The 69,244-nt window shown below is 43.2% G+C and overlaps 7 protein-coding genes and 2 pseudogenes across 10 annotated transcripts; 4 read left to right on the top strand and 5 right to left on the bottom strand.

Moving 5' to 3' along the window:
• Positions 1-1,052: 1,052 nt before the first annotated feature.
• On the top strand, positions 1,053-6,013 carry LOC133926218 (probable 1-deoxy-D-xylulose-5-phosphate synthase, chloroplastic). Of its 4 annotated transcripts, none has more exons than XM_062372020.1 (11): positions 1,053-1,229; positions 1,377-1,565; positions 1,730-1,849; positions 1,937-2,101; positions 2,222-2,372; positions 2,844-3,112; positions 3,273-3,552; positions 4,021-4,325; positions 4,478-4,756; positions 5,104-5,388; positions 5,594-6,013. In XM_062372020.1, exons 2-11 carry the CDS (start codon positions 1,404-1,406, stop codon positions 5,741-5,743), a joined length of 2,166 nt encoding a protein of 721 aa, XP_062228004.1. In that variant the 5' UTR covers positions 1,053-1,229; positions 1,377-1,403; the 3' UTR covers positions 5,744-6,013. The 4 variants fall into 4 exon arrangements, with proteins under 4 accessions (XP_062228004.1, XP_062228003.1, XP_062228005.1 ...); XM_062372019.1 differs by having other exon boundaries at positions 1,370-1,565; XM_062372021.1 differs by lacking the exon at positions 1,053-1,229 and having other exon boundaries at positions 1,547-1,565; positions 1,730-1,844.
• Positions 6,014-6,390: 377 nt separating this feature from the next.
• Positions 6,391-9,537, bottom strand: LOC133926217 (protein arginine N-methyltransferase PRMT10). Its single transcript, XM_062372018.1, has 8 exons — positions 9,267-9,537; positions 8,980-9,172; positions 8,646-8,751; positions 8,317-8,506; positions 7,647-7,832; positions 7,470-7,553; positions 6,909-7,091; positions 6,391-6,664 (listed from the first exon to the last, which is right to left on the bottom strand). The coding sequence occupies exons 1-7, from the start codon at positions 9,459-9,461 to the stop codon at positions 6,915-6,917; spliced, it is 1,131 nt and encodes a 376-aa protein (XP_062228002.1). The 5' UTR covers positions 9,462-9,537; the 3' UTR covers positions 6,391-6,664; positions 6,909-6,914.
• A 2,490-nt stretch (positions 9,538-12,027) lies between these two features.
• On the top strand, positions 12,028-16,044 carry LOC133926216 (cytochrome c oxidase subunit 5b-1, mitochondrial-like). The gene is made up of 6 exons (XM_062372017.1): positions 12,028-12,283; positions 12,356-12,441; positions 12,547-12,597; positions 15,296-15,362; positions 15,510-15,589; positions 15,721-16,044. Exons 1-6 carry the CDS (start codon positions 12,151-12,153, stop codon positions 15,784-15,786), a joined length of 483 nt encoding a protein of 160 aa, XP_062228001.1. The 5' UTR covers positions 12,028-12,150; the 3' UTR covers positions 15,787-16,044.
• A 304-nt stretch (positions 16,045-16,348) lies between these two features.
• On the bottom strand, positions 16,349-18,541 carry LOC133927508 (uncharacterized; annotated as a pseudogene).
• A 529-nt stretch (positions 18,542-19,070) lies between these two features.
• LOC133926212 (wall-associated receptor kinase 5-like) lies at positions 19,071-22,952 on the bottom strand. Its single transcript, XM_062372012.1, has 4 exons — positions 22,800-22,952; positions 21,126-22,034; positions 20,809-21,027; positions 19,071-20,526 (listed from the first exon to the last, which is right to left on the bottom strand). Exons 1-4 carry the CDS (start codon positions 22,819-22,821, stop codon positions 19,316-19,318), a joined length of 2,361 nt encoding a protein of 786 aa, XP_062227996.1. The 5' UTR covers positions 22,822-22,952; the 3' UTR covers positions 19,071-19,315.
• Positions 22,953-30,680: 7,728 nt separating this feature from the next.
• LOC133926215 (early nodulin-93-like) lies at positions 30,681-31,717 on the top strand. Its single transcript, XM_062372016.1, has 3 exons — positions 30,681-31,062; positions 31,184-31,245; positions 31,329-31,717. Exons 1-3 carry the CDS (start codon positions 30,999-31,001, stop codon positions 31,548-31,550), a joined length of 348 nt encoding a protein of 115 aa, XP_062228000.1. The 5' UTR covers positions 30,681-30,998; the 3' UTR covers positions 31,551-31,717.
• A 9,152-nt stretch (positions 31,718-40,869) lies between these two features.
• LOC133926214 (putative cytochrome c oxidase subunit 5b-like) lies at positions 40,870-53,918 on the top strand. The gene is made up of 7 exons (XM_062372015.1): positions 40,870-41,002; positions 41,076-41,161; positions 47,388-47,401; positions 51,779-51,815; positions 53,171-53,237; positions 53,385-53,464; positions 53,595-53,918. The coding sequence occupies exons 1-7, from the start codon at positions 40,870-40,872 to the stop codon at positions 53,658-53,660; spliced, it is 483 nt and encodes a 160-aa protein (XP_062227999.1). The 3' UTR covers positions 53,661-53,918.
• A 329-nt stretch (positions 53,919-54,247) lies between these two features.
• LOC133927507 (uncharacterized) lies at positions 54,248-55,848 on the bottom strand (annotated as a pseudogene).
• A 262-nt stretch (positions 55,849-56,110) lies between these two features.
• Positions 56,111-60,784, bottom strand: LOC133926213 (wall-associated receptor kinase 3-like). The gene is made up of 4 exons (XM_062372014.1): positions 60,506-60,784; positions 58,110-59,045; positions 57,848-58,006; positions 56,111-57,560 (listed from the first exon to the last, which is right to left on the bottom strand). The coding sequence occupies exons 1-4, from the start codon at positions 60,525-60,527 to the stop codon at positions 56,359-56,361; spliced, it is 2,319 nt and encodes a 772-aa protein (XP_062227998.1). The 5' UTR covers positions 60,528-60,784; the 3' UTR covers positions 56,111-56,358.
• Positions 60,785-69,244: the final 8,460 nt, after the last annotated feature.

The following is a 69,244-nucleotide window of genomic DNA, read 5'->3' as shown; positions in this document are numbered from 1 at the left end:
AATCTTCTCCGCCTATCTATGACTTCATGGAATGGCTCAATATAGAGCAAAATAAGCACCAAAAGCGGTGGATCAACATGAGCATGCGGTGGAGAAGGGAAGTGTACGAACGTCGGAGTACGAGCAATAGCAGGAGGAACTATGGCCGAAACATCAGAAGAAGGAGCGTATGAGAAAGGCAGCGGCTGAGCATGCCGCGGCTAAAGCACGAGAAGCAGAGAGGGAAACGAAGCGAGAGAGGACCCGTCGTGCTAGGTCGGTGGGCACATATTCCCTGATAAAGGCAAATATCCTAGGGGCACTCAGTAGAGAGTATCTATTGTAACCCGACATATTTTAATTTTTTAAGGCATGTTAGGTTTAGCAGCGACACGCTATTAGATTACTCTTTATGCGTACCGTACATACCAATGTTGGTTTTCGTCAGCTCTTTGTGGTTAGGGTCTATTCACGCTACGACGAAAAACTCCATATCACATGTAATGTTCATTAGCCTATGTAATATTTGTATCATGTTCTATACTACTTATGTTTTACAACTACTATTGTAATCTCCCATGTAATATTTATTACCCACGTCCCATTGTCGGACAATCGATTCTACGATTTATTTATATCTCTCCATTCCGTATAAAAAATAAGTTCAATTGGAAATAAAAAAGCGATATAATATTTTATCGATAAAAAAATTGGACATTCCGACGTAAGAGATAGTTCACGCTGAGCTCGCATGAGATAGGATTCACGTTGAGCTCACGGGGAGTTTTGGTTCAACAGTTTAGCAAAAATTATTTTTCTATGTATAGTTTGGTGATAAATAGTTTTTGTCTAACGGTTTAAAGAAAATAGCATCGAAGCTGCCGTCGGTGACTCTAAACTGTCGCCGGGAACGGGTTGTCTATTTTTACTATACGATTTAAAAAAAATAGTGTTTTCATACGCGAAAACAAGTTTTCACCGAACGTTAGACGAATAGTATTATTTTTAGAATTTTTTATTTTCGGTATTATTTTCGCACAAAAAAGTAGTATTAAAAAAATTCTCAGTTCAGCGCAACACGCCGCAATCGCATCCTCCCAAATTGGTGCTGAGCTAGGGTTCGCTGCCTCCCACTCTCCCACGCAAGGCGCCAGGAGTCGCATCCGGCTCCGTCGCCGCCGGTCCTGCGCGAGGAGAGAAGGCGGCGGCATCTGCCGGTTTCAGGAGCACGGGAGGCTCGATTTGAGGAGGTGGTTGCAGTCCTTTTCGTTTGTGTTTACTCTCCTTTTCTTTTAGCTTATTGCCAGTTGTGAATTTGGGGAAGAAGCTTCTTGCTCATCAGATCCAGCTGTCTTACTCAATTCAGGATTTTTTTCAACCTGATCATCAGATTGCAGGTTTTGGGGCATCAGGTAACGTCCAACATGGATACGGCGTTTCTGCGTTCTCCACTCATTCGTAATTTAGTGTACGAAGATTGTGCCCTTCTGCACTCCAGAAGTTACCATTGCTATGCTCTTCAGTATGTGAGATGCAATCGGACAGATTTGAAGCCGTGCCAAACTCTATCTGCTTCGCCATTGAGGGTATGCTCTTTCCATAGTTGCTATGTGTAAATCACAAAAGAACTTTTGAGTTTCAGAGTTTTAAGTTTAGCTCCAAACATCAAATATATCAGTAAGGGACATGCATTTATGCCTGAACAATTTTCCAACATCTATAATACAACAGTGATGTGCTTCATGTGCAGGGTTTGACTCACAGATTGGCCGCATTACCTGATGTCGATGATTTTTTCTGGGAGAAGGACCCTACACCAATCCTGGACACAATCGATGCACCAATTCATTTGAAAAATCTATCTAGTAAGGTCGTCAGGGTCATACTTTTTAAGGGTTCCTTTCTATTAATATATGATTGAGAAAATTTTGACACTCAAAGATCTAAAAAATAACAGGAGCTGAAGCAGTTGGCTAATGAAGTTCGCTCAGAAATATCTTTCATAATGTCCAGAAAATGCCAGCCATGTAGTCCTGGCCATTCAGTTGTGGAGCTGACAATTGCTATACATTACGTGTTCAATGCCCCAATGGATAAGATACTATGGGATGCTGGTCAGCATGTAGGATCCCTGTCACTGATCTCTGTGAATAGCTACTGGATTACTATTTTAATATGTAAGATATCTGTAATGCTCAACTTTCTCATCTATCTTTTTTCCTCAATAATTTTCTTGCAACAGGCATATGCGCACAAGATTCTCACAGGAAGGCGCTCTCTGTTCCATACCATTAGACAAAAAAATGGCCTTTCTGGTTTCACATCTCGTTTTGAGAGCGAGTATGATCCCTTCGGTGCTGGACATGGATGCAATAGTCTTTCTGCTGGCCTGGGTACTGTCCTTGTTGGTCATTCATGTCTTGCATGTCAAATAGCATCTATTTTATTGTGGGACCTATTCTCTGCATGTGGAAGTTGCATAATGCTCAACAGTTACTTTCATTTGAATGCATTTTATTTATGGCCTGGATACTTGAGAAATTCAAGAAAGTTAGATCTAGTTTTTGAATCCAATTATGTATGCAGCACCAAGCAAATAAGAAAAAAACAGAGAGCCTGATATAAATTGTTATGTGTACTGCTCTAAGTTCCTGTTCTTTATTTATGTGCTAGATTGACTGTGAAACACATGGAACCCTCACAATATAAAATGTTTCCAGTAGACAGATTAATCATCACAAAAGTTTACACAGCCTAATAAAATCCAAGCCTTGTTCACCAATTTCCTGGTTCCCACTTCTTTCATATCAGTCTTTTTAATCATTTCCTTTCCTTTCTATAGCTTGAGAATTACTTCTTATCAGGGATGGCGGTTGCAAGGGATATAAATGGGAGGAAAAATCGAATAGTGACAGTTATCAGTAATTGGACAACCATGGCTGGCCAAGTGTACGAGGCAATGGGTCATGCTGGTTTCCTCGATTCTAACATGGTTGTTATTCTAAATGATAGCTGTCACACCTTGCTTCCTAAAGCAGATGGCCGGCCAAAGATGTCAGTCAACGCCTTTTCTAGTGCTCTCAGCAAGGTTCAATCCAGCAAAGGATTTAGGAGGTTTAGGGAGGCTGCAAAGGTAAATGTTTGTATTCCTTTTGATTTTGTCGTGAATACTGCATTGGACTTTTAGCATGCCCATAGTTGTATTACCTAATTTCTTTCCTTGTAAAAAATTAATAGTGTTGTATTATGCTATATTAAGATGCTCGGTTTGATATTTGAATTTCTCTTCCTAGGGACTTACTAAATGGTTTGGCAAAGGGATGCATGAATTTGCTGCCAAGGTTGACGAGTATGCTCGTGGTATGATAGGTCCTCATGGAGCAACCCTTTTTGAAGAACTTGGACTGTATTATATTGGTCCTATTGATGGGCATAACATTGATGATCTAATCTGTGTACTTAAGGAGGTCGCCACTTTAGATTCAACTGGTCCAGTACTTGTACATGTAATTACTGGGACAGAAAATGACACTGGTGGCAATATTAAGAGTGACATCACTACAAATGAGGAAGGTTTGTGATCAATATCACTATCAAAATTTGTACAATTCTGTGATAATGCGCATGCTGGTTTAGCTAAACTAGGAGGCATGCTAATCTTTTTTTTTTTTTACTATCTCTTGCCCGGTTACAACTGCACTGGGGTTCCTCATGTATGGGAGGAAGAAACATGGCAAGTCGAGGAACTGGCAGTACTCACACCATAAAAAATTGATAGAATTTGTGATTAGCATTTTACTTGAAATGATGTCAGACTAGTAGGATTGATGTCAGTAGCAACATTTAGGGGTTCCTTTAAGTTTCCGCATACTAATAAGTATCATTAGGAGTCTAGGAGTGCTAATGTACTAGTCATTTTGTTAATTATGATATTATTGTTCTTTGAGATCCTAACTGTAGGTATTTGCATGTACAAGCTATGTGAATCAGAGTTACGGATAGACGAGTCTTAATTGATAAGTTTCTTTTTTCTGGTAACAGAGCCTTCAAACTCAAGCCATGCTCTTCTTAAGTTTTTAGAGAGTGGACTTTCTAGGACATATAATGACTATTTTGTGGAAGCACTGACAACAGAAGCAGAGAATGACAAGCGCATTGTGGTAGTTCATGGTGGCATGGGAGTGGATCGATCACTCCGTTTATTCCAGTCCAGATTCCCAGACAGATTTTTTGACTTGGGCATCGCCGAGCAACATGCTGTTACCTTTTCTGCTGGTTTGGCATGTGGAGGTTTAAAACCTTTCTGCATAATTCCATCAACATTTCTTCAGCGAGCATATGATCAGGTGCCAACACATACTGTTGCTAAATTACATTATGGCAGATAGTAAATTAAATCCACTAAATCTGCAAGGCTGCTTTAATGTAATGTAAATTACATTTCATAAAGCTTTAATGTAATGTAAATTACATTTCATAAAGCTCACATGTATGACAGATAGTTGAAGATGTGGACATGCAAAAGATACCAGTTCGATTTGCAATCACAAATGCTGGTCTGGTGGGGTCAGAGGGGCCAACTAATTCAGGAGCATTTGACATTACATTCATGTCATGCTTGCCGAACATGATTGTCATGTCACCATCTAATGAGGATGAACTTATTGACATGGTAGCAACAGCTGCAATGATTGAGGACAGACCTATTTGCTTCCGGTATCCTAGGGGTGCCATTGTTGGAACTAGCAGTACTTTAACATATGGGAATCCACTTGAGGTAGGTTTACTTCATGGAACCCCATGTTTTATCACCAGGAAGAATAAGAAACATTGTAGAAATTCTATACATTTTCTACCTTTAAGAAAATATAAAGGAACTGGATTCTTCGAAAAGGAAGAGAATGGGTTTATATTATCATCTTAAAAAGCACCGAAGTGATTCTTTTATCTAACCTCAAGGAACTCGTCATGAACATAACATTCTGAATTTGTTACTAGACAAGTCTCCGATTTGCTACTAACAGGCTTAATGGCAATTAAACTTTATATATTGTAGTATTTCTGGTAACATGCATGCTTCCAAGTTTTAAAAGTAGTTGCAATAGTTTATGATCTCTGTTTCAGATTGGCAAAGGAGAGATTCTTGCCGAAGGAAAAGAGATAGCTTTTCTCGGCTATGGTGAAGTGGTTCAGAGATGCTTGATAGCTCGATCTCTTCTATCCAACTTTGGCATTCAGGCGACTGTTGCCAATGCGAGATTTTGCAAGCCACTTGACATTGATTTAATCAGAACGTTATGCCAACAGCACAGTTTTCTTATCACGGTGGAAGAAGGAACAGTTGGTGGCTTTGGCTCGCATGTCTCACAATTTATTTCACTCGATGGTCTACTAGATGGCCAAATAAAGGTAAGGATCCAACCACTTAGCTTTGCTGTTTTTGTCTTTTCTACCTACACGACGTGTGTTCTGTGCTCCTGCATTGCAGTTGTGCACTTCAGTCTTCCTGTCCTGTTAAGTGGTAGTAATTTCACTTGAGGCTCAGTGTTCGGCAAGTTTCGTTGTTTCTGCATGCTAATCTTCAAGGTTATGCCCATTTCTTTGTAACTTGCAGTGGCGACCCATTGTGCTGCCAGACAGGTACATAGAACATGCTTCGCTCGCTGAGCAACTCGATTTGGCTGGCCTAACTGCTCATCATATAGCCGCAACTGCATTGACTCTCCTTGGGCGACACCGGGACGCACTTTTGTTGATGAAGTAAGGAAAGGAACTACCAAAAAGAAAAAGGAAATAAGGCATGAGGAGAACGCTTGTCATGTTGTTTATGATATTTTTAAGGACTGAGCGTCTGAGCCTGATGTGAGAGGGTGCCCAAATGCACTACTCAGAAGAGAAATCTGCAATATTTTGTTTTGGGGTGTACATACTATAAACCCTATTTTGATAATTAGGTGGCTCGTAAGGCATGTGCAACGACACGCTGTAATGTATTGTTGCACCTAGTAAAGCTACTGAGTGTTGCAAAGGCTTATCTGAATTGTCTGAATGCATCAATTCCTCTCTGAATGAAATGGCAAAAATTGGGTGTGAACTCCGAAAAGAACAAATGAATTATCTTCTGGTCTTTTGGATGCAAAGACTGCTCAGGGTCTCACCACGCCGCAAGCCTCACTGGTTGGGTGGGAGCCCGGGCACTGGCAGAGGATGAACTGCATCACGCATCAGACTCGTCCATTACCATACAAAACCGATCTTACCAAACTGGAGAATAATTGGAAAAGGTAGTACTTAGGCAACCGAATTCAACAAAATTTCTACGGCTAATCGTCCAATGTATCGAGTGTTACCAAACAACATTATGCAGATCAAGATCAGAACTAAAACATCAGGAAGATGGTAACAGGGCAATAATGTCAAGAAGCAATAGCTCCCATTACTTGAGCAATCAAACAATAAGACATTACCAATACAACAAAATCTCTGGCATGCCATCATGCCTCATGGTCTCATTGTACACATCATGGGTATAACACAAGGTGGCCTTTAGGCCATGCTATGAATACCACACATGCTAGGGTTACAGTTGCTCAACTTCTGAGCAAGGGTTCGGCGACAGCAACATAAGGACACATGGTAACCCGTACTCCGTCTTTCATCAAACGAATCAGGTCTAGTCAGAGTTCTGTCACAGTATTAAACACAAAATGAGCAAGGTTAGATTGAACCCTGTTATCACTCAAGGCAATGCAGCATGCTTCAATATCCCCCCATGTCAGCAAGTCATTGAGTGGAAAATTCTCAAACAATGACGGATGGAGTGGCATATCTTCAATATCCCCCCTATGCATATGCATATGCATATGATACAATCAAAACAACTTCAAAAAGCTAAAGTCATAAACATATTATAGTTTTTCGAACCGAACCTTGCTCTACTCTAAGTACATCTTGGTTGTGATTGCTGGGTGCTGCTTGCCAGAGAACTCATGCAATTCATAGGTGAACTCCATATCCATAAGTCGATGATTTTCTTTTGAGCGAACCATCGAGAAGGAAACCTTAACACTGTCTCCTCTAGTTACTTTCAGAGGTGGCTTCAGCAAGAATACCTTAAAAAGAAAAGAAAATATGATGAACTTTGCCAGACCAGGTAACTGTTTTATGAATGGTATACATTTCAATAATGACACAATCAATTGAAGGAATATGTTGTTTTGAAAAAGTTATCATTTCAAGTAAAATCATTCATATGTAGACTAATTTCATTGAAATAAACATATACGTCTTCAAAATATAAATAAGTTCCATATTTGCAAGAGAAGGTTTGCTCTCTGCTCCTGCTTATAATAAATTCATAAAAGAAAACAGAAAATTCTTTTACTATTTGAAGGAGAAGGATTTAGCAATTTGAAACTATAAGCTATAGCCGGTAACAAATTCAAGGAGTGACAACAAAAATGTAATGATCTATATCCCAGGAAACCAACCTGTTGCCCCCAATGAGTTCCACCACGCTCATTCGGAGCCGTATTTAACTCAACTTCTTCCACTGCAGGGTTTTGCTTACTACCCTGAAATGTAATATTAAATATAATAAGCACCTGCCTTGAGTAAAGTGTAATTCTATCATAAGATAAAGTGGGTAGCAATTCAGTTTGACATACTCGAAAATGAACATCAAACCATCCAGCTAGTGCTGCTAATCTAGCTTCATCGAGGCTGATTGGCAACATAACTTGTGCTCTAACTTCTCGAATATCATCAACAGTGGCCGTCAAGCAATCAATTTCCTTGATAACTGCAGCTTGACCGATAACTTGGTTTGGATGAAGATTGTTCCATATTGAAGACTGCAGAAGAAGGCAACCATGTGTAGATTAAGCTTGCGGGAAAGGCGCATAAAACATATAGGCTTAGTCATTCACTGCTCTTGCATGCTGATTTCCTAGGAAGAGTTTTTGAAAGATGATAACCTATTTATCCCATAACAAAGTATCGAAATAGCCACAAAAAGTATACCCAGATTTAGGATAAGCATCTAGGGTGTGCTTGAAAAGGTTAAAAAGCTAAATTAGATTGATAGAACTCATATTTCAATGGATACGTAAGCAACAGTTCATTCAAAGTATGGCAATAAAGTGAAAAGGATCATTTTTTTCCTCTAAATTGAGTATTGTAATTACTTAGGAAGGTGCAAGAAAGGACCTTATACATACTTAAAAAAGATACGTTACCGTAAAAACATAAAAGTCATTCATAAGCTAACCCCCCCCCCCCCCAATTTTACATTCAGAAACTGCAGTCATCAACTAGCAGAGAAATAAGGATGAGTACCTTGAGATAGTATTTTTCATTTTCTGAACGATATGCCTTTGTCAAAGCATTCATGTTGACCCCATAATAAGCTTGAGTGTCCTCAACAAATAGATTCCAGTCATCCATAGCAATATCAAAATCTTCCATCTTTTTGTCACCCAAACCAGTTCTTATCGGTGCTAGCCACATCCGAGCATGACTAGGATACCTGCAAAAAATATGATCTCACATTAAGCAAATCTGTGTTCTGCGCGCACCAACAGCATATTCAAAAGGGCATTTGATTTCTTTCAAAAACAAAAGAATTTTGATAGTGTTTGTTAATATAACTTGCAGTATTGACTTACATTACACCATCTGGCTTCAACCAGCGGTCACGTGCGCAAATGACAGAATCAAACATGGACTCTCTCAAAAGAAAGTAGCCCATCCACTCTGATATAATGACATCCACTGCCGTTCCAAACAACAGACAGAAACAGAGTAGTCATTAATCAATACTCGACACATCATAACCTCCATGTTTAAATTACAGATTTGAACTTTTCTCTTGATATGATAAAGCCTAATACTTTGCACTATTTCATATGGCTGGAGTACCATTCCAATAGCGACACAAATCTTTCTTTTTACCATCGATTCAGGAAGCACAGTAAGAACAATCAAGAAATTAAGGCTCACCTTTCTCCGGAAGCACAACGTCTTCCACGGTGCCCTGTATCACCTCGACGATGTCCGCAACGCCGTTGGCGCGCGCGAGCTCGCGCGCGTGCTCCGCCATATCAGTCGCCTCGACGGCGTACACCTTCCTGGCCCCGGCCTGCGCGCTCCAGATCGCAAGGATGCCGCTCCCCGTGCCCACGTCAAGCACAACCTGATAGATCCGCCAAATCCATCAAATCGGATCCCAGAATTTCAACAAAAATCGAATTTTTAAGGGCTTTCAAAGGTGTAGAAGGTCCTCGCACCTTGCCGCGGAAGTGGGGAGCGTTGCGGAAGACGGCGGAGTGGTAGGCGTCCATGCGGACGCGGTCGCAGAGCATCTCCTTCTGGTGGTAGAGGTAGGCGTAGGTGCAGAAGTAGTTGGCAAAGTCCACTTCCTTATCCACCGCGGGCGCGCCGGAGGAACCGGTGGCGGCGGCGCCGTTCGGGAGGGACGCCATGGGCTGGAGGCGGGAGCGGGGGCAGTAAGGGGTTTTGGGACGAAGGTTGCTTGCTTGCCTGCTAGGGTTTATGGAGTCGGGATTTTTAAAGGGTGGTTTGGATGAATGTCAGCCCTTGGATCTTTTTTGATTTTCGTGTTCCAGTTGGTTGCTGCTAAATTTGGAAGTTGACATGAGCCAGTTGAAAATTGAGCTTTTTAAAATAATATTATTTTATTGAAAAATGCAAGAATAATATATAAAATCTGATATTTTCATAAATAAGTATTTATTGGCACTCCGTATGCCGACATGCTACGTGTTAGTGGGTCTTAGAGTCTATCAGCACTCCGCGTGCCGACAGGTCATGTATCCCATAGAAGATATTTTAAAAAAATTCATAATTTTTTCATATTATCTAGTGCTAAGAGGTCTTGTGTCCCGTAAATAACATTTAAAAAAATTATGATTTTTTTATATAATCTCGAATAGAAATACTTTTTATATAAAAATTATATCTATCGATAATATATATAACTTTGTAATTGAATAATTTTTATTTAAATCTATTTAGATATCTAAAAGTGTTGGCTCATTACGACAGCCAGTGACGGAGCGTGCTCCCGTCCATCAGCTGATACGAGGTCTTAGCCCCCAAATTCTTTGTGCTTCGCAGCATCCTACCGGTCCTTCCCTCTTTTCCCACGTTCACTAGTAGAAAAATAATTTATATGAATGGTTTTAAAACTCTACATACAATATTTTTTTAACCGTATGTATAAAAGAATCTGTATAAATTATATTTATACAGATAGTTTTTGAATCGGCTATACAAATTATTTGTACATATGACTTGTTACTGGAACCGTCTGTACTAAGTTTTCTGAAGTTAAAAAAAATCTAAAAATATATTTTTCCTATCTATATCACCCCTATATTATTATATAGGCATGATCGATAGTCACATAATTTTTCACACGAAATACCATGAGTGTATTTTTTAGAGTCGAACCTGCAGCGCGAACATTCCTTATTGTCTCATCTACTGTTCATTGCGAACCATTATATAAAAATAATCTATATAAGATATATTCTTAAAACGAGTGAGACACTATTTATACAGACGATTCTAAATTTAGAATTGTTTGTGCTAATTAGTATAGACGGCTCTAGTTTAGAATCGTCTGTATTATTCTTTTTTATAAAGACAATTCTAATTTGAAACCGTTGGTACTATTAATATCAATAGTACAGACGATTCTAATTTAGAAATATTTATACTATTTTTTTTTACAAATAGTTCTAATTTGAAATCGTCTATACTATTATTGTCAGTAGTGCAGACGATTCTAGATTAGAATTATTTGGATAAAAGAGAATAGTACAGACGATTTATAAACTATAATCGTATGTATTAATAGTATAGACAATTCTAATTTAAAACTATATATAATGTAATGTTCTATTTTGTTACTCTAGTTTAGAACTGTTTGTGGTACACTTACACGCAACTTCGTACATCCATTTATATAAAGATGTAACACTTGAAGAGGCCTCTCCGGCTGGGTCCTCTCCCACCTCTAGCAACTCTGTGCTTCTCGCCACCAACAATGCTTCAAATGCCGGTGACTCTTCGTCACGCCGTGACAACAATGACCGCTCTAGTCATGGCTCCGATCATGAGCATGGCTGTGGCAGTCGCGATGGTGACCGTGGCGGTCGCAATAGCAATTCCAACTCCACCTCCACCAACAGCATCGCTTCCTCCAACTACAACAGCAACCAGTACGGCAACTACAACGGGGCCTCCTTCCCGCTGCAATTCGGCAAAGCCCCATGGGGTGCGCCGGCTGGTAGCTACCGGTGTCCCCTGTGGACTGACGTGTCCTGGTGCTCGGCAACCTTCTCTCACCGCCAGCCAATAGGTCTTGTTAACAACATTTACCACGTCCTCATCCTAAAGAACGAAAGAAAACAAAAAATGATGATCACTTGCACCGGGGGTGGATCCAGCTGAGATTTAAGCAGAGGTCTGCTAGCTATTAAGCTTCTATAGGTACAACAAAAATAATCTACAATTGACTAAATGAACAGAAATAAGTGGGGGCATGTGCCCCGTTCGGTATATGTTCGTCCCTAACTTGCACCATGAAGCTTAGACTGACGTAGTTGCTTTTGATGAGTACTAATAATACATGTTACTTAGTTACTACTGATACGAACTTGGTCAATCTAATGTGATGATAAAACTCATAACATTTTTTTCCAGTTAACTAGCTAATAAAATGGATAAAAGGTCCTTTCGAGGCCTGTTGTATTTTGGCAAAACCATGTGCCACCCTTTAGTGGTATTTTGAGTCAAATACAAAACTTCTACATCAAACTTTCATATTAATAGGTCCACTTGTCTGTAGAATATTTCTAGATATTTCTAGACTCAGCCACAACATGCAAATTCTACTGCGTCGTATATTATTTGAGCTTTAAAAAGATATATAGTGCAAACTGGTTGCTTATGATTTACTGTTTCGGCGTAGTGCAAAAACCTGCACGTTTTTTATAGGATTTTTGTACACGTTTGACACTTCGTTGCAATTTGTAAAAATTTACACCCAAGTGGGCCCGAATTCGGTATACCAGCAGCCTATAGGCCAAGTTCGCCGGAGCCTTTTCGAGGCACGCTCCCTCTCCGTCTTCTCCACCGGCCGCCATGTGGAAGCGCGCCGCCTCCCTCATCCTCCGCCACCACCGCTCCGCCCCCGGGCCCCGCTCTCCGGCGGTCTCCGCCGCCGCGGCGTCTGGCCTCCGCCGCACGCCGGCGCCTCTCTTCTTCTCCACTCTCGGTACGTCCCTTCCTGTTCCTCACATGGTCAGGCCGTATCCCCGATTTGATATGAAGGCTGCGTTTTCTTCAGATGCGGCGGGGGCGAGGACGAGGGTGGAGGACGTGATGCCGATCGCCACGGGGCTCGAGCGCGAGGAGATCGAGGCCGAGCTTCAGGTCCCCCTGCATAGCCGCCTCGCCTCGGATTCATTTCTTGTTACTACGGGTTCTTTGCTAGTGAAAGGGTAAATTTTGTTGGATTTGGTTCGTTGTTCTCTCCAGGGGAAGAAGAGGTTCGACATGGACGCACCCGTCGGGCCCTTTGGCACCAAGGTGAGCGCTTTCCATTCGATAATACATTTTGTTTCATTGATTGATTTGGATGGAGTCTGTGAGTGTGTACTGCAATGGCAATGTGTAGTCATCAGACTATGGCTATGGATGCGACGTGCTCATTTAGATTAATATGTTGTCTGCGGATATGAAATTATCTGTTGAACATAAGCTGTGAAATTGGTGAAGAGATAGAGGGTAGTTTGGATGTTGGGAAAACAGCATACAGTGCCACTCTTTAGATGAATGTGAATTTCGACATTAGTTCTTTTCCTTGCACTATGTAAGTTTTATGCCAAATTGCTAATAGCCACGGGGCCAAAGAATCATTGAGACAAATTCAGTCTAGCTTAGACAATCAAGTTTGTGTTCATATTACTTGGTGTTGGGTTGGCAACAGAGACCTGTTGGCTGAGCCCCAACTTGTGTTCTTCAGTGCCAATTTATTAGCCTATTCTCTTGCTTCAACTTTCTGTGCTCCAAAAAATTTCTAGTTCGTGGCCATTCTTTATGTGGCACATAGTATTTGCTCAACACTATTTTATCACATGTGCTTTCTTAAAAAGAGGTTGTATTCCTTTTGAATTTGCACTGCAGTAGATCCGTTTTGTTAGCATCTCAAAGCAACTTTTTAGGTCTGTTGTAGCATACAGAATTTTCAATCATTAGTTATGTGTATTGAATCATGAATCCTTGCAGGAAACTTGATTTTTCTGTTTGATTGAGTTTTCTTTTGATTCTTGTTCTGTTTTGTCTCTCTGTTGTTGCTTCGCAATTCCATGTCAATAATTTCTTTTACATATTTTCGTAGAGACATCGTTTATTTGAAAACTCTATGGCTTCAGATTATGATATATTTATTTTAGTGTGTTCCCTGCCAATGTGAACATTGCTATTATGAGGAATTGTGGTTGAACAACCTTTGGTGTTGACCTCTTCATTCTGGCCTACTCAATAAAAGTCAATTTGATCTTGAAGTTGAATTTGTCAGATGGTTCTCCACCAAATGTCCGAGGCAAGTTACCCTCAATTGGGACAGCTTGCTCTGTGGACAGTACTGTATATTATTGTTTGTACAACTGATTCGTTTTTTTTTTCTGATGACATTGTCCTTTGGGTTGGGGAACTGGGGATTCAGTAACTTGTCAGTCCTCTTAATGATCATTAGTTCCATTTAGTTTTGGGTTTTTGATGAATCACTTTGTGGGGTACTATGTGTTGAATAATATGTGATATATAGAGCATATATAATATTCCACAAGAATAATTACAAGAATGAAAATTCGAGCTAGCTATACACATGATAAGGAAGGGTAACAGCTGAGTAATAGCATAACCAAAGCAACCCCCCATGTGTAGCTTCAATAGCCGAATAACAACATGAATTAAAAGAGACAGTATCTCAACATTAGGACAGCAAGTGAACAAAGATGTTGCTCTCAGATTTAAGCTCAACAATTGGCCCCAAGCCTTTGAAGACTTGCTCCCAAATTGTTCTAATGATCTAATCAAATATTGGGCTATCCATAAAATCTCAACTAACAAAAGGATCTTGGACAATATACCAAGCATGATCACTGGATTGTGAGCTGTGCTAAACCAGAGGTATTCCATGCGAAAACATTTGGTCATTACAAAAGTAATACCAGCAAACAGATGATGAAATCTACTGAATTTTACCAGTACAGAGCATATCCAGATATGAAAGAAACAAGCCATCACTGGAATCTGTGGCCAGAAGACCACCAACAGTGATGAATATATCACTCAGATCAACACCTGAGACAAGTAAACTGCCGCACAGACCAACCACTAGTTCACAGCTCACACATCCACAATACCAAAGATCCTAATGCTATTGTTCTTAAGCAATAACCCAATATAAGATCAATTATATCATCACAGAGCATTTAGACTTCAGCATGCTGTACAGAATGTGAAAAAGGATAAAAACTCACAGTGAAAGGAGATGAAGAGATTGAATAATCGGGGCAAGGCACGACTCATCGGTCGCAGTCCCAGAAATCCGATTGCCCGCCGTAGCGCCGACAATAAGGAAGACGGAGATACAATCCCCAAACCACACTGCAGCCGGCACGTGTGGGCGAACTTCCGGCGTTTGCAACTCCGGACCAACACCGCTCACTTCCAAATCTCCGAAAACCAGGTCTAGCCGAGAAAGACTCGGATTCAACCGGCCAAAGATCACTGGGAAGAAGAGAAGATTGGGGGAAAACTCACAGAGAGAAATTCTTCATTGGTCTGCTCTTCGGAGAGGGGAAGGAAGAGGATCTATATCGGGGAACCTGCACCGGCCGGCCGGAATCAAATCCAAACCGAATTGCAGCTCCTCCGGCTCCCAGGCGCACAGAGCGGACGACAGTTGCCGCCGCCGCACGCCCAGGTCCCAGCCATCCCTTTCCTCCATTTCTCCTCTACGGAACCCTAGCAGCCAGCTGCCTTTTAAGGCTAAGAAGTCATGGGCTGGGCCAAACCACGAGCTCAAGCCCATATCAGCTGCAATTTCAGCCCAGAAGAGTTCCAGCACATTGAAAATTTCAGAAATATATGCAACACTATGTTTAATTGGATTTTGCTTACCTACACGGCTATACTTGTACCTTTTGCAACATTTTTCAGTTAGCTTCATTTCACTGTTATGTGGTCCAACTGAACCGATATCTTGTTCCATCCATAGGATGCCCCTGCTGTGATTCGGTCATACTACAACAAACGGATTGTTGGTTGCCCTGGTGGTGAAGGAGGTAAGCTGCTGTGCATGCTAAATCACCTCTTTGTCATTAAAAGAGGCTTCTAAAATTCAGATTCTTCTCTGCGCCTTATCTAGGAACATTCATCAACCCATCACCTATCTGATTGGCTTAAACTGCAAATGTTATTGGCTTTTGCAGAAGATGAGCATGATGTTGTGTGGTTTTGGTTGGAGAAGGACAAACCACATGAATGCCCAGTCTGTACCCAATATTTCATGGTATGTTGGTTACTTTCGACATAAGGTGATTGCATTCCAAGAGCAATTTTTGGCTTGGGATGATGTATTCTATGTGATGTATGCTCTCTCATGTTTCACTGAGCTACAAGCTTCCATCTTTATTTCCACAGCTTCATGTGATTGGAGAAGGAGGATCCCCTGATGGACATGATGATGATGACCACCACCATCATTAAGGTTCAAGAAGGCCTATCTAGTAATAAAATGTGGTGCCAATATCATTTTTCCGCAATGTTGTCAGCATTTGCCCTTATAGAGTTCAGTAGACCATGTCAACCTGTTTGCCCTATGGCTCGGAACAGAACATGGTTTTGTTACATGCTTTTCAGAAAATCGGCTATACAAATAATGGGATTCATTACACAATTATGTACTTTCTGTATTCAACACACGTTTTGTTGAATCAAGATTCAAAACATACTTATTTCTCTGGATGATTCTATGTTCCCCAGGGTGTTCGTCAAATCTATTGGTGGAAGATTTGTTGTCTGAATATTGCTAACAGCCTAACACATTGGTCTGTTGAAATTGTAGTTGCAGTCATAAGAGTTTATCAGATAAGCAGTGGCTTCGATGAAACAATCAAGATAACATACATTTTCCTTGATCTGTAGTTTCCAAATACTAACGTGGCTGATGTTGTTTACATGCTCAATCTCGATGGATAAAATTTCAACTTAGGATTTGGCCAAACTGCAGACACCGAGGAACCAACACCGCACACATTACTATACACTGATGTCCCCTGGAGGCGTTGGATCAGTGTGTTACTATTGCCTTTTCCCACTTGAAGACTTGGCTGTGCAAGATTTTTAGGCACCGATTATTTCCTATCTCCACACAAAATTAGGATGAATTCGCCATGACGAGGTATCATCTGCAGTGCCATTCAATCCAATTCTTCATCTGAACCGTTCTTCTCCTGCTTACCCCACATCCTTCTTCTGATCAGGTCAAGCAGTTGTCTTTTTAGGGCAAAAAAGAAAAAAAGAAGCAATCGTTTGTTAAGCATCGCTGTCGTCAAATTCGTCAAGGGTTGCATGTCCTCTTGTCAACTCATGTGTATAGCCCTCGACTTCACTCTGTTCCTCTGCTTTCGCCTGTCGAGGCTGCTCTACCTCTCGACGGCACTCATCCTATCGGTCGTGCTGGCGGGTACCGTCGCGGTGCTGCTGTGCCACGCGCTGAGCGCGCGGGGGCGGGCCGGGCGCATGGCGAGGCGACCGGTGCTCAACGGTGGCGAGGAGTTGGAGGTGCGCATGGAGTACAGCTTCTTCCGGAAGGTCGCCGGGCTGCCGAGCAGGTTCTCGCTGGACGCGCTCGCCTCGGCGACGGACGACTTCCGGTGCGTGGTCGGACGGGGCTCGTCGGGGACGGTGTTCAAGGGCATCCTCGACGACGGCACGGCCGTGGCGGTGAAGCGTATCGACGGGTCGGAGCATGTGGACAAGGAGTTCAGGTCGGAGGTGTCGGCCATCGGCAACGTGCAGCACGTCGGCCTGATCCGCCTCCTCGGCTTCTGCCTCGTGCCCCACGGCCCGCGCTTCCTCTCTAGGAGTACATGAGCACGGCTCCCTGGACAAGTGGATCTTCTCGCAACACGCCGGCGGTGGCAGCAGACGGTGCCTGATGTGGGCGCAGCGGTACCAGGTTGCCGTGGACGTGGCCAAGGCGCTGGCGTACCTGCAGTCCTGCACCACGACTGCCGAGCCAAGGTGGTGCACCTGGACGTGAAGCCGGAGAACATCCTCCTCGACGACCGCTTCCGGGGGCTCCTCTCGGACTTCGGGCTGTCGACGCTGATGGGTAAGGAGCAGAGCCGGGTGGTGACGACGGTGCGCGGCACGACGGGCTACCTGACCCCGGAGTGGCTCCTCGGCGCCAGCGTCACGGAGAAGTCCGACGTGTACAACTACGGGATGGTACTGCTGGAGATGCTCGGCGGTCGGCGGAACCTCCAGGGGGAGCCCGGCCCGGGCGGGTCGCGGCGCTGGTCATACTTCCCCAAGATCGTCGCCGACAAGGCGCGGGAGGGGCGCGTGATGGAGGTGCTCGACAAGCAGCTGGTCGCGTCCGGGGAGGCGAGGGTGGACGAGGCCGTCGTGAGGCGGATGGCGCACGTGGTGCTGTGGTGCGCGCAGGAGAAGCCCAGGGCGCGGCCGACCATGGCGCGCGTGGTGGAGATGCTGGAGGCGAGGGGTGGCGCTGCCGTGGAGCCGCCGCCGCCGTCGGACATGATCGTGGTCGACCTGCTCGCGCTAGACCCCGCGCACGCGCACCACGACGGGCCGTTCGGGCTGCCCCTTCTGCCCGCGGGCTCGGCCGGGACGGCCGCGTCGTCGGTGATGAGCGTGAACGACTCGTTCGCCCTCTCATACTTGTCGGGACAGTAGCGTGCGTCGATTTTTTTTATAATAGTATTTTAATGAAAAATTGCAAAAATAAAATTTAAAAATAGAAAATTGCAAAATTAAGTATGCCACTGGACCCTCGTTGGAACTCCGAATGCCGATTGGACCTTTGTTGGAACTCTGAATACCGTCAAGTGGTCAATTCGACACCTCGGAGGCTGTTGGCCGTGCGAAACTCTAAGTGCCGACCAGTGGCCACATAGGATCTGTCTTCACCTTTGTTGGCTCGTAGAGTGGGACCTGTCGGCACCCCTGTAAGTTTGCACAGCGGGACCTGTCCCTTTCCCCATGGTCACATGTATGGCACATGGGATGTCGGTACTCGGAGTACCAACTGTCACCTATTTTTTGCAATTTTTCATTTTGATTTTCTTTGTAATTTTCTATTAAATTATTATTATTAAAAAAATCATGCACGGCATGCATGTTCCGACTTCCAAGGAGTGGCTTGATGCTTTGGTGATGGGATTGCCTGCCTCTCAACATTGAGATGCAGGTGTTGCTGAAACTGGAATACCATCAAAGCTTGAGCACATAATATGATTCTGCATTTTTCTTTTTCTTTTTTTAAAACCAAATGTGCTTTTGCATTCTTTTGGTTATTTTTTCATGTTACCTGTAAGCCATGTAACATATGGTATTGGTCAACATATTAATTTGTTCTCCCACTGTTTGGGAAGGAATAGGGATTGCATGAGTTTTTTTTTAAATCTACACAGTTCATTTCACCTTGAAAGTTGGAGGTACACCCAGAGTTCTTCCATAAACGGCGACGAGAAAGACATACCAGTTAATAGTTTTGCACTAAAATCCCCATGGTCTAGTGTGGGCTGGAACTGGTATGGCCCCGGCCCATGACTGTTTCGTGTTGGCGTCGGAGCCGAGTACGGTTCATTCACGTGGCAAAATTCGAAGGCTAACCCCGGTCCAGTATCTTCCATCCTCTCTCATTTTGTTTTATTTGTATTTGTGCTAGATTTCAAATTTATCATATCGCAGAAGTCATAGCCAGAGCTTTTCTGGTGCAGAGAAGACAATGTACTTTTTAAACTCTCAATTTAATAAGGAAAAACACATAAATGTCTCAGCAACGTACAGAGAAAACTATTCGCGTAAGCTTATTTACACCATACCACTGATGAGCTACAATAACGTGATTGCATAACACCTACATGCCAAGACTAGGTGTGATCAAGTGAGATTGTTTGGCAGCTCGATTACACGAGTACGGCAACTATATGTAGTAGTAGTACATGGTAACACCCATACTGAAAACTCGAGACATTTACATAATCTAATATTCATATCCCATGTTGGTAGTACCAGCATAGTCTGCATGTGGTGTTTCGACATCCATCCCCATCATTCGCGCTGTCCAGTACATGCTAGGCTGCAGGGCACAAGTCGAAGCCACGCCTAATCTCTCAGCTAAACGTTCAGTTTCTTCATGCTTCAGCAACAATATCTCTCTCCATGCACTTCGTATAGCTTTCAGCCTGTCGGTCACTTGGGTCATGGAAGGCCTCTCCTCCCTTTTGAATCTCAAGCACAAGCTGGCTATCTGAGCAACTTCTTGGAACAGTTCCTCCATTCCCACACCAATTATACTAGTGTCTAACAAACCTTCAACTCTGTTCTCCTTCATCGCTTGCAGGAAAGATGATGCGAGGTTTCTGTCTTCCTCAGGGCCCTCAAAGTATATTGCTGTCTTCCTTGTGATTAGCTCTAAAAGCACAACTCCAAAGCTATAAACATCGCTCTTCTCTGTCAGTTTCCGCTCTTGCAAGTACTCAGGGTCCAGGTAACCCAGGGTTCCCTGCACTATTGTCATGAGTTGAACTGCATCGTTAGGAAGAATCCTTGACGCCCCGAAGTCGGTCACCTTCGCCATGTAGTTTTCATCTAGAAGAATGTTTAGAGATTTCACATCTCCATGGACTATGGGGCGGTTGATGGAGAGATGCATATACTCTAGTGCTTCAGCAGATTCTTGGGCAATCCTGAGACGGACTTCCAACGAAATAGGTGGTCTACCATGATTACCATGGATCAACCGAAAGAGAGTGCCATTTGGGATGAATTCATACACTAAAATGGGCACTTCCACTTCCAAACAGCATCCTATAAGCCTAACCACATTCTTGTGATTGATCTGCGAGAGTATAATAATCTCTTGAACGAATTCTTCGGTTTGAACCACATTGATAATCTTTGAGCGCTTTATAGCCACTACCTTGTTATCCCTCAAAATGCCCTTGTAGACAGTGCCGTGGCCCCCTATGCCTACTTCTCTACTCTTGTCAAAATTGTTTGTTGCCTTCTTGAGGTCTTCTAGGGTGAATAGTGTCACTGTATCGACTTGTCTAGAAAGGATTTGTTGATATAATATCTGACCACCATTCTGTTTGAAGAACCTCTCCTTCTCTTTTGCTAGCTTCCTTTTTTGGCACTTGATTAGTAGAGCAGAGATACAGATGATGAGGAAGACGAAACTGATGGAAATACCTGAAAAATGGAGGTTACCATCAATTCGACTAGCTTTCTACATGCCCACATGTGGTTTTAAACTATGTGAAAAAATATTGTTGTAGCATCCACGAATGGTGATATTGTTTTATAGGAACACTAGGGAATTCCCGACTGACTATATATTAGCAATGAGAAAAGTATATCTCATGAGAAAGGGAAAAATTATAGTGACATAGTTGAACTGATAGGGCAAGAAAAGTGCGGATGCATTATATTTTTATAATACTATTCTCTTCTTCAGTTCTCTCTTAGATATACCTATGACCATATTGTTGGGGCCATGACTAGTTTCGACCATATTGTTGAGGCCATGACTAGTTTCGACCGTATTGTTGAGGCCATAATCAGTTTCGCAGGGTAGTTTCTTGGGATCGCTGCTCCAAGTTCCTGGTTTGCATGAACACGTGTAGCTTCCGATGGTGTTATGGCATTTGCCGTGGCAAGGATACAGGAATGGATAATCACACTCATTGATGTCTGTAGATTATAAGTGGAATAAACATTAATCATTGGAAAAAGCACAATTCACAAAGCAAATCAGTACGAAGAGAAAAGGGAGATGAACGCAAGCTGACCTTGCTGGCAGCCTCCGTCTAGGTAGGGATTGCCCTCGAAGCCTGAAGAGCAGTTGCAGAGGTAACCGAGGCCATTGGGCGTGTCCATGCATACGCTATTCATCCCGCGGCATGCATTGGCTCCGTTGCAAGTTTCATTACCAACCACCCAGTCAATAACCAATGGGATAGGTTGTGTCCATAACGTCTGTTGGGTTAGTCCGTAACGTTCTTGAAAATATGATGAGTTGATATAGAAAGGATCGAATTTGAACGAATCCTCCGCGACAACGAACCCATAGCTGCACGGGCTCAAACTCTGGTATTGGCTGGTGGATGCAAGAGCTTCGATTTGGATGCCTAAGAATTCCAGGTTACCTGTGAGGGCAGTCTGACAGCAACCCATGCCACCAGTGCATTGTGTGGTACTGTCGATGCTATCCTTGTCGTAGCAGAATGATCCACATGTGCTGTAGTAACTATGCTCCTTGTTGCTACCATAGACGAATGCAAGGGTATTACAACCAATTACTGTGAATTTGTTCTTGGTTTTGGAAACCGTGAAAGAAGGGCCAAATCTAATACTGGTTTTCTCCGTCGTGTAGTTGCAGTGCCATGCTATGGGACTCTGAATGCGAGCCTCGCCAAGCAGCAGATTGATTTTCAACAGAGGTGATACCTGCTGGTGAGTACTATTCAATAAAGTTGCACTATCTCGGTCTTTGTCGCATCTGACTTCAAAGCCTTCCTTCAGAAAGCAGCCCTTCCCGATGCCGAACGGGTAGGGGATGCTGACGTTGCCACACTTGTCTTGGCAGCCGGGCTTCGCTAGGCTGCTGCTCCCAGCCCCAGCATCATCAGTTGGAGTACCGTGCTGGTGCTGCAGTGTCAGCATGGCCGCCACAACTAGCAGCAATTTTTTCTTGTAGCCTGTATCAGATAGACAGATACGTATGGGTTTAAGTTGTATTTAGTTGAATTTAACGTTTAAGTTACATGCAACTAATATTCAACTCAACTCTTCGATTATATCTGACATGGCAAATTTGGCCAGTGGAGGGAAGCCTCTGGCGGGAACTATTGTTCTGGAATTGATCCTGACACTATAATTTCCGCCAAAGGCTTATTCTCCCTGACACTATAATTCCCACCAAAGACTTATTCTCCCTGACACTATAATTCCCACCAAAGGCTTATTCTCTGTGGACTTTGTTTACCTGACTTCTTCTCCATTGCTTGTATGCTTGTTTGCTACTTTGTTTCGGATGGCATGGCTAGCAAATCCCTAGGCTAGCCCAAATTGCAAAAATTGTGTGATGATTGTTGTACAGATTACAGTCGGTTTTTTGCTTGAACTAATTGTGGAAATGAGCCACGAAACAGCCGATTCAAGCAAAAAACCGACTGTGATTGCTATTAACCGACAATACTTTCAGTCTCTTTTCTGCTAGAAATGATTGTATCGCATGAATGTGTGTAGTGGTGTAATTTTAGGCCTCGAGAGCCTAGGATGTGCCTCCTTTTAACTTTGTTTATTAAAATAATAATAGATAGATACAACTGTAACTTTTAATCATAGGCATATATTTTCAAATCTTGTTGTTTGCAACAATACGAGCTATCTTTTTCTTTTAAAAAAACAAGATCGAAAACTGTACTAATTCTTCAGTAGAGGGAGCAGTAAGAAGGTCTTACCTGTAGGCGATGACCACGCCATGTATGTACCGTACGTGTCTGTAGGGGTTGGTTTTTCTGTCCGTGTTGTGTATGAGAAGGCAGAAAGAGAGGGCTCTCTGCTACCTGCGCGGGGAGCGGCCGACAAATAAAAGTTGCTAGTTACCTACACGGCTGAAGCTCCTGTTTGTTGTCCGGCGAGTCGATCTACTACCCTTTTTATAAATGCGTAGCGTAGATTCCGAAATGCCATCTTTCTTCTGTGCTCCGTTTCCACGGACTCATAAAATCGCCGTGTTTGATAGGGGCGGGAAACACAGGAGACGACTGACTGACTCCTAACTCCTAAGTCCAAGAGAACGTCTTCTATGGATGTCATCGCGTCGCTGCTTCGGCGTTTGGCAGGCCAGTGGCTCCGTTTAATTTTCACCGAAGGCACCGCGAAGAAGCTAAGGCCAGTGGCTGATTGCTGTAGTTGATGGGTGCGTGAACGCTGCGAGAATATTATAGCTGATGGATGGTTATGTGACTGGACAAGCTTATTCGGACACGGCCGCTTGTCAACTTTAAAGCGCAAACTTGCGAAACTAGTCATCCTTTCTGCAAGTCAGTCAGCTTAGTCCACGTCGTCACAAAAAGATTGTTGCTAGAAGCTGTAAACAAACAATGACGCGAGTTAACTACCGATTATATATATACAAATATATATATGCATTGTTTCGCAGATAAGAGAATTCGTTTACTTGTTTCCAAAAGTAAGCTTCAAAAGCCACTGCAGTGCAGAAGCATCAGTGCGCAACGATGGCGCTGGCGCGCATCAGGCGTTGTTCACGTCCACATGCACAGAAAACATGGGCGAGAGCCCATCTATTTGATGAGCAAAGAAATAGCGGTGCCACGGTGTTGGCCCATGCGCGGCCGGCCGGAGCGCTTAGTTGGAATTGGGGTCTCTCTTTCTCTCATTTGTGAAGGAGGATCACTTTCGACATAAGGTGATTGCATTCCAAGAGCAATTTTTGGAATGGATCATGTATTCTGTGTGATGTATGCTCCCCTCATGTTCACTGAGCTACAAGCTTCCATCTTCATTTCCCCAGCTTGATGTGATTGGAGAAGGAGGATCCCCTGATGGGCATGATGATGACGACCACCACCATCATTAAGGTCCAACAAGGCATATCTAGTAATAAAATGTAGTGCCAATATCATTTTTCCGCAGTGTTGTCAGCATTTGCCCTTATAGAGTTCAGTAGACCATGTCAACCTGTTTGCCCCACGGCTCGGAACAGCGTATGGTTTTGTAACAGTCTTTTCAGAAAATCGGCTATACAAATAATGGGATTCATTACACAATTACATACTTTATCTATTCAACACACGTTTTGTTGAATCAAGATTTAAAACATGCTTATTTCTCTGGATGATTCTATGCTTCCCAGGCCGTGTTCACCAAATCTGTTGGTGGAAGAATTGTTGTCTGAATATTGCTAATAGCCTAACACATTGGTCTGTTCAAATTGTAGTTGCAGTCGTAAGAGTTTATCAGATAATACATTTAAGAAATTATTCCATCAAATGTACTCCCCTGGATCCGGGAATAGCGACATGAACTAAATATCTTGTCCAAGCCAAAGAACTTACCCCGAAAAGTCCTGACAAATGATGATTGAGACAAGATTCCGCGTTTTGAACCACGAAAGGCTTGGCTTCCATTTGGGTTGTAGATGTAACCGACCCCTATTAAGGATGGCGTAGAAAGAAATAATAGAAAAGGAGATACTAACACTGCTACAGAAACCTTTGTACAGACAGTTTGGAATCCCCGTGCGGGACGCTTTTTCAAACCGTCTGTAGCAAAGAGTATGTACAAATTAATTTGTACAGACAGTTCATGAATCATATGTACAAATAATTTGTGTAGACGAGTCTAAACTGGAACCATCTGTACTAATCGGATAGTCCGGACGACTCTAGTCTCCTCCTCCGAGCTCACGCGCCTTCTCTTCGGCTTCGGATCGATGAAGTGCTCCCAGACCAAGTCGGTGGAGGACCAGGAGCCACTTGATCCGAACAACTGCTCCTCATCATTTTATCATATGGGTCTAGTTTAGAGATGTCTGTAGTAATCTTTTCACAGACGGTTTGTCTGTATAAAGACGTCCCACTAAGTTATTTGTGTAGTAGTGTAACGTACCTTTTCCTTGATCTGTAGTTTCCAAATGCTAACATGGCTGATGTTGTTTACATGTTCAATCTCAAATGGATGAAATATTCAACTTAAGATTTGGCCAAAACTGCAGGCACCAAGGCACCAACACCACACACATCACTATACACTGAAGTCACCTGGAGGTGCTGGATCAGTGTGTTATTATTGCTTTTTCCCACTTGATGACTTGACTATGCAAGATTGCCAGTAGGCACCGATTCTTTCCTATCCCCACACGAAATTTAGGATGATGTGTGGAAATTTTGTAAATTTACAACAACAAAAAAAGAACCTATCTTTTGTAAATTTTAGAAACGGATGTATATTTCTACTAATTTTGAGAATAAAAATAAAAAAGAATCACTTTTGTCGCTCCTCTAAACAGACGCAATTGCCAAATACTAGTCAATCAGTCAACTAATATAATTCGCGAATTCAGTGGAATTCATCTGTTTATAAATGCATAGATTCCATTTCCACGGGACTCATCAAGTCGCTGTCTTTGGTCGGGACGAGACATGCAGGAGACGACCGACTGATTCCAAGTCAACGTCTTCCATGAATGGCATAGTCGTCGCAAAATTATTGCTTCTAGAAGCTGTAAACAAACATTAACGCGAGTCAAATACCGACATACATATGCATTCGTGTACTTGTTTCCAAAAGTAAGTCCAAAAGCCACGGCAGTGCAACATCACCGCGCGCATCAGGCGTTGTTCAGGTCCACGTGCACGGAAAAACATGGGCGAGAGCTCATCTATTTCAGGAGGAAAGAAATAGGAGTGCCACGGTGTTAGGCCAATTCCAAGAGATTCCTTAAATCTACAAATTCTAGTGCTACAGTTCTTTGCGATTTACTGTAGTATTATGCTGTAATAGTGATAGGGGATGCTGTAATAGTGTTTTGAGGATGAAAATTTAAAGTAGCTGTTGGAGATGGTCTTAGCAGCTTAGACCCTTGTTTGGTAGCTCCACATCAAATTAAGTGGTATAGGTTAAGATTAAGTGGTTTAAATTTATATTTTTAAATTAAAATATAAATAAAATAGCTTACATAAATATTCTCAGTATACTTGTAGCTCGAGCTTTAAAATTTTCTGCATCTAGCTTCAATAATTTTTAAAACAAAAACTGTACCAAACAAATCCTTAGCTGGAGTTGATGTTGCTCTTTCAAACAAAGTTGGAACTAGGGTAGCATGGTGTTGGGCCAGCTACTGGGTTAGTTGGAATTGGCGTCTCTCTCTGAGTCGAATTTCGCTTCGTCCGATGACGGCGGCGGCGCCGTTCCTGCTGGGCTGCTCGCGCCCACGCATCTCCTCGCGTCTTGGGCTGTTGCGCATCCTCCCTCCTGGATTGTGCTAGTTTGTTTCCTATCGTGGGCTTTATTTTCTTCTTTTCGGCCCAGTTCTATACCTTGTTAGGTTTTTTTTTCCAGGGGTTGTGTTGTGTGCTGTGTAGACTCGGTTAGGGGTGGCCCGGTTTTTAATTTTATTTGTCTTTTGTTTCTTTTGGATTCATCTATCTTAATTGTTTTTTCTAACTCATAATGTTTTTTCTTTCTTTCTGTCTTTCCTTTTGTTTTCTGGGAGGGATAATTTCTTCGTGTATTTGCGCTCATTTGTGAAGTCGGAGGTGAACTGGGGCCCTTCGGGACCGCATGGGAAGATAGTCGCTACAAACTTTTGGGTACTTTTTGTATTTATTAAGTTGGCTAACTTTTGTATTTGTTCGTGTTTTTAATTTTAGTAACAAAATCACCATAATAATTTGAGTTCCATTAATTGGGATTGTTGTATGCGAGTAAGTACAAGTAATTAGGGAACTATACCATTCTTGGCATCAAGTTTTGAATAAATGAGGTAATCAACAATACTTTAAAATTAGAATAAATCTTTATTTACCATACAAAGTTAGCCAAATCACTAATTTTCCACCAAAAAGTTTGTGTTCCCTTCGTAATCACTCGGTTTTAAATTTCAACCCTCTTTGTTACTAATAGCTTATTGCCACCCCTTCTCCTGTTAACATGCTGTAAACTGAGCTTCGCAAGTTGTTTTCTCAACCCACTGTTTAATTTAATTTTATATTGAAGTTTTTATCTACATGATTAGCAAAATTTACATGATTAGCAAAATTTGGAGCTGTTGATATATACACAACTGCTATACGGTAGCATGAGACCTTGAATCAGATGTGCACCATGTAATATAGATGATGTAATATATAATTATTATTTTTGTCGAGTACACAATGTGGTGTCCTACTTTACTATATTCTGGCAACATAAGTAAGACATCAACATGGTTCACAGGGAGCAGCTTTGCAGCTGGAACGTATAGGAAAAAGGTATCAGTATTGTAGAAGGAAACATTTCTAGCAAGGTAAAATATGTTGAAACGGCAGGTGCTTAATTTATAAGCACCAACAAGTGCAGATCTTGATGAAATTCCTTGTTTCTTCAATGTTGTTTAGTATAATTCCGTTCACTAGCATTGAACAAAAGAATATGGACGCATGACTAGCAGACTAGTCCTATGGTTATGCCCAGTTTATGATAAAGCTAGCAAAACCTTGCTAGAACCTGTTATTTCTGAAAAAAAAAAGAACCTTACAATATCCTCCTTCGTAATCACTCGGTTTCAAATTTCAACCCTATTTGTTATTGTCGCCCCTTCTCCTGTTAATATGCTGTTAATTGAGGCTCTCCCAAGTGGTTTTCTCAACCCATTGGTTTAATTTAATTTTATATCGGAGTTATTATCTCGTATATCTGTTGTCGCCTGGCAAACTACTTTTAAGTTAGGAATAGTTCCAATGCTCTATCTACAGAGTTAGTTGTCTATATTGTGGCTGATTACTACACCATCGAAAAGAAAATGGGACTCGATCAACTAATATTGAGCATAATTAGTGGTATTGTTTTAGAAAAATAAAATCATCCTACACTGTACAACCGTGGCAATTGCAATATTCTTTCCGCGCAATTAGCGCGGGCTACTCTGCAAATTACTTCTGGAAACCCGATCGAGGCTCTCCGCTCCAGAATAGCTGCAACTGGCTGCTTCTCGAGGCGTAAATAAGCCCGATCTACATCGATTGGCGCGGCCCGGCCCAAGTACATCCCTTTAATCCGAACTGTGGCCGTTGGGCCCCACACCCGCGACATAATGCAAAAGTCGCTTTCGTCCATACATTTTGGTGAACCAGCGAAAAGCAGCTCACAGAAAATGGAGGAGAATCATTGAGTGACGTTGCCGAGTGAGCCGGTTTCGCCGGAAAACTAGGAGCGCCGGCCTTGCGAACTCCGATCCGAATACAACTACGGCATCCGTGCGGCACATGTTCCCGGCAAAAGTGAGGGCATCAATAAACTACTCTGTTAAACTACCCTTTAAAAAAAAAACTCTGCTAAACGCACAGCAGGTCATGTTCGTAGCTGTTTACGGATGTAGGAGTACTTTTCAGGAACGGACGTAGTGACGATATTCATAGGGAAAAATGTAAAAAAAAAAAATTGAAAAGTCAGTTTGATTTTAAGATTCTTTAAAAAAAATTGCAAAAAACCTAAAAAATCAATCTGGTTTTGAGATTCTCACCTTTTGGAGTGTAAGAATAGTTTATTCTACACCCTATCCTAACATAGTAAATCCCCGAGCGCCAACCCCACGCGCTGTGCCGCGCGCCACGTCTCCCTGCGGCCCGCACGCCTTGCATGCTGACACCACGTGCTGCGTCACGTGCCACATGTCCCCGAGGCCCGCGCACACGCCGCTCATTCTGCACCCATGCGGAACGTGTTCCTGCACCCACGCTCACTCGTGCGCCACACGTCGTGTAGTTTCTAGTACAGTAGCGTTCACCAATTCAATAGCAGTTTTATAGTTGCTCAGTAGTGTTCAGCAGTTTAGTAGTCTAAGTAGTGTATAGTAATTTAGTTGTTCAGTAGTTTCAAGTTATAGAAAAATTATTCAGTAGTGTCAATAGTCGTTAGTAGTTTTGTTCAATAGTGTCAATAGTTTTTTATCAGTAGTGTCAATAGTCGTCCGTAGTTTATGTCAATAGTATCGGTAGTTTTGTTCAGTAGTGTCAATAGTTTTTTTGTCAATAGTTTTTTATCTGCAATATCAATAGTTTGTATTTAGTAGTGTCAGTAGTCGTTCAGTTGTTCTAAGTCATAGTAAATTTTATTTAGTAGTTTATGTCATTAGTGTTAGTACTTGCCAGTAGTATCAATAATTTAGTTTTGTAGTATTAGTAGTTTCTTAATAGTTATTTTAGTAGTTCTCAGTAGCTGGTCACATCTCTAGTGATCAGTAGTTAGGCACAAGCGGGGGTCTGCGGGGCGAGGACACGTGGCACAGGCGTGGCTCACGCGCCATGTGGCGCGCCCTAGTTGCTCTTGCGGGTGGGCTGGGCCAGGGGTCTGCTGTGGTGGGGTGGGCTTTTACACACTAGGTGTAGAATAGTACTACCGTATATATATACGTATATACGTTTGCACACTCGTGAATCTTGTTGCCTCCAAAACATCGTCGTACACTAACAAGTTTTAAACTTCGAAGTTGTATTTATAGATAATATGATTGCTTCAACTCTTCTCAGAAGTCGTGCATATTTATTTCGATATTCTCTGATGACACAGAAAATGAGAAGGTAACATTTGGGCTTCAGTGGTCGGATGTAATTCTCGACTAGGTAGGCCTCTACAAGTAGAACTCAATTTAGTTGAAGAACTTTTTTTACCAAAAAATATTTTATTTAGCAGAGAAGATTCCCAATTAGATAGAATATCTTTTGCTAGGAACCATTCTCGACTAGGTGAGTTCTAGTATAATTAGATCCTTGACTGTGTATAATCTAATTGATTTCTTCTTAGCAGTGTTGGAGGAGTAGCTAATGAGATATTGATAACTAATTATTAAGGATATATATGAAAATACCGGAAGAAATAGTGTGCAAAGCTATATACATGTGTATATACATACGTATATAAATATATAGAAATAGTGTGCAAACCTATATGCGTATATATATATATACACACGTATATAAATATATAAAAATAGTGAAAGAAACAGTATGCAAACCTAGATACGTATGTGTGTCTATATATATATGAAAAATGTAAAAAGAAATATCTTAAAATCAGACTGACTTTTGAAGTTGCAACAAAACAACCTCTGGCGAAATCTCAAATTCAGCCAGACTTTTGAGCAGAGTGTTTTGCATTTTCCCCATACTTATATTCGTGACCCGGCAGCAGGTCGGCTGGTCGGTCATACACTCGTACTGCAGGTGACGAGTCCACGCCGAACCCATGCAACAGATCGACTGGATAGCAAATTCGTCTCGTCAAAACTCAAGAGTCTCAGACCGAATAATGCATGGGATTAGTGAACAGCAATCACCTCGGAATAAATACTACTCAAGAGTCTCGGAGTAGCTCTGTTACTTTTCTTTTTTTTTAAAAAAAACAAAGAAAGAAAAGCTCTGTTACTTTTTTGTGCTAGCCTACTGATTAGCCCCCCACGTAACTCCTCACAAGATCACATTGTTAGCCGCTCAAATGACGAATCCTGTGTCTCCCTAACCACAGTTTTCAGGTAACCCATGAGCACAAACAAGGCTTAGCGGAGTCCCGGCCTGTCCCGGTCTCCCAGTAAAGCAGCGAAGGGACACGGTGCTGGGCAGGTTGGCCACCAACTTGCACGACTCGAAGCTCCGGAGGCAGAGATAGACCGGCCGGCCGGCTCGTGGGTTTCGCCCAAAACCGTGGCCGCGCCCGCCTTCCTCTCGCTCCGGTCACCATGCAGCTGCGGCCGCCACCTTCTCCTTCGGCTGCTGCCTATAAGTGCACGGCCTCTTTGCAAGCCACATCTCATCTCACTCTTCGCCAACTCTTCACTACTGCTGCTGCTACAGATAGGAGTAAGTACTCACAAGCTCTCTGCTACTCTTTCTGAAGATCCGTCGCAAGCTTGCGCATCTTAATCCACTCTCGGAGGGGAGATGTCGACTGTGACCCGTGCCTACCTGGACCAGAGGCTCGCCATGGCCAAACGCTGCTCCAGAGGTAATTACGCGCGCATTCGGCATTTCTGCTGTTCTAGTGCCTGCAGTACATGAGCCCTGCTGTCAGTCAAATGTATAGGTTGGTTTCCTCACACTAGCTCGCTGTGATTGAAAAATTGCAGAGGCAACGCTCGCCGGAGCCAAGGCGGCTGCCGTCGCCACCATCGCATCTGCAGTCCCAACGGTGAGCCTGTCTGTCTGTCTGTCTGTATATGTGTTCCTTAGTTGACGATCGAGCTGTTGTTGATCATGCTACTGCTTGTTCAGTTGGCGAGCGTGAGGATGTCGCCGTGGGCGAAGGCGAACCTGAACCCGACCGGCCAGGCGCTCATCGTCTGCACGGTGGCCGGGATGGCCTACTTCGTTGCCGCCGATAAGAAGATTCTGTCGCTGGCGAGGCGGCACTCGTTCGAGGACGCCCCCGAGCACCTCAAGAACACCTCCTTCCAGGGCGCCGGCCGCCCCCACCCCGTGTTCTTCAGGTCATGAGCACTACTAGTGGTACTCTGCATGTCGTCGATGTCCGGATAACCTACCAGTCAACTACTGCACGGCGATGTGCTCAGAGAAAATATAATACTGTAATACCTTGTATATATTATGTATATTATGTTCCCCTCCAACTTATGAATACTGCAACTTTGTGCTATTTAGTCTCTTAATCTACCCTGAATTTCCTTTGCGCCTTTGATGAGCTTCTTCCTCTCCATGATCAACGTATTACCTTGCCCCAAAAAAAATGTGTGACTGCATTTACCTAGCTCAATTCTACATTGCGACATCATACATCGGTATCACAAATTTGCAAGCAGCAGTGCAGTATACCAGCGTGAATGAACCTAACCATGGTAAACGATGGCGTATATGACGATGAGCTGAACACACTCTATTCTCAGCAGAATATATAGCCTGTCATTCTTCAGAGTGTACTGCTACCAAAAGTCGTGATCAGGTCTAGATCAAAAGGTTAACTAGCTGACTCTTCAAAGACTGGGAGTGCCCGAATCAATCAACTCGAAAGCTCCGGTTTGGTGGTCACTCTCGGGCGACTTCGTGCCGGCTTGGTTAACTGAGAATCAATCATGGGGCCTTTAGGGTCCGTCTGACAGGTTCCAGCTCCTCTTATAAATGTTTTGGTTCCAATTTTTTTAAAATTATTTATTTAATAAATCAGAATTACTTTATGTAATCGCTAGTTTGATGTATTTTGATTCTCAAGAAAACATGACAATTATAATTAATAAGAAGGAAGTGATTCGAAACAAAAGAAATCACATTTTGCATGCTTCATCCTCGTGAGGTAAAAAACATTTTTTATTTGAATTACTTGTCAAAAGCACCTTTTGGCTAGAATTCCACTAATTCTGGTCAGAATCCTAAATGTTTGTTGCTGCTAAACGCATTCTTATTAATTCCGTGGACAACTATGCATGTGTATTTGTAGTCTAGAGTATACTCAGTACCCACTGTCAAGTTCAGACATCAGCAGACACCAAAGGTTACGAAAAGGAGGTTAAATATGAACACTGCCTGATTTCTTGTTTTACCTGAAAACAGTGGATAAGGTCACTCAGATGAGATCTGAAAATCAGAGCAGAAAAGAAAAGAGCCAGCTCGTCAGGGGGATAAGCTATCCGTACTCTCAGTGGGGCGCACCTACTCACGCCACGCGTGCAGCAGCACACAGACCGAGACGCCATGACGCCCATGGGGCCGGCCGGTCTCTGCTGCTGCACAGCCGAAAACTGGGAGCGCCACCCTGAATCCGCCCAAAAACTGGGGCTAAACCACTTGTTTGTGTTGCTAGTTTGCCCTTTTCTCCTTTCCTTTACCTCTTCATGCATGCCCGGCCGGTTTCGGTTTCTTCCGCCGATTGGTCGCGTCTATCTATTCAGCGTGTAGTTACGAGAAATTAAATTGAAATATGCTTTAATTTTTTTAATAAGTAATTGATATTATCATTTATTTGGTTTGATGATCAAGTTGAAATATGCTTTGACTTTTTTAATTAGTAATTGATATTGTCATTTATTTGGTTTGATGATTTTTTGTTTTGCATGAGCTTTGATGTGATTTGAATTTATTTGAGGTTTTATTTGAGCATATTGATCATGTAATAATTGTAATTGGAGTCGTAGATATGTATTTGCTTGTTTCATGGTATGTAGGTGATGGATGTAATTTGGCGATCGATAATGGGATGATCGGGGCCAAGTGGAGTACTTAGTGCCAGATGATCAAAGAGGCCGAACGGAATCAAGGGTGATCCTAATTGAACACGTGGAGATCAAGCAAATTATTGAAGGTGGATGGAGATAGCATGTTGAAAAGTCAAGCGAAGAGGATGCCGGTGCAAGTGACAAGACGGTTCGAGGGATCGGGAGCGGGAGAGACTTGCCGGTGGTCAGGATCGCATGACGGAATACACGTGTAGATATCGAAACGCTTGCTTAAGATGTAAGCAAGGCGATGAGTCACGCTTTGAGAAGCGTGCAGACGGTTTCGCGTTTTAGCCTTAAAACCGTAGAAGGACTGGAGGAGTGCGTAGCACCATCGCGAAACTTATGTCGAGGCAAAGCTATGTCATGAAGGCGTCGCGACCGTCCGATGAATGGAGAAGAAAATGGACCAAAATATCCTTGGAGTAAGTAGGAGTGTACTACAAGAGATGGGTATTTTAGGAAAAAACTAGAAAATCTAGGGGTCAAATTTTCTAGATCTATAAATAGAAGGGTAGGACTATGAGAGAGTTTGTATCAGCCATTTGAGCCCTTTGTGCCACCCATATGAGAGCCTTGTGTTAGGGTTTTAGTATTGAGAAAAATGAGTGTTTAGCATATGTATTAGGTTTGAGTTTTGTGAGAAAAAATATTTGTAATCCGCTTAAAATAGGGTTGACCTCTGCTGTAATGAAGTTTATTTTTTTTCATGTTATTGTGCTCACCTCCTTCTAGTTTCTCTCTATTTGTTCCCTTACAAGTTTACAAGTTTTTTTGTGTTTCTTTGTAATTTTTGTTTTGGTTTTTGAGCTGAATTTTCAGCACCTTGGGAGGTTGATCTTCTTGTTGCTAGAGGTATAAAAATTCACATACGAGTGTACACTCATGGGTCTTGAGTACACTTATCTCTAGATCATCAACTTGGAGAGGCATAAAAATACATCACTTAGGAAAAGGGGAGCACAGTGCTCTTTAATATTCACAGAGGCATATATGGTAGCCACGTTTCATACCACATACTGGTTGGAACTATTGGTCCACTGCCCTTCAGGATACCTGCGAGCTGGTGAAACGGTGCGAGTCGTGTTAATACAACGGCCGAAATACCAACCTACCAGCCCAGTCACTGCAGACCATACCACTCTCTTAGACTTTCGCTGTCTGGAGGCTCAATATCGTGAGACTGTTCCCTAAAGTCCCAAGTGATTTTGAGTTATTTTTCGTGGCAATCGACAAATTCACTAATTGGATCGAGGCTGAGCCAAGGTTTCACTTACCATTTGAGGTTCGGTTACCGAGCCCATTTGATAACCGAAAATTCACGGTTATTACGATAACCGCTCAAAATTCGGTTGAAATTCGAACAAATTCATTTGCTAAAATTTAAAATTTAGTCAAAAATTTATCAGAATCGTCGGTAACCGATTGAATCAGACCGATTACCGAGCGGTTTGGACGATAAACCGAGCGGTTTACGCGATAACTGAATACTAATTTACCAAGCGAATTTGATCGATAACCGAGTGATTTTAAGCGGTTACCGGCCGGATGAACTCGTAATCAATAATTTTGTAGGAAATTAAAAAAACACAAAATATCACTAAAAAGTTAGGAAAAAAATAGTAACAAATGTGGCATGATATTTGCTATGTTTTATAACATCAGAAATTTTTTTAGCATGACTTTTACTATATTTTGAAAGTTTCCAAGGTAAAAAATAGATACTAATAGCAATATAAGTATGAACATATAATTGTTTCATCGAATATATACATACATTACTCAAATTAATAAATATATATTGAATTGTCCGTACTAAAGCTAAAAACGTAATCACATATCATACATCAGTACTTATCAAAGTGATGATCGATTTTTAAAATATAATTTATATAGTATTCACACCACGTGCAGCATATGAGATGAAATTTTTTTTGCAAGTATTGTTCCTCGTGTCCCCACGAATAATGCTCCCTGTTCCCTGAGAGGGAGCTCATGGAAGCAATTGCCATCAGCAGCAGAGTTCAACTTGGCCCATCAACGTGGTCATGCCTCCGCCGCCCGAGCCCAACCCGACGGCGGACGGGACAAGACAAGACATACGCGGAGACCACCGCACGGCGAACGGCGGCGGCGTAGTGGGCAGTCGAGGAGAGCACACATCAGAAACTTACTGGCTTTCTCTTGTAATTCCAAGCTAGATTCCTGAATATTGGTTTGTGTCAATTCGTCAGTTCAAGAGAAATCACACGTCCAAGCATTCCCGAATTTCAAATCAACAACTAATGTATCTATTCAGAAAAGACCGCTGTCATGCAGAACTTCGGTTGCATCTAACGAAATTAGATTTTGTGCTTGTTCTATGCGTCCAACTTTTGAAAACACTATATTCAACATTTTGAATTTACTAGTTAAACATTTTAGATATACTATTTCAATATTTTATAATATCTAAAATGTTTATTTTTTATTCAATATTTTGTATAACCTAGTTCAACATTTTGAAAACTTGATTCGTCAGTTTTCAAAATCTGGTTTATCTAATTTTTTTGAAATAATATTAGAAATATTGAAACGGTACATTCAAAAATATAAAAAATATTTATATTGAATCTCATTTTGTTGCATTAATTATGAACAACGTTGTGATTCAAACAGAGTTACGGTATAAAAATTTTCTTAAGTAAATTTAAAAAATCTGTAACTTTTAAAATAGACATTAAAAGTTGTATATGAAAGTAAATTATTTATTATGACTTAGAAAAGCAAAAAATACTCGATTGTGGTCACAGAAATCGGCCCACAGGCCGTCTTCGGCTCAGCCACACTGAGGAAGAAACGCGGAAAAATGAAGCCTAATAAATCCCTACCTGTTTCGGCCCGTTCGTTGTTGTGCCTTGATCAATTGAGCGTGGGCTGATGGGCCAGACCACTTGTAATCTTGTTTTGATCGCCCATTAGAGCATATACAATGTGTGCTTAGAGAAGTGCTTATGAAAAAGAAATTAAGTTAAAAAAAACTCATTTTGTTGGATCAATCTAAAACTCAAAAAATAAATTAGAGATTTACTCATATCTAAATAAGTTAAAAAAAGTAAATTAAGTAGTGATCTAAAACTAGTCATTATTATTCACTAGGAGTTGTACTTATTTTGTTCGAGTCCCCAGCACTAGTACTTACTTTTTGAATAAAAATGGCTACATAAATTCCTGGCATCTCGCCGTCTTGTTACATAGCTCAGGAGTTGTATTTCATTAAAAAAATCCTGACTAGCGTGATTCACGCAGGATCTGTCTCGCAAACAGGTACTTATTTATTTTTTAAAAAAAGCATTAGGTTCATTTTCCAATGTTGGATCAATAATTCACCGACGGTTGGATCAGACCAACTTGCTCAACTAGTGATCATATCCTCTCACAGGCCACAGCCAACCCTTGGTTATCGCCAGATAGCAAAGTACAAACCAAGTAACAGAAAAAAACAAAAGAAGAAAAAGATTCGGGTAAATGAGACTTGGCAAATCCATTTCACGCGGCAGCAAAAATGTGCAGACTCCACTTCCTGTAAAAATGAGCCTGATGATTGGAGTAGAAGTCACACAACAGATGTGAGTGGACGTACTGTAGCTGACACTGGGGTCTGATTTTTTTTGTTTGAAATCAATTTCTTTGGTCATTGATGATACTACTCCATCTTGATTGTAAATACATGTCGTTTTGAAAAACATTTGATCAAATTTATAAAACTTTAACTAACAATAGTTATTAAAATATTTAGTTAGAAAACCTTAAAACTATATACGTAGATTTGTCTTAATTTTTTTATAATATCATAAATTTAATATATTTTATAAACATATTTTGATAAAAAAATATTTGTTAAAGCTATGTATTAGAGGTCATGTTTTATCTAAAATAATATGTATTTATGATATGAGGGAATATAGTTTATCTACTAATGCAGATAAATATACGCGCTGTTGACGGCTACTCGGTATCGCGATGACTTCAGCTCCCGGTCCAACCCATGACTTCAGCTCCCGGTATAGGCCTACTCGGTATCGCGATGCAGATGCAGCCTGAGGCAAAAACAGATGAACTCACGGTGGGGATCGCAGAGGCGATGGTCGCAACAGCTGCTGCCTTCGCTCCTGCGAGGGTCGCCTCTGCAGGCAGACATGCATGCAAGCAAGCATCAGTGAAAAGCAGCTAAGGAAGAATGCATCAGCGGAAGATTAGATTCTACTACTAGTGAGTGTGTGCAGTGTAGCTGTATGCATGAATGTACCTCGCGAGCAGCGCTTGGCGAGGGCGAGCTTCTGGTCAAGCGACGCACGGGTCACAGTCGACATGCCGATCGATCTTGCAGTATCAACTGCGTGCTAGTGAGTAGAATGGGGCTGAATATATATGGATCGACGAGTGGCTAGCTAGCAGTGAGAGTCCGAGAACCGAGGGAGATGCAGAGATGGGATGGTGGAAGAAGAGGCAGGGGAGGCCGGGGATTTATAGGCAGCGAGCGTCAGGGACGCCAAACGATCGGCGGACGAGGAGAACCGGCGGGCCGGTCGCTGAGGAGGACGTGGTTTTCGGGCGAAACCCATGTGTCGTCGACTGGCCGGCCGGCGCGCAGCTGATAGCCCAGCCGGGTTGGGAATCTTGGGATAGGTGCGGTTCACCTCCTCCTCGATATGATCGATTGCACGCTTCACTCTTCCCTATCCACTCGCGGGATGCAGACAGACGGTGCCAGTGCTACTAGATTCACCGGCCCGAGCATCTGTGCGCTACTCTGGTTGGTAGGAACGGTGCTTGTATAGAGTGAGCGCTCGAGTCAGTCTGCGTTCGAGTTCGACCTCTCACCCAATATACATGGAGTGAGCGTGTACAAAACGATCTGGCTCGACATCATCTAAAAAAATTCACCAAAATTCACCGGCCCGGGGGAAACAAAAGGAATCTATGTTTGCTATGCACGAAACGGAGCCAGTAATTTGGGCGTTGGCGTACCTCCACATGCGCATGGAACTATGGAGATTCTACGAAATTACCGACTTGTTTTCGAAAGGCGAGATACCATACCAGACTCTTGCAAATGTGTTGGCTCACCTACGACAGTCAGTGACGGAGCGTGCTCCCGTCCATCAGCTGATACGAGGTCTTAGCCCCAAATTCTTTGTGCTCCGCACCATTCTACCGGTCCTCCCCTCTTTTCATATTAGAAAAATAATTTATATAGGTGGTTCGAAAATTTCAAGTGAAACACTTTTTTTAACTGTCTGTGAATTTTTTTTTACAAATCAGATTTATATAAACAATTTTTGAACCATCTATATAAATCATTTGTACAGATAATTTATTATTAAAACTGTTTGTACTAAGTTTTCTAAAAAAAAATCTAAATATATATTTTTCATACCCATACCAGTCCCCTATATTATTATATAGACACGGTCGTTAGTTACATGCTTTTTCACGTGAAATACCATGAGTGTATTTTTTAAAATCGATCCCGCTATCTCTAACCTGCGCATTCCTTATCGTCTCACGTGTCATTTATTATTGACCATTATATATATCTATATATAAAAAATATACGCTCATAACAAGTGATACACTATTTGTATAAATGGTTCTAAATTTAGAATCGTCTGTGCTAATTAGTGTAGACGGTTCTAAACTAGAACCATTTGTACTGTATATTTTTATACAGACGGTTCCAATTTAAAATCGTATGTACTATTAATATTAATAGTACATACGGTTTTAGTTTAGAATTACCTGTACTATTCTTTTTTATACAGACGGTTATAATTTAAAATAGTGTACTATTACTGTTAATATTATAGACGATTTTAAATTAGAACCGTTTGGATAAAAGGAAACAATACAGATGGTTACAAACTACAACCGCATGCATGTACTAATAGTATAGATGATTCTAGTTTAAAACCGTCTGTATTGTAGCATCCTGCTTCGTTATAACTGCTTATTATTATTTTTTCAGACGATTCTAGTTTGAAGCTATTCGTAGTACCTTTATACATATAGCTTCATAAGTGTGTTTGTACATAGTTGTTCTACTAAATGAATTCTATATTATATTAGTGACTCATACGGTCACGCGACATCCTAACACTTGAATAGGCCTCTCAGACTGGGTTCTCTCCCATCTCTGGCAACTTTGCTCTTCTCGCCACCAACATCCTAACACTTGAATAGGCCTCTCAGACTGGGTTCTCTCCCATCTCTGGCAACTTTGCTCTTCTCGCCACCAACAATGTTTCACCGGTGACTCCTCTTCATCACGCCGTGACAACACTGAGCGCTCCAGTCATGGCTTCGATCATGAGCGTGGCCGTGGCAATCACGATCATGGCCGTGACGGTCGCAATAGCAACTCCACCTCCACCTCCACCAACAGCGGCGCTTCCTCCAGCTACAATGGCAACCAGTACGGCAACTACAACGGGCCTCCTTCCCGCTGCACTTCGGCAACGCCCCATCGGTGCGCCGGCCGGCGGCTACAGGTGTCCCCGTGGACTGGCATGTTCTGAGTGCTCGGCAACCTTCTCTCACCGCCGGCCATGCCTAATGGCCATAAGAATAGGTCTTGTTAACAACATTTATCACGTCCGCATCCTAAAGAACGAAAGAAAACAAAAAATGATGATCACTTACACCATAAAGTTTAGACTGCCTTAGTCGCTTTTGATGAGTATTAATAATGCAAGTTACTTAGTTACTACTTATACGAATATGGTCAGAATCTATTTGCTAGAGCTTTTAGAGCAACTTTTCGGTTAGAATCGGGGGAGTTTTGCTAAATAGCAGCTTTTAGCTTCCTGAGCGGGATTCGTTGGAGTGATTCTCTGAAATAAACTAGAAGCTAAGAAGCTGGAAAAAAACAGCTTCTCTTGATTCACTTCCCACATATAATCACTTCCCACATATAATCACTTCCTCTATATATTTTTATTTTAGAGAATAACTAGATAATCACTTTCAGTCTCAGAATCACTTTCTCTAGATAATCACTTCCCACAGAAAATTTAAATCAGAGAGAGATCTACCGAACAGGCCTCAATCTAATGTGATGATAAAACTCGTAACATTTTTTCCAGTTAACTAGCTAATAAAATGGATAAAAGGTCCTTTTGAGACCTGTTGTATTTTGGCAAAACCATGTGCCACCCTTTAGTGGTATTTTGAGTCAAATACAAAACTTCTACATCAAACTTTCATATTAATCGGTCCACTTGTCTGTATAATTTTTCTAGATATTTCTAAACTCAGCCACAACATGCAAATTCTATTGCGTCGTATATTATTTGAGCTTTAAAAAGATATAGTGCAAACTGATTGCTTATGATTTACTGTTTCTTCGTAGTGCAAAAACCTGCACGTTTTTTATAGGATTTTTGTACACTTTTGACACTTTGTTGCAATTTGCAAAAATTTACACCCAAGTGGGCCCGAATTCGGTATGCCGGCAGCCGATAGGCCAAGTTGGCCGGAGCCTTTAGGAGGCACGCTACCTCTCCGTCTTCTCTATCGTCCGATCATGTCGCCTGCCTCCACCGGCCACCATGTGGAAGCGCGCCACCTCCCTCATCCTCTACCACCCCCGCTCCGCCCTTGGGCCCCGCTCTCCAGCGGTCTCTGTCGCCGCGGTGTCTAGCCTCCGCTGCACGCCGGCGCCTCTCTTCTTCTCCACTCTCGGCTACATCCCTTCCTGTTCCTCACAAGGTCAGGTCGTATCCCCGATTTGATATGAAGGCTGCGTTTTCTTCAAATGCGGCGGGGCCGAGGACGAGGGTGGAGGACGTGATGCCGATTGCCACGGGGCTCGAGCGTGAGGAGATCGAGGCCGAGCTTCAGGTCCCCCCGCATAGCCGCCTCGCCTCGGATTCATTTCTTGTTACTATGGGTTCTTTGCTAGTGAAAGGGTAAATTGTGTTAGATTTGGTTCGTTGTTTGTGACGTCTGATTTTTTGAAGCTCGACCCAGTTCCTCAGCCGCAGCCCAGCTCCCGGTCCAACCCATGACTTCAGCGCAGCCAGCCCATCTCCTCCTCTCTCTCGCTGACAGTCGGACCCCACTCGTCAACTTCAACCTCGCGCCAGCGTTGCGCCCGTGCTCGCAACTGCCACGCGTAGCTCGCCTGAATTTGCCAGTGCACGACCCCGTTTCCGTGCCCACGATATCCGCAATGGCTAGCACGTCTCTGTGCTTTAAGATGCGCTGCAGCCCCTGCAACTCCCCCACCTTACACTCCTTCTTTCATTCCCGAGCGCCATTGGTGCCATCGCCGAGCTCACCAAGCGTCGTCCGCCGCGTCCGAGCTCTCCCCTTCGCGCCCGAGACCACCGTCAGCTTCGCCGAAGCACGAGGGTCCCATTTCATCGCGTGTCGACGCCTCTTCGCCGCCGGAGCCACCGTTTCATCGAGCACCGGTAAGACCGGCCGCCAGCTCGTCATCGATAGCTCTAACCGAAGCACCCCTCAGCAAATTGACCTGTTTTCCGGCACCACATGTTCCCCAGGAAGCTTCCCCGGCCCTCGGTTTCGCTCCTTCGTCGCTGTAGCCATGTTTCTCCGAGCTCTGATCTCCGCCGCCGTCCTTCTCCGTCGTCGACCACCGCTGAGGCCCCGCTGACCATCGAGAACCCCCAGGTGAGACTCCCCGTCACCGTCTCGTTCGTTTGCGCCAAAAATCGTCGAGTTTGGTAGCATGTAGCGGTAGATCGAGCTTTGCCGGTGATGCTCCAACAAAACCTGTGGCGGTACCGCCGTCCGCTGGCCTCTATCGCCGCCCCTTCCTCCCCAAATGCCGAGAGCCGTAGGATCTTCCACCAACGGCTCTGATTAGATCAACCGAGCCGTACCCTTTCGGTACAAAAATAATTCTCTGAAATTAGGCAATTTTACATTTAGGCCCCCAAAACTTTTCTATTTTCAAAGATATGCCCCTGGTAGTGTTGTATTTTTACTTTTAGCCCCCTAAAATTTTAGTTAATTACAAATAGGTCCCTGAATTTTGCATATATGTCCCTAGAGATTTCTGTTTTTGCAATTTAGTCCCTGTAATTTTTCAGAAAAGCCCATGTAGAATAAAAGTATCACAACTTTTTCATACGAGCTCTGATTTAGATTCTTGCGCTCACACGATTGTAGCAATGTGTATTGTCCATTAGTAACCTTTTTAGAGTGCATTGCCTTTGTTTTGTGTCTTGTACTTAGCTATTGTATTTGTTTGCTTTCCGGTATGCGCAATTGCTTTAGGAGACGAGCAGTATGTCAGCTTGCAGGACCAGGCATTCAAGGATTTTGAGCAACTTACATTCGAAGGCAAGTATCCTTGACCACCTTCACACCATTGTAGGATAATGTAGCTTTTATTTTTCCTAGATGCGTGCTTCTTTAATATGGAATCCCATGGTTAGAGTTTTACTAGAATTTGTGTGACATTCCTTGTAGCCATTGAAGGGTTATGGAAAATAAATGGTAGCAGTGCTAGTGCTGTCATGGTTAGGGTAAATGTTAATCTTGACTAATGTTTATGTAACAGGAATTTGGGTATGGTAAACTTGTAGTAACATGGAATAGAGATCCCAACTGGATAGCTAGTTTGGGTGGAGCTGCACAGTCTGGTTGTGTTTGTTCTTGTGTGGGATCCTAAGAACCGGTTTGTGAAGCCTGTTACCCAGCATAACAGCACAACCACAAGGCCTATATAAGTACGGTCTGGTCAAATAATTAGTGGCCCTTCATGTTCTATACGCACCAGTGGACGGTTAAGTGGCACAAGAGGGGGCCTTTGCAGTGGATGGAATCCCTATTAACGGTGAAACCTTAGTGGGTGCATATAGATTTGGAGGCGCTTTGTAACGGCCTTGTAGTGAGACTCCGGCTCTACACCCTGGAACTGTAAAGCAAAACAGGAATCATGACTCGTGGGTAAAGTGTGCAAACTCTACAGAGTAATAAAACTGATTGATCAAGCTTTTCCTTGTCATAAAGCCTGCATGTCATGTTTTCCCTCACTTGCTGAGTATTCTATGTACTCACGCTTGCCTTCTCCCACCTTCAGGATGCTGCTCAGAAAGCGAAGTTTTTGAAGATGTTCCGGACGATGGTGATGAGTTCTAGGTGAAGGAAGACGTCGCTCTGAAGACCATGCCATAGGCTGGCGCTCCCCTGGACAACGCCTATGGATGGATGGAAGTCTTGCTGCCGCTGGAGGATTTCTTAGTATTTTCTTTTTAGACCTATGGGTCCTTTTGTAAGGAATATTTTTGTTAATTAATGACACAGTTATGTTGAAAACCAGGTGTGACAGATGTGGAATCAGAGCCGTGTTGACCGTAGGACGCAAGCCTAACGAGAAATGGTCGATATTAAGGACTTATCTCTGCTACAAAGAAAAAGGTTTCTGAAAAATCTTTTACTCCGCCAATGTTGTTTCTGCTCTCCCTCCTATTGCCTTTGTTTATAATTTTTTTGTAAAATGGTTACTGACTCCTCTCTCTTTCAAAATTTTAGACGGCCCGCAAAGCAAGTTGAAGGCTTCATCCCTGCGAGAGCTCCCTCAGAGGTCACTTGGGCTTTCCAGGCACCCGCGGAGTTTCATTCTTCCAGACTGCAGGCGGGGGAGTTACCTCGCAAGCTCTGGTCGATCCTCAAGGGCCTGGGCTATCAGGAGGCCCCGGTCTACAAGGGGGTCAGGACACCGCTCAATAACCACAGCTACTCCTGGATGGTGCTGGTAACCATCTACGAGAAGAAACCAGATGACGACGGGAGCAAGGTGCGCAGAATCCACTCAGTTGTCACTCTGAGAGACCTTCGCTGCTGGGATTGGCGACGCAGCTTGCCAGGATTGGTGACGCAGCTTGCCAGGCACTGTCAGTTCTCTATGCGGATTACCATGATGTCCTTTAGACTATGCCATACCACTTCTACCCACAGCGTGCGAGTGGCAGCTTGGAGATCACCTCTGCCCCCACCAACAGGGAGGGTGACGCCAGACTGGTAGAGCAGGTTTGCTTCACCGACACCTTGACACAGGAGCTAGACAGAGCCCCTCGACGAGCTACACGACATTCACCTACGGCTCGCCGAAGCTGAGGAGAGGGTTCACACCCTACAGGCGATGATGCCGGAGGATTCAAAAGAGGAGCCAGAGGAGAGGCCGGACCTAGAGTTGCCACGCTCTCCCTCCCGCAAGAGGCTCTGCCTTGAAGCTGCTCTACAAGTTGCACCACAGGACCCATCAGAGGGTGATGATAGTTTTTAAGTTAGCAGTTTCCCTAGTAGTAGTTAGCGTCGTTTAGAGTCATTTCTTGATGTAATGATTTGCTTGATTTCTATGCTGTGAACTCGGTGTTAGGATTGCTTTGTGTGTGTCGATGCAATGTCTTTTGCAGATGTATCTGTCCTCAATCAATGAATCAATTTTTGAGTCTTCGTTATTCTTCATCTGTCCTTACCCTATTCTCGTGCTCAATCTCATATTCTTGCAACCGCCAGATGGTGAACATGAGGAACATGAATGATGCTGGCGCCGACCGGAACAACATTGAAGGCAGTAACCCTAACGCTCACCCCCATGATGGCAACCAGGACACGTTTCCCTCTTGGAACAGGTGGACCAACCGGAACATGGTGGACCCAATGCAAATGATGGTCGTACAGACTCAGATCCTACAGGGATTGGCGCAGGCTGTGGTGAGACTTCAACAAACGCCTCCAACTTATCAGGCACCACCACCGCCACAGCAAATGCAGCCGCAGAACAAGTTAAAAGACTTTATGAGCACCAAGCCACCCACTTTTGCACAGGCAGTCGAGCCAATGGATGCTAATGATTGGCTCAAGACAATTGAAAGCAAGCTGCAGATTTTTCGGTGCACATGTAGTGAAAGAGTCCTCTTCGCTTCACACCAGCTCGTGGGACCAGCTTCAGATTGGTGGGTAGCATACACAGACGCCCATGATGACCCTCAAGAAATTACCTGGAGGGAATTCAAGGATAGTTTCCGTAAGCACCACGTGCTAGAAGGAGAGGTGAAGCTTAAACGGAGAGAGTTCCTGGGATTAAAGCAAGGTCCCATGTCAGTGCGTGAATACCTTACCAAGTTCACGCAGCTATCCTGTTATGCCCCCGAAGATGTGGACACGGATGAGAAGAAACAAGATTGATTTTTGGAAGGTTTGAACCCTGGACTTTAGTACTCTCTCTCAGCCAGTGAGTATTCAAGCTTCCAGATGCTTGTTGACAGAGCCTTCATTCTAGAGAAGAAGAAGCAGAATTTAGGAGAAGAGCGCAAGAGGATGATGCAAGGTTACTCCTCAGGCAGCAACACTCGTCCCCACTTCAACCCACCTCCCTCGGGACAGGTGTACCGCCAGGAAGGCCAGAACCAGCAACAGAGGGCACCCAACCAGGCTTCAGGAACCTTCAATCAGTCGAAGCAACAGTTCCAGTAGCAACAACGCTCCAACTACCAGGCCTCACACCCCGTGAACCAGAACCAACAACAGCAAGGTTGCACTGGCCAGTGAACCAGTACCATTGGCCCATGCTTCAACTGTGGAAACTTTGGGCACCTCGCCAATAAGTGGCCCAAAAAGCAGCGGGTTAAGCCAACAACTAGTAGTAGAATTGCCCCGAAGGTCAGCCACAGCAGCAGCCTCGTCAGAACTTTATAAGTGGGCGAGTCAACCACGTTGCAGCAGAGGATGCCCAAGACTCCCCAGATGTGGTACTTGATATGTTTCCCGCCAACTCTCACCCTGCTACAGTTTTATTCGCTTCCGGAGCAACACACTCTTTTGTTTCAACTAAGTTTGTAGAAAAGCATAATCTGCCGATAGCCGTAATGAAATGTCGATTGGTAGTTAGTTCTCTAGGAGGAGAAATGGAATTGAGATATGTATGCCCTAAGATAAGCCTTGCCATAGAAGGGGTAGAATTCCTTGCGAACCTTATCGTCTTGGAATCTAAAGGGATAGATATCATTCTGGAGATGGATTGGTTGACTAAAGTCAATGAGGTGATAGGATGTGCTACCAAGACAGTTCAATTGACACATACATGTGGAACCAAGGTGGAGTTCATGGCCACAACAAAATTAGGAGGGAATGTCAAGCTTAACCAAGCCATGGCAGTGGAAGAAGTCAGGATAGTCAACGAGTTTCCTGATGTCTTCCCTGAATAATTGCCAGGTATGCCACCAGACTGAGACATCAAGTTTGTTATTGAATTAGTACCTACCACTGCTCCTATATATAAGAGACCGTTCCGAATGGATGCCAATCAATTGGTAGAGCTCAAGGAGCAAATCCAAGAGCTATTAGATAAGAGGTTTATTCGTCCTAGCACCTCACCCTGGGGAGCCCCGGTTATCTTTGTGCCAAAGAAAGATGGAACTTAAAGAATGTGCATCGATTATCGGGCATTTAATGAGGTGACCATTAAGAATAAGTACCTCTTACCTTGCATTGAGGATTTGTTTGATCAGCTAAAAGGAGCATGTGTCTTTTCCAAGATTGATCTGCGGTTAGGATACCATCAGCTAAAGATTCGAGCATTGGACATCCCTAAAACCGCTTTTGTCACCCAATATGGTTTGTACGAGTTTACGGTGATGTCGTTTGGATTGACCAACGCCCCAGCATACTTCATGTATCCCATGAACAAGGTTTTCATAGATTATCTGGACAAGTTCGTGGTGGTGTTCATCGATGATATCTTGGTCTTCTCGAAGGACGAGGAAGAGCATGAGGAGCATTTGAGAATGGTCCTGCAGAGAATCAGTTATATGCCAAGATGAGTAAGTGTGAGTTTTGGTTGAAGGAAGTCTCCTTTTTAGGTCATATCATCTCAGCAAGAGGAGTATCCGTTGACCCTAGCAAAGTGAAGGAGGTCCTAAATTGGAAGCCACCGCAGACAGTTTTAGAGATTAAGAGTTTTCTGGGTTTGGCTGTATACTATCGTCGCTTTATAGAAGGCTTCTCCAAGATCGCCAAGACGATGGCGGAGTTATTGGAGAAAGGAAAAGAATTTAAGTGGACCCCTGCTCGGAAGGCCAGCTTCAACAAGCTAAAGAAGAGGTTAACTACCGCTCCAGTGCTAATTATGCCTGACACATAGAAGTCATTCTCGGTGTACTGTGATGCCTCGCGACAAAGGTTGGGATGTGTGCTAATGCAAGAAGGTCACGTGATAGCCTATGCTTCAAGGTAATTAAGGAAGCACGATGAGAATTACCCTACTCATGATTTGGAACTAGCTGTTGTTGTTCATGCACTCAAGATTTGGAGACACTACCTGATAGGGCAGAGATGCGAGATCTTCTCGGATCATAAAAGTCTGAAGTATATCTTCACTCAACCTGATCTCAACCTCAGACAGCGGAGATGACTGGAACTTATCAAGGATTACAATTTGGGAATCAACTATCATCCAGGAAAAGCAAATGTAGTGGCAGATGCCCTGAGCAGGAAGGCTTATATTAGTTTGATGACCCTACAGGAAAGACAGCCTGGACTATGTAACGAATTCGAAAAGCTTAACTTGGGCATTGTGTCCAATGCAGATGCAGTTGTAATAGAAGTGGATTCTACTCTAGAGCAGGATATACGAAAGGGCTAATAAGAAGACGAGAAAATTTTAGAGATCAAACAACTCATTAAAAAGGACAAGGCTCCAAGATTCACAGAAGATGAGCAAGGAGTGGTGTGGTATAAGAAAAGAATATGTATTCCGAATGTCAAATCCATTCGGGAGTCAATTTTAAGAGAAGCCTATGACTCAGCTTATTCCATTCATCCGGGAAGCACTAATATTTACTTGGATCTCAAAGATCAATATTAGTGGTACGGAATGAAACGTGAAGTAGCAGACTATGTGGCTCTGTGTGACACATGCCAGCGAGTTAAGGCTGAACACCAGAGACCAACCGGACTGCTTCAACCATTGAAGGTACCTGAATGAAAATGGGAAGAAATCGCCTGGATTTTATAGTGGGACTACCTCGAACCAATCCAGGTATGATTCTATATGCGTCGTAGTAGATCGGCTAACAAAGGTAGCTCACTTTATACCAGTCAAGGAGACGTATAAGGGACAAAAGCTCGTAGAATTGTACATGTCTAGGATTGTGTATCTGCATGGAGTACCCAAGAGGATAGTATCTGATCGAGATACCCAGTTCACATCACGTTTCTGGCAACGACTGCATGAGTCCACGGACACCAGGTTGAATTTTAGTTCAGCTTACCACCCGCAGACTGATGGACAGACGGAAAGAACCAATCAGATTCTAGAAGATATGCTGAGAGCATGTGCCTTAAAGAACAGAAATAGTTGGGATAAGAACCTCCCTTATGCAGAGTTCTCATATAACAATAGTTACCAAGGCAGCTTAAAGATGACCCCTTTTGAAGCACTATACGGAAGGAAGTGCAGAACCCCACTATTCTGGAATCAGATCAGAGAAAGCCAAGTGTTTGGCCCAGAAGTCTTAAGAGATGCAGAAAGACAAGTGCAGGAGATTTAGAACAACTTGCGGACCATGCATTCTAGGCAGAAGATTTATGCAGACAATCGACGTCGGGAGATGACCTTTGAAGTCGGAGACTTCATGTACCTCAAAGTATCCCCGATTAGAGGTCTTCGCAGATTCAAAGTCAAGGGTAAACTAGCACCCCGATACATTGGACCATTCCAGATACTGGAAAGGAGAGGGGGAAGTGGCTTATCAACTGAATTTACCATCACAGCTCTCCGATGTACACGATGTGTTTCATATCTCGCAATTGAAGAAATGACTGAGAGTTCCGGAAGAGCTGCTGCCAATGGAAGAGTTGAATATATAGGAGGATCTTTCATATTTGGAATACCCTGTCAGGATTCTTGAAATATCTGAATGTGTTACCCGAAACAAAATGGTCCGTATGTGTAAAGTACAGTGGAAGCATCACTCAAAAGCGGAAGCCACCTAGGAAAGAGAAGATGATCTAAAAGTAGAGTTTCCCAGCCTCTTTCCCGATCTTTTCGAATCTCGAGGACGAGATTCATCCTAAGGGGGGTAGGTTTGTGACGTCTGAATTTTTGCGGCTCGGCCCAGTTCCTCAGCTGCAACCCAGCTCCCAGTCCAACCCATGACTTCAGCGCAACCGGCCCATCTCCTCCTCTCTCTCACTGACAGCCGGACCCCACTCGTCAGCTTCAACATTGCGCCAGCTTGCCCGAATTTGCTGGTGCATGACCCCGTTTCCATGCCCACGATATCCACAACGGCCAGCACATCTCTGTGCTTTAAGATGCGCCACAGCCCCTGCAACTCCCCCACCCCGCACTCCCTCTTTCATTCCCGAGCACCATTGTTGCCATCGCCGAGCTCGCCGAGCGCCCTCCACCGCGTCCGAGCTCTCCCCTTCGAGCCCAAGACTGCCGTCAGCTTCGCTGAAGCACGAGGGTCCCATTTCGCCGCGTGTCGATGCCTCTCCGCCGCCAGAGCCACCGTTTCACCGAGCACCGGTAAGACCGCTGCCACCTCACCGTCGATAGCTCTAACCGAAGCACGCCGCAACAAATTGACCCCCTTTCCAGCACCACATGTTCCCTAGGAAGCTTCCCCGGTCCTCGGTTTCGCTCCTTCGTCGTTGTAGCCGTGTTTCTCCAAGCTCCGATCTTCGCCGCTGTTCTTCTCCGTCGTTGACCACCGCAGAGGCCCGCTGACCGTCGAGAACCCCCAGGTGAGACTCCCCGTCGCTGTCTCGTTTGTTTGCGCCAAAAATCATCGAGTTTGGTAGCCCGTAGCGGTAGATCAAGCTTCGCCGGTGATGCTCCTGCAAAACCCACAGTGGCACCGCCGTCCGTCGGCCCCTGTCACCACCCCTCCCTCACCAAACGCCGAGAGCCGTAGGATCTTCCACCAACGGCCCAAATTAGATCAACCGAGCCGTACTGTCCATTTAGCCGTACGAGCTCCAACTTAGGCGATTCTTACGCTCACACGATCGTAGCAGCGTGTATTATCCATTAGTAACCTTTTTAGAGTGCTTTGCCTTTGTTTTGTATGCTGTACTTAGCTGTTGTGTTTATTTGCTTTTCGGTGTGCGCAATTGCTTTAGGAGATGAGCAGTGTGTCAGCTTGCAGGATCAGGCATTCGAGGATTTTGAGCAACCTGCATTCGAAGGCAAGTGTCATTGACCACCTTGATACCATTGTAGGATAATGTAGCTTTTATTTTTCCAAAATGCATGCTTGTTTAATATGGAATCCCATGGTTAAGATTTTACTAGAATTTGTGTGACATTCCTTGTTGCCATTGAAGGGTCATGGGAAATAAATGGTAGCTGTGCTAGTGCTGTCATGGTTGGGGTAAATATTAATATTAACTAATGTTTATGTAACAAGAAATTAGGTATTGTAATCTTGCAGTAACATGGTATAGGAATCCCAACTGGATGGCTAGTTTGAGGTGGAGCTACACAGCAGGGTTGTGTTTGTTCCTCTGTGGGATCCTAAGGACCGGTTTGTGAAGTCTGTTACCCGGCATAACAGCACAATCACAAGGCTTATATGAGTACGGCTTGGCCAAATAATTAGTTGTCATTCATGTTCTGTACACACCAGTGGATGGTTAAGTGGCACAAGAGGGGGCCTCTGCAGTGGATGTAATCCTTGTTAGCGGTGAAACTTTAGTGGGTGCGTATAGATTTGGAAGCGCTTTGTAACGACCTTGTAGTGAGACCCCGACTCTACACCCCAGAAGTGTAAAACAAAACGGGAATCACGACTCGTGGGTAAAGTGTGCAAACTCTACAGAGTAACAAAACTGATCGATCGGCCGTGCTCACGGTTAAGAGCGGGCTTGGACTTCTTCATAATTAGTGGGGATCCCGAATGGTTGGTTTGGATAGTCGGGTGGTGGAGCCACCGATGAGTCGGTAGCCAGATATGGGATATCTGGTGAGTTTGGTAGTCGAATGGAATCCGATGAATTATTTCCTTTATTGTTGGAGTCATAACCTAGTAAGTAGGTTGCTATGTCTTTTGAGTCCTAGTTTGGTTTGGCATAATTGCCGTTATCCCGAGTCAAGTTTTTCGTTGTCATAAAGACTGCATGTCATGTTTTTCCTCACTTGCTGAGTACTTTATGTACTCACGCTTGTCTTCTCCCAACTTCTGGATGCTGCTCAGAAGGCAAAGTTTTCGAAGACCTTTCGAACGATGGTGCTGAGTTCTAAGTGAAGGAAGACGTCGCTCTGAAGACCATATCATAGCCTGGAGCTCCCCCGGACAACGCCTGTGGATGGATGGAAGTCTTGCTGCCGCTGAAGGATTTCTTAGCGTTTTCTTTTTAGACCTGTGGGTCCTTTTATAAGAAATATTTTTGTTAATTAATAACACAATTATATTATCACTGATGATGTCACTGCATATATAAAAACTTGATCTTGGCATATATGTGAAATATATCTGATTTGTTCTCACCTGTCGGGCCCTTTGGCACCAAGGTGAGCGCTTTCCATTTGATAATACATTTTGTTTCATTGATTGATTTGGATGGAGTCTGTGAGTGTGTACTGCAATGGCAATGTGTAGTCATCAGACTATGGCTATGGATGCGACGTGCTCATTTAGAGTAATATGTTGTCTGCGTATATGAAATTATCTGTTGAACATAAGCTGTGAAATTGGTGAAGAGATAGAGGGTAGTTTGGATGTTGGGAAAACAGCACACTGTGCCAATCTTTAGATGAATGTGAATTCCGACATTAGTTCTTTTCCTTGCACTATGTAAGTTTTATGCCAAATTGCCAATAGCTACAGGGCCAAAGAATCATTGAGACAAATTCAGTCTAGCTTAGACAATCAAGTTTGTGTTCATATTACTTGGTGTTGGGTTGGCAACAGAGACCTGTTGGCTGAGCCCCAACTTGTGTTCTTCAGTGCCAATTTATTAGCCTATTCTTTTGCTTCAACTTTCTGTGCTCCAAAAAATTTCTAGTTCGTGGCCATTCTTTATGTGGTACATAGTATTTGCTCAACACTATTTTATCACATGTGCTTTCTTAAAAGGAGGTTGTATTCCTTTTGAATTCGCACAGTAGTAGATCTGTTTTGTTAGCATCTCAAAGCAACGTTTTAGGTCTGTTGTAGCATACAGAATTTTCAATCATTAGTTATGTGTATTGAATCATGGATTCTCGCAGGAAACTTGATTTTGCTGTTTGATTGAGTTTTCTTTTGATTCTTGTTCTGTTTTGTCTTTTTTTTGTTGCTTCGCAATTCCATGTCAATAATTTCTTTTACATATTTTCGTAGAGACATAGTTTATTTGAAAACTCTATGGCTTCAGATTATGATATATTTATTTTAGTGTGTTCCCTGCCAATGTGAACATTGCTATTATGAGGAATTGTGGTTGAACAACCTTTGGTATTGACCTCTTCTTTTTTTGGGTGGTGTTGACCTTTTCATTCTGGCCTACTCAATAAAAGTCAATTTGATCTTGAAGTTGAATTTGTCAGATGGTTCTCCACCAAATGTCCGAGGCAAGTTACCCTCAATTTGGACAGCGTGTTCTGGACGGTCCTGTATATTATTGTTTGTACAACTGATACGTTTTTTTTCTGATGACTTTGTCCTTTGAGTTGGGGAACTGGGGATTCGGTAACTTGTCAGCCCTCTTAATGGTCATTAGTTCCATTTGGTTTTGGGTTTTTGATGAACCACTTTGTGGAGTACTATGTTTAATTGGATTTTGCTTATCTACACGGCTATACGTGTACCTTTTGCAACATTTTTCAGTTAGCTTCATTTCACTGTTATGTGGTCCAACTGAACCAATATCTTGTTCCATCCATAGGATTCCCCTGCTGTGATTCGGTCATACTACAACAAACGGATTGTTGGTTGCCCTGGCGGTGAAGGAGGTAAGCTGCTGTGATTGCTAAATCACCTCTTTGTCATTAAAAGAGGCTTCTAAAATTCAGATTCTTCTCTGCGCCTTATCTAGGAACATTCATTAACCCATCATCTATCTGATTGGCTTAAATTGCAAACGTTATTGGCTTTTGCAGAAGATGAGCATGATGTTGTGTGGTTTTGGTTGGAGAAGGGCAAACCACATGAATGCCCAGTCTGTACCCAATATTTCATGGTATGTTGATTACTTTCGACATAAGGTGATTGCATTCCAAGAGCAATTTTTGGCATGGGATGATGTATTCTATGTGATGTATGCTCTCTCATGTTCACTGAGCTACAAGCTTCCATCTTTATTTCCACAGCTTCATGTGATTGGAGAAGGAGGATCCCCTGATGGACATGATGATGATGACCACCACCATCATTAAGGTTCAAGAAGGCATATCTAGTAACAAAATGTGGTGCCAATATCATTTTTCCGCAATGTTGTCAGCATTTGCCCTTATAGAGTTCAGTAGACCATGTCAACCTGTTTGCCCTATGGCTCGGAACATAACATGGTTTTGTTACAGGCTTTTCAGAAAATCGGCTATACAAATAATGGGATTCATTACACAATTATGTACTTTCTGTATTCAACACACGTTTTGTTGAATCAAGATTCAAAACATACTTATTTCTCTGGATGATTCTATGTTCCCCAGGGTGTTCGCCAAATCCGTTGGTGGAAGATTTGTTGTCTGAATATTGCTAACAGCCTAACACATTGGTCTGTTGAAATTGTAGTTGCAGTCGTAAGAGTTTATCAGATAAGCAGTGACTTCGATGAAACAATCAAGATAACATACATTTTCCTTGATCTGTAGTTTCCAAATACTAACGTGGCTGATGTTGTTTACATGTTCAATCTCGATGGATATAATTTCAACTTAGGATTTGGCCAAACTGCAGACACCGAGGAACCAACACCACACACGTAACTATACACTGATGTCACTTGGAGGCGTTGGATCAGTGTGTTATTATTGCCTTTCCGCACTTGATGACTTGGCTATGCAAGATTTCAAGTAGGCACTGATTATTTCCTATCTCCACACAAAATTTAGGATGAATTCGCCATGACGAGGTATCATCTGCAGTGCCATTCAATCCAATTCTTCATCTGAACCGTTCTTCTCCTACTTACCCCATCCTTCTTCTGATCAGGTCAAGCAGTTGTCTTTTTAGGGCAAAAAAAAAAAAAAGCAATCGTTTGTTAAGCATCGCTGTCGTCAAATTCGTCAAGGGTTGCATGTCCTCTTGTCAACTCATGTGTATAGCCCTCGAGTTCATTTTGTTCCTCTGTTTTCGCCTGTCGAGGCTGCTCTACCTCTCGACGGCACTCATCCTATCGGTCGTGCTGGCGGGTACCGTCGCGGTGCTGCTGTGCCACGCGCTGAGCGCGCGGGGGCGGGCCGGGCGCATGGCGAGGCCGCCGGTGCTCAACGGTGGCGAGGAGTTGGAGGTGCGCGTGGAGTACAGCTTCTTCCGGAAGGTCGCCGGGCTGCCGAGCAGGTTTTCGCTGGACGCGCTCGCCTCGGCGACGGACGACTTCCGGTGCGTGGTCGGACGGGGCTCGTCGGGGACGGTGTTCAAGGGCATCCTCGACGACGGCACGGCCGTGGCGGTGAAGCGTATCGACGGGTCGGAGCACGTGGACAAGGAGTTCAGGTCGGAGGTGTCGGCCATCGGCAGCGTGCAGCACGTCGGCCTTCTCGGCTTCTGCCTCGTGCCCCACGGCCCGCGCTTCCTCTCTAGGAGTACATGAGCACGGCTCCCTGGACAAGTGGATCTTCTCGCAACATGCCGGCGGTGGCGGCAGACGGTGCCTGATGTGGGCGCAGCGGTACCAGGTCGCCGTGGACGTGGCCAAGGCGCTGGCGTACCTGCAGTCCTGCACCACGACTGCCGAGCCAAGGTGGTGCACCTGGACGTCAAGCCGGAGAACATCCTCCTCGACGACCGCTTTCGGGGGCTCCTCTCGGACTTCGGGCTGTCGACACTGATGGGGAAGGAGCAGAGCCGGGTGGTGACGACGGTGCGCGGCACGACGGGCTACCTGGCCCCGGAGTTGCTCCTCGGCGCCGGCGTCACGGAGAAGTCTGACGTGTACATCTACGGGATGGTGCTTCTGGAGATGCTCGGCGGTCGGCGGAACCTCCAGGCGGACCTCGGCCCGGGCGGGTCGCGGCGGTGGTCATACTTCCCCAAGATCGCCGCCGACAAGGCGCGGGAGGGGCGCGTGATGGAGGTGCTCGACAAGCAGCTGGTCGCGTCCGGGAAGGCGGCGATGGACGAGGCCGGCGTGAGGCGGATGGCGCACGTGGCGCTGTGCGCGCAGGAGAAGCCCAGCGCGCGGCCGACCACGGCGCGCGTGGTGGAGATGCTGGAGGCGAGGGGTGGCGCTGCCGTGGAGCCGCCGCCGCCGTCGGACATGATCGTGGTCGACCTGCTCGCGCTGGACCCCGCGCACGGGCACCGCGTCGGGCCGTTCGGGCTGCCTCTGCTGCCCGCGGGCTCGGCCGGGACGGCCGCGTCGTCGGTGACGAGCGTGAAGCGACTCGTTCGCACTCTCATACTTGTCGGGACGGTAGCGTGCGTCTGCTCTGCCTCGCATGGCATGCATGCTCCGACTTCCAAAGCTTGAGCACATAATATGATTCTGCATTTTTCTTCTTCTTCTTTTAAAACCAAATATGTTTTTGCATTCTTTTGGTTCTTTTTTCATGTTACCTGTAAGCCATGTAACATATGGTATTGGCCAACATATTAATTTGTTCTCCCACTGTTTGGGAAGGAATAGTGATCCCCAGAGTTTTTAAAAAAAAATCTCAACATATGGACTTTTCAAACCCTTGATTTAATAAGTAAAAACACATAAATATCTCAACATCAGTAGAGAGAAAAGTTATCGCATAAACTTTACACCATACCACTACAATAATGTGATTGCATGACACATACATGCCAAGACTAGGTGTGATCAAGTGTGATTTGTTTGGCAACTATACTACGACAACTATATGTAGTAGTACTAGTACATGGTACCACCCATACTGAAAACTCGAGATCCATAATCTAATATCCCTATCCCATGTTGGTAGTACCGGTATGATCTGTATGTGGTGTTTCGATATCCATCCCCATCATTCTTGCTGTCCAGTACATGCTAGGCGGCAGGTCACAAATCGAAGTCATCTCCAACCTTTCAGCTAGGCGTACAGTTTCTTCATGCTTCAACAACAATATCTCTCTCCATGTACTTCGTATAACTTTCAGCTTGTCAGCCACTTGGTTCATGGAAGGCCTCTCCTCCCCTTTGAAACTCAAGCACAAGCTAGCCAGCTGAGCAACTTCTTGGAGCAGTTTCTCCATTCCCACACCAATTATGCTAGTGTCTAACAAACCTTCAACTGTATTATCTTTCATCGCTTGCAAGAAGGATGATGCGAGGTTTTTTCCTTCCTTAGAGCCCTCAAAGTATATTGCTGTCTTCCTTGTGATTAGCTCTAGAAGCACAACTCCAAAGCTATAAACATCACTCTTCTCCGTCAGTTTCCGCTCTTGCAAGTACTCAGGGTCTAGGTAACCTAGAGTTCCTTGCACCATTGTCATGAGCTGAACTGCATCGTTAGGAAGAATCTTTGACGCCCCGAAGTCGGTCACCTTCGCCTTGTAGTTTTCATCTAGGAGAATGTTTAGAGACTTCACATCTCCATGGACTATGGGGCGATTGATGGAGAGATGCAGATACTCCAGTGCTTCAGCAGATTCTTGGGCAATCCTGAGACGAACATCTAATGAAATAGGTGATCTACCATGATTACCATGGATCAACTGAAAGAGAGTGCCATTTGGGATGAATTCATACACTAATATGGGCACTTCCACTTCCAAGCAGCAGCCTATAAGCCTGACCACATTCCTATGATTGATCTGTGAGAGTATAATAATCTCTTGAACGAATTCTTCAGTTTGGGTCACATTCATAATCTTCGAGCGCTTCACAGCCACTACCTTGTTATCCCCCAGAATGCCCTTGTAGACAGTGCCATGGCCCCCTATGCCTAATTCTCTACTCTTGTCAAAATTGTTTGTCGCCTTCTTCAAATCTTCTATTGTGAATATTATCACTGTGTCAATTTGTTTAGAGAGGATTTGTTTGTATAATATATGACCACCATTTTGTTTGAAGAATATTTTCTTCTCTTTTGCTAGCTGCCTTTTTTGACACTTGATCAGTAGAGCAGAGATACAGACGATGAGGAAGACGAAGCCGATGGAAATACCTGAAAAATTGAGGTTACCATCAGTTCGACTACCTTTCTGCATGCCCACATGTGGTTGGTTTATAACTATGTGAAAAAATATTATTGTAGCATGAACGAATGGTGATGTTGTTTATAGTAACAATAGCGAGTTTCTAACTGACTCTATATTACCAGCGAGAGAAATATATAAATCTCATGGGAACGGGAAAATCACAGTGATGCAGTTGGACTGATAAGGCAGAAAAGTGCGAATACATTATATTAATATAATAATATTCTCTTCTTCAGTTTTGGCTTAGGTATACCTATGACCATCTTGTTGGGGCTATGATCAGTTTTGCAGGGTAGGCTCTTGGGATCGTCACTCCGAGTTCCTGGTTTGCATGAACATGTGTAGCTTCCATTGTTGTTCTTACATTCACCGAGGCAAGGATACAGGGATGGAAAACGACACTCATCGATGTCTATAGATTAAATGAGTGAGTGGAATAAACATTAATTATTGACAAAGCATAATTCACAAAGCTAATCAGTAGGAAGAGAAAATGGAGATGAATGCAAGCTGACCTTGCTGGCAGCCTTCGTCTAGATAGGGATTGCCCTCATAGCCTTGAGAGCAGTTGCAGAGGTACCCATTGGGCCTGTTGATGCATACGCTATTGATCCCGCGACATGCATACGATGTTTTGTTCTTCAAGGCTTCCACACATGTTTCATTACGAACCACCCAGTCAAGAACCAATGGGACTGGGTCGTCTTTGTAACGTTCTAGAAAATTTGATGATTTGGCATATGAAGGATCAAATTTGAATGAGGCCTCCTCGGCGATGAATGCATAGCTGCAAGGGCTGAAATTTCTGGAATCGTGGTAGGGACGTAAATTATATGTATCCACCGAAGCATTTGCAAATGCAAACTGATAGATCATCAAATTTTCTGGAATGGAAGCCTGACAACAACCTATGCCATTGCACTTGGCACTCTTACTGATTCTATTGTCGCTATCACATAATGATGCACATGTGCTGCTGTAAAGTTGCGAGTCATTGTTGCCCATGATGCTTCCTTCATCCACAGTATAACCCACCATAATTGCGATAGTTGCACACCCGATTGCTGTAAATTTGTTCTTAGAGGAAAACCTCAAAGAATTCCCAAGTGATACCAACACATCCCACATATCTGTGGTACCGTTCGCGTAGTTGCAGCTCCATGATGGAGTCCAATTAGCGTGAACGCGTGCCTCACCATGGAGCACATTGATTTCCAATACCTTGAAGATGGACCGATAAGCTTGGTCCCTGTCGCATGTGACGTTAAAGGCTTTGTTCAGAAAGCAGCCCTGCCCGATGCCGAACGGGTAGGGGATGCTGACGCTTCCACACTTGTCTGGGCAGCCGGGCTTCTCTATGCCGCTGTTCCCAGCCCCAGCACCATCAGTTGCAGCACCGTGCTGCAGGATCAGCATGACAGCCACAACCAGCAGCAATTTCTTCTTATAGCCTGTATCAGATAGACAGATACGTATGGGTTTTTAATTTTTGTACTACTCTGTCTGATCGACTTGCCGGTACGACAACGTTTTATTAGTCTACAGTATACGTGTTTGATCGTTACATTTCGTTGTTCTCAAATAATAAAAAATAATGTCGTGGGACAGTTTTTTTATAGTGAATTTACTAGTATATCAACTTTATGTAAAGTAATTATCAATTGTTTAAATCTTTAATCGGACATATTTTAAAGTAACATCTATTTATTTTACACCACGAAGGCAAAGGACTTTCCACTTCTGATAGCTTAAAGTGCGGATGAAAAACCGCAACTTGAGAAATTGGAATCTTTGAACAGTTCAGCTGGAATATATGGGAGAATATATGGTGGAAATTAACTAACTGCAACATGGAAAACTGCTCTACAAAACTCAGATTTGTAGAAGTTTTAAAAATTCTCAAAAAATATTACACTTCCGGCAGTTGATATTGCACAACAATGTAAAATTTCAAGATCAAACTCAATTTCGTTTGAGACATGAAGTTGACAAATAGCAAAGAAAAGACAAAAGTAATGCTAGTACCAAAATTTTGTCTTTTACTTGGCTGTTTTTCACTTTAATATCTCGCGAACAAAATCAAAACAATATCACTTTGCCTACATATTAATTATATTTTTCTTTATACTTTCACAAAATATCTACACTAGTTTTGTGGAATGGTTTTCATGTTTCCGCTCTTTGAATGTTCTTGCATGAATTCTTCTATGTCGATTTTGTTTACCCGTCTTCTTATCTGATGCTTGTATGTGTGGTTGGTGCTTTGTTTCAGAGGTCATGGCTAGCAAATTGAGTCTAGCCAAATTGCAAATTTGTGTGGTGCTTGTTGTGCAAATTACAGTCGGTTTTCTACTTGAACCATGAAAATGAGCCACATATCAGTCGGTTCAAGCAGAAAATCGACTGTGATAGCTAAGAACCGATAATACCATTAGGGATAATTTCTCATATGTCACTGGATAAAAACTTAAATCCCTAATATGCCACTACAAGTGACTGAGGTGGGCCCCATACATCATAGACACACCAATAGCATATCAGAGATTTGTGAGTTTTTGCAGGTGGCATATAAGGAAATGCCCTATACCATTATTAGAGTCAGTTTTATGCTAGAAACGACTATGATAATTAAATATTATTATAGTTGTATAAGTACAGTCAGTTCAGGAACCGAGTGTACTGGATCTACCTATAGTAGTGTAATTTCTAGGCTCTAAGAGCGAAGTAGGTGGCTCCATTAAACTTTTAATAATAGATTAATATCACTGTAACTTTTAATCATAGGCATATATTTTCAAAACTTGGGTACAACAATACGAGCTGGCTTTTTTTAAAAAAAATTACAAGATGAGTAGATGCATCTGAAAACTTTACTTATTCTTTAGTAGAGGGAGCAGGAAGAAAGTCTTACCTGTAGTCAGTGACCACGCCATGATGCACCGTACGTGTATGTAGGGGTTGGTTTCTCTGCCCTTGTTGTGTATGAGAAGGCAGAAAGAGAGGGGGTTCTCTGCTACCTGCGCAGCGAGCAGCCGGCAAACAAGAGTTGCTAGTTACCGACACGGCTGAAGCTCCCGTTTGCCGTTGTCCGGCGAGTCAATCTACCACCCTTTTTATAAATGCGCAGATTCCAAAATGTCACCTGTGCTCCATTCCCACAGGACTCATAAAATCACCGTGGTTGACGGGGGCGAGAGACATGCGACGACCGACTAATTCCAAGTCCAAGACAAACTTATCTGGATGGCACCGCGTTTAAATTTCACGAAAGGCACCGCTAAGAAGATAAGGCTTTGCTGCAGTTGATTGAGTTAAAAAAATGCTGCTATCAGGTGTAGTCTAGTAATTTATTTTAAAATAATTATAAAAAGAGATATAGGAGTAGGAAAAAATTATCTATTTTTATTCATCTGTGTTTATAATAAGGGATATTGTTTCGTATATATAGTGTCAAAACTCTTAAAAGATAGAATTGAATCTTTCAAGAGAGTGAGACGGACCCATATTCGGTTGTGAAACTCCAGGTTTCCTAACACTACCCCTTGGACACTTTTCGCGAAATGCATATGTCTCATCAAAATTCCCCAAAAACTCAATGTGAAAAATTGGGAGAAAGAATACATAGCCCGCGATATGATTTCATGAATTGTCTCGTTAAAAAACTTAACATGAGAAACTTTAAGAAAACGTATCTAAGAGAAAAATAGTGCAATCCATCCAAAATACTTCATATAATCTTCATGTGAAAAATAGTACAATCCATCCAAAATACTTCATATAATCTTCATGATTAACTTTGGGTACTTAATCTTCTTGACTAAGATTAAATTCTTAATACCAGTATTATGTGAAAAATCTCCCTCTGAAATGTACAACTCTCTAAACCTCATCATCCCAATGCTACGAACACATCTTTCAAAACTAGATACAGGGAGAGACTTAGTGAAAAAATCTGCAAGATTTTCATATGATTTGGTATGCATTACCTTTATTTCATTCATTTTATGCAATTCATGAGCATAAAAGAACTTGGGATTTATATACTTCGTTAAGTTGTTTTTTACATATCCCGATTGCACTTGTGCAACACATGCAGCATTATCTTCATAGATAATGCTAGGGGTGTTAGTAGTATTCAAACCACATGACTGCTGGATATGATTGATCACTCTTCTAAGTCATGTGTATTCCTATATGGCTTCGTATAAGACTATTATTTCCGAGTGGTTCGTCGAGGTAGATACAAGACTTTGCTTCAGCGATTTCCAGGATATTGCAGTTCCACCACATAAGAAAATATAGCCAGTTTGTGATTTCGTTATATGTGGGTCTGACGGGTACCCAGCATCTGCGTATCTAACCAGATTTAGATCCCGATTCTTTCTGTAGAACAAGCCTAGATCTTTACTACCTTGCAAGTAGCGCAGAATATCCTTCAAACCCTTCCAATGCCTTTTAGTGAGCTCTGCACTGTATCGTACAAGTAGGTTTACTGCAAATGCTATGACTGCAGGCCCAAGCAAAATTTGGTTCTACCCAAATCTTTCATTTCAAATTCATATTTTAAGTAGGAACTTGCTTCTTCTATATCTTCTTTTGTACCAATGATGTTCAGATCATCTACATATACTAATATTATTAAAAATCCATTATGATACCTTCTTATGAATACACAGGGACAATCCGTGCAATTTGTGTAGCCTCGTTTTCCAAGAAATTCACTCAAATGATTATACCACATTCTACCTGACTGTTTTAACCTACACAGTGACTTCTTCAATTGTACGCTATACAGATATCTATTTCCTCTATCCTGATTTGGCAATGGTATTCGTTCATATGCCTTCATATAAATGACCGAATCTAGGCTCCCATAAAGGTATGCGATCACAACATCCATCAATTTCATTTTCAACTCCATATTGACTTCTATTAAGATTAAATATCTAAAAGTAATGCCACCCATCACCGAAGAATAGGTTTCTTCATAATCAACGTCTGGTCGTTGAGTGAAACCTTGTGCTACTAGTCGTGCTTTGCACCTCACAATTTCATTCCTTTCATTCCTCTTACAAACAAGAATCCACTTATATCTGACTGGTTTAATGTGGGGAGGTGTGTGGCATACTAGCCCGAAAACCTCTCTTTTGTTTAGGGATAATAGTTCAGCTATTATTGCCTTCTGCCAGTCTTCTCAATCTGTCCTCATTCTACATTCAGCAAGCGATGCAGGCTCATGATCATGATATACGACTGTGGCAATTTTATTTGCGAAGTATGTGTCGACTATTGTGGTTGCTCTATTCCAGGATTCCCCTAAATTCACATAGTTTATTGCTATTTCATCATAGGCTGTACTTTCAGGTGCTTCTTCATCTTGCTCTTCATAATTTCTTACTATTGGAGCAAGGTCCTTTAGTTTACCAGCGTCGATTTTAGCGCGCACATTTTCGTTGGTTCCTTCCTGCGTGGGAAGATTCAAATATGGTATACCTACTTCCTGAGATTCCACACCATCGCTAGGTCTCAACTGACTCCCCTTCGTTTTCCTTTGGGGCACTTTTGCAATCGGCTGTTGTAAGCTCTTATTTTCCACTTTCATTGGATGTCTCCGGCTATTTGGGACTTGAAAACCGAATTTCTTGTCCTTTTATTATTTTTCAGAGCTCCTAGGACAAGATTAGGGGTACCTTCTTTTGGTACTTTCACCCTTTCTGGTGCATTGTATGCAGGCACATGCGACTTAGTCACGCTCTTCAAATCACAAAAATGATCAAGCAGATTGTATGCTAATTTCTACAAATCGATAATTTTCTGTACTTCACCATTTTCTTCACTAGTGCGAGGATCATGTGCCGCAATTCCTTCAGCATGCCATATAATTTCCTGACATTTTTCATTTAAGGGTATATTTCCTCCCCCTAATGACGGAAAATTATTTTCATCAAAAATGTAGTCAATGAAGCGGGCCGTATTTAAATTTCCAGTTGTTGATTTTAAATATCAGATTATGGATGTAGTCTCATAACCGACATATTTTCCAACTTTCCGCAAAGGTCCTATAGTGGTTCACTGTGGCGGCGGTATTGGCACATAAATGAGAAATTTTTGGAATTACCCCTTGCATTAGTTGCAAAGATGACTGGATGTTGTTGGAGGATAGTCTATAATTAGTGAGAGCTGCCGCATGTAAGATTGTGTGTCCCTAACATGTAGCAGGCAAATTACAATGCTGCAACAAAGGTCTAGCAATGAACTTTATTCTCTTTATTAGCGCTTCGGCTAGTCCATTCTGAGTGTAGACATACAGAACAAAATGTTCAACTTTAATTCTCATACCAGTGCAATAATCATCGAACGCTTTAGAAGTAAATTCACCAGCGTTGTCCATTCTGATGGATTTCACGCGATGATCCGGAAAATTATTTCTGATTTGTATGATCTGCGAGATCAACTTTGCAAATGCGTGGTTACGGGTAGATAATAGACATACATGCGACCACTTCGAGAATGCGTCTATTAATACCATAAAGTACCAAAATAGGCCAAAAGCAGCTGAATAGGACAAAAATATCCCCTGGATTCGGTCCAGGAATGCAGGGATTTTATCTTGTACCTTCAAGGTGAATGGTCTTATTATTAATTTTCCAGTAGCACATGCAGGGCATACAAAATATTCATGATTCGAAAAAAATTTCACATTGATGCTATGACCTTGTGAGTTAGTAATTATGTTTCTCATCATTCTAAGACCAGGGTGACCTAACCTATCATGCCACAGAGAGAATAATTATGCACTACGAAACACAGTCTTCAAGGTAGTGAACACTTCAAGTGCCCTATTGCGAGTGTAGCACAAGCCATTGCTCATGAGAGAAGTTTTTCTAGTATTCTCACTTCGCTATCACACTTAGTGATGTGTAGGTACTTCTTAGCACCTTCTTCACTAGTTTCTACATAGAAATCGTTAGTGTGAATGTCTTTAAAACTTAAGAGATTTCTTGTAGATTCAGGGTATAACAATGCTTCCTCAATGTGCAAAGTGGTTCTCATAGGTAGTATGACTGTGGCTCTTTCAGAACCTATTATGCATTTATCACTTCCAATGACAGTCATCACCTTTTCAGAGCTATTTCTAATAGACTCAAAATACATCTTTTCTCTTAAGATGGTGTTTGTGGTTCCACTATCCACAATACACACTTCTTCCAAGCGGGCACCACACATATTCTATAAATAAAACATTCAATCATTCACATGCGATGAAGTATCAACAAGACTAAATGCTTCATTAACTATCAAAAAAATATTGTTTGCAGCTACGATTTATCTTCTAGAGCTTACATTTATTCATTCAATCCTATAAATTCAGTAACTAATTGAATGGCTAATTACTCTAATTCTAGATAGAGTCTGCGAAATATCCGGCCACTTCTGCTTCAATGGATTTCTTTTTCGCTTCATTTTTAATGGAATCTTCTATGACAGTGGAGGAGGGAAAAGTAGAGGTCTCCGCATCCTTCATTGGGAGGTCTTTTACTGTCATTTCAGGAGCGTCATCAACTTCCATGTGAGATGCATCCTTTTCAACTTCGACTGCTTTGTCCTCTTCTATCCCCACTGCAATGGTGAGGTGTGATTCTGGCTGCTCCTTCTTCTTCTTCCGGTATGCTTCCACAATATGTTTTGGTGCATTGCAGATTCAGGACCAATGGCCTCAAACACCGTACTTATAGCATGTCTAGTTCTGCTCACCATATGGCTTGACTTTTTTCTTTGTCTTACCATTATCATCACCAGGCTTGACTTTGCCTACCACCATTTTCTTTCCTCCCTTCACATGCTTCATATTGCGGTTCTTGCGCGCTTTGAAAGAGCTGTGATTGACTTCTAGACTACTGCTCTTCCCATGCGGCTGGGATAAAAAGTTCTTATTTATGACTTTGTCATGAATTTTATGGAGTTGCAACACATAAATCAATTCAGAATACTTCTTGTTATTTGATTGACGGTGATTGCGTGCAGATTCTGCTGCATTTGGATGGAAAGTGGAGAGAGTCTTCTCGATTTTCTCCTCTGTTGTGATCTCTTTCCCACAGAGACACATAGTGTGCAAATGTGGTGCAACATGGAGTTGTACTCCCTAGCATGCTTATAGTCACAGAAATGGAGCCGAACCCATTCTTGCTCTACGAGAGGCTTGATGGTATACTTAAGACACTGAAAACGCTCCTGCAGTGCGTCCTATAGTGCCTTAGCGCTGGTCATTACCATGTACTCATCCTTCAAAGTGGGAGAGAGATAATGGCGGAGAAAATAAAGTACCTAATCATTCTCATCCTCTGTGGGAACAATTGCACTACTTGTTCTCAGGCCAATTGCAGCGCGGAGCCTTTTTGCTCCTAGTACAATCCAAACATCCGATGCCCAAGTGAGATATTTGCGGCCATAAACACTCAGCTCAGCGAACTCCTTGTTCGTGATGCCATCCATCTACATATTTAAATGATGCAAGTATTACAACTAGTAAAGTTGCTTCATGTTGCTACATTGGATTGCTGCAAAAAAAAATCGATATTTTCTATGCTATTATGTGAATATTACTAAATTTAAATGCATTACACCGTAGAGGAGAGGGGAAACCCACTTAGATAGGCGATAGCCCGGTTTTTCTTGAATATCCTTTCCAGTGCTTGTCTTGTATTATACGCAATTTAAATAGTAACAATAACATAGAAATAAATACTGCATTATAGCTAAAACATATGCAAAATTCAAATTTTAGAAGTACTTTTATGCAGGAAAAAGTATTTTTTGGGATTTTCTGCAAAGTCCATGGGTTTATACGCAAAATTCTAAGATTCGCGTAATTTCTAGAAACCACATGGTCTAATATGCAAAAACAGGGCCACTGGATAATTTTCTGAAAAACCAGGGGACTAAACGCAAAAGTTTCAGGGATTGCGCTCAAATACTGGAAAACATAGGGGCTAAATGCAAATTTGGATTTTCTTTCCTTTTTCTTATTTCCTCCGGTTCTCACCCTTAATGGGTCGGCCTGCTTAACATTTGGGCCGGCCAGGCCCAACTGGCCCACCGACACCTCCAATACAAGGAGCGGCTAGGGTTTGGAAACCCTAGCTGCCATTAAGACTGGCGCCGGCCAGCGCACGGTGTTCAGGCACGAGGCACCACGCGCGGCGAGCGGCGCGGGGCAAAGCGCGCGGGGAGGTGAGTGCGTGATGGCGCCAACGTAGCTGATGCGGGGCGGCGCCAGTGGCCCACGGAGGCCTACCATGGCCGGTGCGGCTCATCGACGGGGCTACAACGGCGTGCCAGCCCGGCGACACCTCTTTGGCGGTGCGTAGATCGGGCGACGCGTAGTTCCGATGGTGGCCTGGCGGCGTCGGTTCGGGCAACATGAGGGATCTACAGGGCTGCGGTGGCGCAGCGTCCATCAGCCGGCGCATGGCATGGGTGCGCCTCCGATGCATCCAAGGGATGATGACGGTCGGCTGGCGGTGGCACGGCACCAAGCACACAGCGGCCCGCGTGCGGGTACGTCGGGTTCGAGCACATGGCAAGCGGTTGCCAGCCGCTTTGGGCAGTGCGGTGGAGCTACAAGATCGTCGGCTTACATGCCGGTGATATCCCCCTCCCCCTTTTTTTTCTTTGTCTGTGGTGGTGTCCTTCGAGCCACCTCATATTGTGCTTGAGGACGGCCGCTGAGTTCAGTCGACGGCGTGATCCTTCCTTTTCGTGTTCTGGTCTGTGCAGAGATGACGGAAGCCGGTACCAACCGGCGGTGAAGTTGTGGGTGCGGGCCCCATGAGATCAGATGTGATCCACTACTATTCATGCATACATGCTACTGTTCGTACATACGGGCTACTGTTCATGCGAGATTTCAGATCTATTTTGATGCAAAAGACAGTAGCTGCGAGGATACGTACCGAATTGATCATACATTTCAATTCTTGCGAATGATTCGTGTCACGTAGGGCATATAGGCTAGGCCAAAGACCTGTCCGCTTTATGTCGATACCGATGCAGTGCAGATCGGTCGTAGGTAGATTCGTTCCACTAGCTTGATCTCTGGTAGAGCTTCGTGCTAATAACGTGTTGAGAAACCGCTGCTACCGGGTGTAGTCCAGCGATCTCTCTGGAACAATTGCAAAAGGAGACACAAGCGTAGGGCAAAAAATGTCTATTCTTTATTTATTTGTGTTTACAATGAGGGGTGTTACCTCGTATATATAGTGCCAAAAACACCTAAGAGACATAATCGAATCTTTCAAGAGATCGAGACGGACCCGCATTCGGTTGTGAAACTCCAGGTTTCCTAACAGAATGGTGCGTGAACGCTGCGAGAGTTTTCTGTTTTGATTTTCTCTCTCTCGTCGCAGGTGTGAACCCTATCTTCCAGATGGATGGTTACGTGACTGGACAAGCTTATTCGGACATGGCCGTGTGCCAACTTCAAAGCGATTGCTTGGAAGCCTCCAGCGCAAACTAGTCATTTCTGCAGGCCAGTCAGCTTACTCCACGTCATCGCAGATAGATTGTTGCAAGAAACTGTAAAGAAACATCTATGCCGGCCGTTATTTTATGCGCCGTGTGTTGAATATATATATATACACACACACACACACGGCGAGGCTATTCTGCGTCTATGCGCAGTTGCTATTCGCACTACGCACATCCCCCAGTTATAACTTAAAATACTGTGAGTTATAACTTGTTAGTTAAACCAATTACAACTTCACATCCAGAAATGCATAATTGCAACACGAGAAGTTAACACTATGAGTTATAACTTGTTATTCGCACTGCGCACATCCCCCAGTTACAACTCGAAACACTGTGAGTTACCACTTATTAGGTAGACCAGTTACAACTTCACGTCCATAAATGCATAATTGCAACACGAGAAGATAACACAGTCTGACTTGTTGCTGGTTTTTGAAAAACTAAAATGTTGGTTTATGATGAAATGAACTAAAATGCTGGTTTCTAATGAAATGAACTAAAAGCTGATAAGCTAGCTGAAAGTGGCTTTTCTTAGAAGCTGGTGCGCTAAGAATTTAAAATTTTCTCATAAAAATCAATAGATTTTGGCATAAACCATAAGCAACTTTCAACAAAAATCACTTTTCGATAGCTGTGCCAAACAATACCTATATAACACGGAAGGAAACGGAGCCCATCCGGAGCCTTGACCGCCTCACCGCGACACGTGTCCCCCAGCCAATGATAGCCATCGGATGTCGTGTATGCCTTCCTAACTTGTGTCCCCAGAACCGGTGGTGCCCGGCGACGTAATCAGAGAAATTTGCAATTCCGCCATCCCCAAGATCAGGCTTCTCGAGAATGCCATTGCCAACATGCAACACGCCAGATTGCCATTACGAAGGTGGTCTCCTCTCTATTTTGCCATAACCGCATTTTTATTTCAAATTAAATTCTTTTCCCCTTTGTAGACATGTGCAAAGACTAAACTGCCCTTGGTGCATTTTCCATTAAACCGAGCCAACCCTCAATTCATCGCTCGCTCGTTCTTTCTTTCTCCCAGCGATCGGACGGTGAGCTCAAAAGCCATGCACCCTCCCAGCCATGACAATAATGGTTTGACAGAGTCGCGCCCCCTCCC

Source organism: Phragmites australis, chromosome 8 (assembly GCF_958298935.1).
Source record: "Phragmites australis chromosome 8, lpPhrAust1.1, whole genome shotgun sequence".
In the NCBI taxonomy this organism is placed as follows: Eukaryota; Viridiplantae; Streptophyta; class Magnoliopsida; order Poales; family Poaceae; genus Phragmites; species Phragmites australis.
The sequence above is the reverse complement of the archived record's forward strand: the minus strand, read 5'-3'. Positions and strand labels throughout refer to the sequence as shown.

Excerpts from the sequence above, each read along its gene's own strand:
- LOC133926216 (XM_062372017.1), top strand. The coding sequence starts at position 12,151 with ATGTGGAAGCGCGCCGCCTCCCTCATCCTCCGCCACCACCGCTCCGCC. Across the intron at positions 15,363-15,509 it reads TTGCCCTGGTGGTGAAGGAG|AAGATGAGCATGATGTTGTG; the intron begins GTAAGCTGCTGT and ends TGGCTTTTGCAG. Across the intron at positions 15,590-15,720 it reads TCTGTACCCAATATTTCATG|CTTCATGTGATTGGAGAAGG; the intron begins GTATGTTGGTTA and ends TTATTTCCACAG.
- LOC133926215 (XM_062372016.1), top strand. The coding sequence starts at position 30,999 with ATGTCGACTGTGACCCGTGCCTACCTGGACCAGAGGCTCGCCATGGCC. Across the intron at positions 31,063-31,183 it reads GGCCAAACGCTGCTCCAGAG|AGGCAACGCTCGCCGGAGCC; the intron begins GTAATTACGCGC and ends GAAAAATTGCAG. Across the intron at positions 31,246-31,328 it reads TCGCATCTGCAGTCCCAACG|TTGGCGAGCGTGAGGATGTC; the intron begins GTGAGCCTGTCT and ends CTGCTTGTTCAG.
- LOC133926212 (XM_062372012.1), bottom strand. The coding sequence starts at position 22,821 with ATGGCGTGGTCATCGCCTACAG. Across the intron at positions 21,028-21,125 it reads AGACGGAGGCTGCCAGCAAG|ACATCAATGAGTGTGATTAT; the intron begins GTCAGCTTGCGT and ends TATAATCTACAG. Across the intron at positions 20,527-20,808 it reads CCCCAACAATATGGTCATAG|GTATTTCCATCAGTTTCGTC; the intron begins GTATATCTAAGA and ends TCCATTTTTCAG.
- LOC133926214 (XM_062372015.1), top strand. The coding sequence starts at position 40,870 with ATGTGGAAGCGCGCCACCTCCCTCATCCTCTACCACCCCCGCTCCGCC. Across the intron at positions 41,003-41,075 it reads TCTCTTCTTCTCCACTCTCG|ATGCGGCGGGGCCGAGGACG; the intron begins GCTACATCCCTT and ends CGTTTTCTTCAA. Across the intron at positions 51,816-53,170 it reads TCGGGCCCTTTGGCACCAAG|GATTCCCCTGCTGTGATTCG; the intron begins GTGAGCGCTTTC and ends TTCCATCCATAG.
- LOC133926218 (XM_062372020.1), top strand. The coding sequence starts at position 1,404 with ATGGATACGGCGTTTCTGCGTTCTCCACTCATTCGTAATTTAGTGTAC. Across the intron at positions 3,113-3,272 it reads GGTTTAGGGAGGCTGCAAAG|GGACTTACTAAATGGTTTGG; the intron begins GTAAATGTTTGT and ends TTCTCTTCCTAG. Across the intron at positions 4,326-4,477 it reads TTCAGCGAGCATATGATCAG|ATAGTTGAAGATGTGGACAT; the intron begins GTGCCAACACAT and ends CATGTATGACAG.
- LOC133926213 (XM_062372014.1), bottom strand. The coding sequence starts at position 60,527 with ATGGCGTGGTCACTGACTACAG. Across the intron at positions 59,046-60,505 it reads GGCGTGGTCACTGACTACAG|GCTATAAGAAGAAATTGCTG; the intron begins GTAAGACTTTCT and ends TATCTGATACAG. Across the intron at positions 57,561-57,847 it reads CCCCAACAAGATGGTCATAG|GTATTTCCATCGGCTTCGTC; the intron begins GTATACCTAAGC and ends TCAATTTTTCAG.
- LOC133926217 (XM_062372018.1), bottom strand. The coding sequence starts at position 9,461 with ATGGCGTCCCTCCCGAACGGCGCCGCCGCCACCGGTTCCTCCGGCGCG. Across the intron at positions 8,507-8,645 it reads TTGAAGCCAGATGGTGTAAT|GTATCCTAGTCATGCTCGGA; the intron begins GTAAGTCAATAC and ends TATTTTTTGCAG. Across the intron at positions 7,554-7,646 it reads GGTTTGATGTTCATTTTCGA|GGTAGTAAGCAAAACCCTGC; the intron begins GTATGTCAAACT and ends ATTACATTTCAG.